The 71,400-nt window shown below is 48.9% G+C and overlaps 1 protein-coding gene across 2 annotated transcripts; it reads right to left on the reverse strand.

The window, feature by feature from the left end:
• Nucleotides 1-2,522: 2,522 nt before the first annotated feature.
• HRH2 (histamine receptor H2) lies at nt 2,523-55,851 on the reverse strand. 2 transcript variants are annotated; one of them, XR_015768256.1, is made up of 4 exons: nt 55,768-55,851; nt 32,400-33,973; nt 30,504-30,704; nt 3,532-3,611 (listed from the first exon to the last, which is right to left on the reverse strand). XR_015768256.1 is itself a non-coding variant. In XM_028102602.2 (3 exons), the coding sequence occupies exons 2-3, from the start codon at nt 33,473-33,475 to the stop codon at nt 3,419-3,421; spliced, it is 1,269 nt and encodes a 422-aa protein (XP_027958403.1). In that variant the 5' UTR covers nt 33,476-33,973; nt 55,768-55,851; the 3' UTR covers nt 2,523-3,418. The 2 variants fall into 2 exon arrangements, 1 of the variants encoding a protein (XP_027958403.1); XM_028102602.2 differs by lacking the exon at nt 30,504-30,704 and having other exon boundaries at nt 2,523-3,611.
• Nucleotides 55,852-71,400: the final 15,549 nt, after the last annotated feature.

Raw genomic sequence — 71,400 nt, forward strand, 5'->3', positions numbered from 1 at the left:
GAGCCTGCTTCTCTCTCTGCCTTTCACCCCGCTCATGCTCTCTCTCTCCCTCTCTGAAATAAATAAATAAAAAATTTAAAAAAAAATCCACTTTGAGCCAGTCCGTTCCCATAAGCTTTGACTGAGATGACTCATAATCTCTTCTCTGCCTCCTGTGGACATTCATCCAGGTGTGCCTTTTTGCATTCGCTGCAAGGCCCAAAGTTCAGGATTCCACAGCCTCCTCTGGCCTCCTCCCTTCCCTCCCAGGGGACACAGTCACTGCTGATCTCGACTCTGGTCAGCTCCCTCCATCTTCCAAACCCTTTCGTTGGTGCCTTTGGTATTCCTTCCTGGCCTCAAATCCATGAACCTCTTCTTGATCTGGTGGCCTCTTACTTGCTCCTCAACCACCTAGCCTACTGCAGACTTCCTCGACTGACAAGTTTTCCATTTTGAAGATGTCTTTTTCTCTTCCTTAATGCAGGCAATTCTGGGCACATGGCTTTCTGCAAACCCTTGCCAAGCACCCACCATGTACGTGGCTCACCGGGTAAGCAGGACAAAGGCCTGATCCTTCTGACCAGCCCGTCCTTCATCACCAGTGTGGTGTTTCTATAGTCCCCTGAGAACTCCTTGACTTTTTAAGGCAACTGCCAAGTTGGCCTTTACCCCAGTATTTTACCATAACTCCTTTTCTAAATCAAGACACACCGTATGATCAAGTTTGGGGAGTAGTCCTCACCAGGAAGTTAAAAAATAAAACCGCGAGGCAGCATCTGTTTCGATAGCTTTATTGGAACATGATGGTAACACAGAACATGGATTTGGGGGCCCACCGCAGATGCTTCCCTCATCTAGACAGCATGTGCCCCACTTCTGCAGCCAGCAGAGGCTCCAGGGAGACTCCAGAAGGGTGGGGGCAGCTCAGACACTGACCCAAAGGAGGCCCCTGCCATGGCGGGTGGTGTGTGGGCACGCTGGGTTGGAGCCCTGAACAGCTGAGACTGTGACGAGCCAGACTGGGGTCTTATGCCTCCAACTACTTGGCCATGATTTAGAGACCCACCTGCCTCAGACTCCCGGGAAAACCGCTTAGGAGGGGATTCTGGGGCTTCCAGAGGAATCCAGCCAAGACTGAGCACCTCTGAGGGTCATTGGGGGCAAACCATGCCTTCAGGTGTTTTGGCAGATAAACTGCTTAAAGCCCTTACTAGGTGCCAAACACCCTTCTAGGGACTAGACATACAAAGGTCAACAGAAATAGGCAGGGTCCATGACCTCCTGAGTAGGGCAGACAGACAAGGGTGAGGGAGCCACACGGATGACTGTAAATTACAAACATGCGGTGGGTTCTGAGGACAGTTGTGGTGTGTGTGTGTGGGAGGCCTGACCTAATGGGGTGGGTCAAGGAACACTTCCTCAAGAAGTGATATTTCAGCTGAGCTCTCATGGCCAGATGGTGGGAAGAGCATTCCACGCCATGGAAACAGCTTTTTGTGTGGCCCTGTGGCGGCTAGGAGCAGGAGGATAAACAAATAGAAAGGAGAGGCCAGGAGGGTTGGGGTGAAGAGACAGAGGGGGACGTGGCAGGAGGAGGCTGCAGGGCTCTGTCAGGCCTGAGCACGCAGGGCTGGGGGGCCAGGAGAAAGATGGTTGCCTGCGTGCGCCGTGTCACCACATCCGAGTTTCGCACAGCCAGCTGTGGCTGCTGGGTAGGGGGCGGGCTGGTCGGAGGCCAGAGGGGACCGTGGAGAGCTGTCAGGCAGCTGTCTCATTTGTCCTGACCAAAAGATGGCAGTTGGGCTGAGTGCGGGCAGAATCAAGCAGATGGTGGGTACCTGTGTAGCTGGGGCCTGGGACAACTGACCACGAGGAGCTAAGGCTGACCTGGGGGACCTGGCAGAGGAACAGGTGCAGGAAAATGGTCAGGAGTGTGGCTGCAGATGTGCTAAAAGTGAGGTGTCTTCGAAACCCCCAGGTAGAGGGGTCGGGTGGAAAACTCCCAAAGGAAGCCCGGGCTCCAGGCACAAACCTGGGAGTAATTCCCTCACAGATAAGTCTCCTGGTGACTTCGGTTACGAGGGTGCAGACAAGGCCACAGAGGCAGAGGAATCGCAGTGAGAAGAGAAGGCTCATGGGACAGGCACACCTGACAGCCGGGGAGAGGACAGTGAGCTACCAGAGGGCCGAGAAGGCCTGGGTGCGCACGGAGGGGGACGCCACCGGCGGCTCTTGGAACCAAGGGAGGAGCGGGCTCAGGGAGGGACCGGGGTTAGCAGGGAGAGTCCATGCACACCCTCTTTTCTCGGGGTGTCACCACCCCCACCTCCTTGGGTCTCTTCAACAACCTTGTAAATAGCAAAGGGGATCTTACCCCCTTGGATGGAGGAGTCAAGAGCTGCTCAGAGAGATCACTACTGATGCACCCAAGGTCACACATCCAGCAGAGGATGCTGTGGGGTCGACTCCCTCCCCCCCGGCCCCCGCCCCCCAGGGCCATCTCTCCCTGACTCTGGCACACCACCCGCCCCCCCCCCCGCCCCGCCATTGGCGCTGCTCCGCACCACTTCTTGTTCATGAAAAGCACCAGAGAGGGGCAGGACTGCAGCACGGAGGCACCCCTCAGGCTCCGGAGCGGAGCCCCGCTAAGAGAAGGGTAGGCTGAGTCAAGCAAACACCTTGATCTCTCTCCTGAGCAGCAGTGCAATGTCAAGTCAAGAATGTGGGCTTGAGGCCTGGCTCTTTGCCCATGCTCCTGTTCCTTCCTTCCCTCAACAACTATTTTTCGAGTGCCTCCTAGGAGCCAGGTACGCGTGCTAGCTGAGTGCCCTGGGGCGGGCCCCAGTCTTCTTGGAGCCTCAGTTTCTACCTCTGTGAAGCAGGTTGGTGATTCTTACCACATGTTATAAGGATTACGCGAGCTCATGCAGATGAAGTACCTGGCACACGGCAGGTGCTCAGGAAAGGCTAATTTCCTTCCTGTCTTTCCCTTCCCTTCCCTCGCCTTTCCTTCCCTTCATCCTACAGAACCTGTGAGAGAGTGAGAGGCTAACTCTATGGCAACACCCTCTGCTGTGCTCAGAGGGCCTGCACATTCCTGCGTGTACAAATCCACGCACGCACCTGTGCACACATCTGCCACGTCCAGCCATCTCTGCTCATGACTCAGGGCCAGCACCAACATGAGCTTTGAACCCATGGGATTCAGCGGACCCAGGCCCAGGAGAGTTCTGAACGTCTGCTAGGGATGCTGAGCACAGAACAGGCTGCTCCGCACTAGACCTGAGGACCCCAGCACCCCGCTGTGTGCTCCGGGAGTCCCTAGACTCAGGCTAGGGTGCATCTTCGGTGGCTCTGGGGGCTTCTGGGTCCTTAATGGCTCCAGGAGTCAAACCTTGGTGACCAGAAGCAGTATCTTCTGTGTCCCGGGCCGGGTCTAGACAGCCTCGGAGGGCAGAGTCCTCACTGCTTCCTGGGGTGGTGTCCTCAGTGGCTCCTCGGACAGTGGCTCGCCTGGTTGCTCCTCTGAGGGGCCTCTCATGTGTCTCTGGAGGAACCTAAGCCCCCACAGACTCTTGCAGCAGCTTAGAAGTTTGCTGGAGCACACAGTGCAGGAGAGCGCTGGCTTCCTGAGGAGACACAAGCACAGTCAGGGCTGAGGTGACCACAGAGCAAGGCCAGTGGGCCCGGGGCCCACCCTCCGGCCTTCGCTTCTCCTGTGCCGGCCTGGGGAAGGGGGGGGGGGTCAGGGCCCTTCCTCGGCCACCAGGGCGGCCCGCATGCAGCAGGGACTTCTTCCCTCAATCCACGGAGGGGAGCATTCGGGACACCTTTCAGATCTCACGCCTGCTTCCAACATGCCGTGCGCCCCTTAACTCCTCTGAACCCCAAGTGGAGGAAAAAACAGCCACCCTTCCAATTCTTGGAAGGATTAAGCATTGTAAAATAGGTACAGAAGTATCCCACACCTTGCCTGGCTCATAATAGGAGCCCAATTAATATTTGCTGCTTCTCGGTCTTAGTGAAAGGATTCCAGAACGTCGGCGGTACGCCTTGCATGGGTTGAAGGGAGGCTGGGAGAAGACACACAGATTTATTCATCCTTCCATTAAAATCAGTTGTGAGCGCGTCTGTCTCCATTAGAATGTGTGCTCCCCAAAGGCAAGGCGCTAGCCCCCGGCAATTATGGCTGGTATATAGTAGTTCCTCAGTTAACGTCTGTTGAGTCCATCTGATCAAAGAATAGATCACTGAAGACTGAGTTAGCCAAAAGCTTGGTAGGAAAGTTTTTAACAAAGTATTTGGCATACATTTTTAGCAAGAAGAGGATTTCCCTCCCTTCTGGGCATACAGAGTTCCTTTGCGCTGTTGCCTGCTAAGGTGCGGATGGCAGACCTGCTTTTCTCTTGAGCTACTTTCAGTAAGTGAGAACTCCTTTATCATTTTTTATTTCAAGTCAGAGGGAAAGGCTCAGGGGGGCGCTCCTGTGTTTTCAGCACGCACCACCTGCAGATCTCCCTTTAGAACAGAGAACAGGAAGCAGGCTCAGAGCTTTAATCAGGCAATTGGGTCTGGTCAAACTTTGATGACATTGTTTGGTGTCACTGTACCTCTGCTCATGGGTTCTGTTTTCCACCAGTGGTACTGTGTTTCCATTTATGGGGACAATATAAAGTTTCCTCGTGTATTTCAGTGAAAACAGCAAGTTGGTGTAGAGCTTTAAGTGCATATAATGCAGGTGGGAGAAGACTACAGGCTGGACTGGATGGGGAAGGCAATGTGCAAACGGCTGTGGTTTGGGGAGTGCCATTCCAAGTCCCCAACCCATCCCAGCTTCCCCTTAGCCCAAAACAGAAGAAGCTGAGTACTGCATGGTGTCCCTAGAGACTCTGTCTGGGGTCTCTGCAGACCCAGGGCAGGACAAAATCTGGCTTCAGCTATGTCTAAAGCCACAAACGCTACCTACTTTCTGGCTTCCCTACCTAGGCTGGAGTGGTAGCTTTCCTCGTCAGTTTCAAGCTGGGAGCTACCTGCTGCTTGCCCTGAGACCCCCTGCAGTTCCTTGGGATGTCCGGTGAAGATCACACCTGGCCTCAGCTCCCCCCATCATCTGTTAAGGTACTCTGGCTGCCAGAGGAATCAAACTCCCTGCTCCTCCTCCTTTCTACACACAGAGAGGTAAGAGCATGGAGCTTCCCTTTAGCATCTGTTAGATAGATGGGGGTTGTGGATTTGGACGCCTGACTTTGTAAGACACAGATGAGAGAAGCCCCCGACACCAAAGCTTCGCTCAGTGCATAGGTACACTCCAGCTTAGCCACTGCTGAAGGCTGTGAGTGGCCCAAGCTCTCCCTGGAGGTTTGGCCAGCCCTGCCCTCCCCAGAACACGTGCCCTCGCCTGGACCTCAAGGTTATACCCCTGGCACTTCAGAGGCCCCATTCTCCATGCTAGCAGTGTACATATTTGACCAGGCAGGCGGTATCTACCCTTGGGTTAACATTCCAGACACAGCTCTGGTCAAGCGACTTTCACTGACATCATCAAAGAAAAGCTGGCTTTGGCTAGGAAATAACCAGCTCCCTTGTAAAGAGCTTACAGGTGACTTAAAATAATATTATTATGGAAATATCACATGTTCCTTATAAAAAATTCAGGACATAGAGATTAACAAAACAAAGAAGATAAATATCTCAAATAACTCCTCTACTCAGACATATCTTTTTGTTACATATTGATTCCGTCATTAAGTATTTTTAAATGAAATCCATCATACATCCAAAGAGATTATATAAAAGTCAAATATGCATGGTTTAAAGACTACTAAGGAATACTAAAATAGATACCAACCACCTCTCAGGTTAAGGGACAGAATTTACCAGTACCTGACTTGTTTTAGCAAATACTTAGGTATCCTGAAACATCATATTGTGGTGTTCTGCCTGCAATTATTTATTTATTTATTTATTTATTTATTTATTTATTTATTTATTTATTTATCATTATTTTGGCAGAGGTGGGGGGCTGCAAATTACAGCTTTATTCTTTTTACAAAATAACAATTAATTCAGCAATATTGTCATTTTCCAAATGGGGGCTAAATCTGGATTGTCTGTCTGATACAAGGCTGTTCATGGATGACAATCATCTTGAAATGAACCTTGATGGATAAATGTGATTTCTCTGCCCCAAATGCCTTCCTTTGGCAACCATTCAATCCCCACAGCATCATCGGGCCCCATCCCCTAGAGGATGCTTTTGGATTCACCTCTCCATGTGGCAACAGTGACTGCTTGAGAGGTGAGTTCAGAACTCAACCCAGAAGAAAGAGTCCTTCCCATGACTACTGCATCTTTCTTATGAGGCAGAGAAGCTAGGAGCACAAAGGCAGTCGATGGCTATCCAACTGAATTACTATCACTTCCAACCAAGACTTTTGTCCAGGGGCACCTGGGTGGTTTAGTTGGTTAAGCATCCGACACTTGGTTTCTGCTCAGGTCATGATCTCAGGGTCAATGATTTAGGGTCTTGGGATTCTCTCTCTCATTCTCTCTCTGCCCCTCCCCCACTGCTCTCACTCTCTCTTCAAAAAGAAAAAAGAAGACTTTTGTCTAATACAACAACACAGAGTATTATTTGAGGTTGACTATTTCCAGTAATAATATAGTCAGCAAAACAACCTTCTACAACAGTTTATAACTGTAAACACAACCAACCTTCTGTACTTTATGATCATAACAACCCTCTACAACACTTTGCACCTATAAACAAAACAACTTTTATAATATTTAATAACTGCAAACACAAGTTTAACATGCCTGGAAGGACCTGCCACCTATTTGACATTTTGAGTGCATATAGAGGCTTGAAAAATACTAGCTTATTGGAGTGCCTGGGTGGCTCAGTCAGTTAAGTATCCGACTCTTGGTTTTGGCTCAGGTCATGATCTCAGGGTCCCAGGATCCAGCCCCAACCTGAGACAGGCTCCACACTCAGAGGGGAGTCTGCTTGAGGATTCTCTCTCCCTCTGCCCCTCTCCCCACTTGAGCATGCTCTCTCTGTCTCTCAAATAAATAAAAAATCTTAAAAAAGAGAAAAATATTGGCTTATTTATCAGTTAATACAGTTTCAGATACTAAAATTTTTTTTAAAGATTTTATTTATTTATTTAATTGACACACAGAGAGAGACAGTGAGAGAGGGAACACAAGCAGGAGGAGGGTCAGAGGGAGAAGCAGGCTTCCCGCCGAGCAAGGAGCCCGATGTGGGGCTCGATCCCAGGACCCTGAGATCATGACCTGAGCTGAAGGCAGTCGCTTAACCAACTGAGCCACCCAGGCGCCCCCAGACACTAAAATTTTGATTATTTAATGCAGTTAGTGTTTTTTGGCATACATAATCTCTCAGCATACATCTCAATCATTATCACTTAGGTAATAAGCATTAATTTATGTAATAACTATAATTTACTCTGCATTTAAAAAAAAACAGAAAAATCCAAAGAAGGATTAAAACTACAAATTGAAAGTATTTAAAATTTAGATTTTCCTTTTATATAAATAAAACCATGTTTTACGATTTTTTTCTGTAGCTACCTTTTGTTGTTGTTTTTTTAAAGATTTTATTTATTTGAGAGAGACAGAATGAGAGATAGAGAGCACGAGAGGGAAGAGGGTCAGAGGGAGAAGCAGACTCCCCGCTGAGCAGGGAGCCCAATGTGGGACTCGATCCCAGGACTCCAGGATCATGACCTGAGCCGAAGGCAGTCGCTTAACCAAATGAGCCACCCAGGCGCCCTGTTGTTGTTGAACACTATAGTTTTGAGATTAAACTTTGCTGATGCATGTACCTGTAGTTCATTTTCACTGCTATAAAGTATTCCATTATGTGAAAATACTCCGATTTATTTATCCATTCACCTGTTGATGGACATCTGAGTTGTTTTCCATTTTTTTAAATCATTTCCCTTCTCATACTTGCTTTTGAATTTACACAATAATGGCCTCATCAAATGAATAGGAGAGTTTCCCTTTTTTTCTCCCCTGATAGAGTTTGTGCAGAAATGGAATGATCCATTCTTAGAATATTTGGTAGAACTCCTTTGCAAAACCAAGTACTACTGGTATTTCATTCATTTAATTTATTTTTATTTTTTTAATTTTTTAAAAAAATATTTTATTTGTTTATTTGACAGAGAGAGAGACGGTGAGAGAGGGAACACAAGCAGGGGGAGTGGGAGAGGGAGAAGCAGGCTTCCTGCGGAGCAGGGAGCCCGATGTGGGGCTCGATCCCAGGACCCTGAGATCATGACCTGAGCCGAAGGCAGATGCTTAATGACTGAGCCACCCAGGCGCCCCTCATTTTATTTATTTTTAATGGTTACAGGACCATTCCAGTTTTCTATTTCATTGCAAGTCAGTTTTGACAAGTTCTGTTTCACTAGAGATTTTTCCCTTTATCTGAGTTTTCCCTTGTTTGGGGCATGGAATTGATTACAGCATTTTTATTACCTTTCCTATCTCTGTAACATCTAAAATAATATCCTCTCTAAACTCTTAATATTGTTTATGATGTTTGTGATTAATTTCTCTTTGTAGTTCTTTCAATTTTATTTCATATATTTTTAAAAGCTAGTTTATTGGGTATGTATGTATTTAGAATTATTATTGTTCCAGTAAATAAGATTCTTTTTAAAAATATGGTGACCATCTTTATCTTTAGTAAAATGTTTTGCTTAAGATTCACTTTGTCTGATTTAATGTAGCTACCCAAATTTCCTTTTGATAATATTTGTCTAGCATACTGTATTTTTGAAAGTATAACTTTCAACATTTTTATTTCCTTAAGTCTATTTCTTGTGAAAACATTTGTTTGGATTTTTAAAAAATCATATCTGACGACCTTTGTTTTTCTTACTTGGACAGTTTATTCCATTTACACATATTGTGATTACTGATATATTTTCACTAAGTTTTTCAATGTGGTTTTGTGTTTTATATTCACCCTACCTTTTCTAAGTTTTCCTATCTTTTCTTGTTTTGCTTTAGATTCCCTTTCCCCACCCCTCATTCTCTTTCCTTCTTACTTTGTGGAATTTCTAGCCTCTTATAAAATAATTTTAACATGCATATTTAATATAATAAAGTCTAGTGGCATGGAACCCTCCTCATTTACTTAGCTTGCCATCCATGCTAAATGCAAGTTGGGATGAGACACTAAGCTAAATTCGAATACTGTGTAGACTCTATTACATTACAGAGTCTAGAGATACCAGTAGGTTTAATATTCCTTGACCCCCTTCATAGCCCCATGGCCCATCCTGCTCTGAGCCCTAAATCTTGAAGCAGGGGATGTTAATGGGGTTCTCAAGAGCACATAATATGTGTCTGCCACACAGTAAGTGCTTATGGTAAACACCTGTCATTTTCACCTTCCCATCGTCTATTCCCCTTCTCTTGGTAATAGCACTTTGATTGTTTGGGAGCCAGCCCTCCTCACTCTTTGCCCATGTGAGCAAGGTGGGGTTGACCTCTTATTCTTTGCCCTGGCTCCTGGGGTGGGTATAGAGGTAAACACATGACCCACCCAACCAATGAAAGCCTGAAACTTTTTTGTTGGAACAGTAGGAAAGGGACACATCTTGCACTGGAGTTGCTAAGATGGGAAGATGTAGACTTGGAGCTGCTGGTGGCGCCACAGGGAGACTCTGAGAATGAAGTCAACACACTGTAAAACTGAGCTGAAAGCTGGAGAAAGACAAATTTCTGATGATATTTGCACATTTGGATCTAGCCAAGCTTGAGGCTACCCTTGTTTTCTTCTGTTTTATGAGTCAGTTCCCCACCTCCACCAATCCCAGCCCCTTTTAATTAATTAATTAACTAATTAATTAATTAATTTTTTGAGAGAGCAAGCTCGCTCGCATGTGCATGAGTGTGAACTGGGTCACCAAAACTAAGAGGGAGAATCTTAAGCAGGCTCCACGCCCAGTGCAGAGCCTGATGTGGGTTTCAATCTCAGGACCCTGAGATCATGATCTGAGCTGAAATCAAGAGTTGGACGCTTAGCCGACTGAGCCACCCAGGCGTCCCCCCTCACCCAACAGCCTCTTTTAACTGGGTTTCTGCTCTTGGCAGTCAACAGTACCCTGATTAATAATATTCCTAGAATCTGAATCCCATCTTTTCATGTTGAGAGTGTTAAAATCTAACCAGCCACTCACGGTCTGGGTCCAGTTTCGGTGCTACTGTCTCTATAGGAAGCCTTGCTCAGGCCCTCTCTGAACCTCCGTTTTCTCTTCTGAAATAAGTTTATAACAGCAACCTCACAGGACTGCTGTGAGGACTACAGGTAATGAATGTCAGAGCTCTTCATCATTACTGTCTATTGCATATAGTACCGACGACCACACAGAACCACCACATGTGCACAGCACCTGCTGTCATTTACATCTGTGCCTTTGCACATGTCCTGTTGTTGGAGTCTTTATGTTCTTCATTGCCGCTCAACTTCTACTTCTCTTTCAAGGTTCTGCTCAGGCATCACCTCCCATGGGAAGCTATCTCTGAGGCTTCCCAGGATTGCTGATCCCCTCCCAGCTCCTATAGCCCTTCCGCTGAAGCACTGACCTCCTTGGGTTAACTATGCATTTACTTGTCTATCTCCCAGACGAAAGGGACGCACTGGATCTTTCATCTTCAGCCCCACCATCCAAGTTTCTAGCAGGTGTTCAGTCAGTCAGGTGTGTGAAAATGAAAAGCCCAATCAATCTGAGTTTCAGGCGTGATTCTGCCATGTTCTGACTTCCCCAATTCACAGATCATCAGAAACAGAAGCCCTTCCCTGCCGCTCCGGCAACCCTTTTGCTGTGTTGGTGACTCATGCTGGCTTTATTTCTATCTCCATCTCCCTGCTGCAGGCCGGGAAGAACCTTGTGGACAGGAGCCCCAGGAGGGGCAGTGAGGGACGCTGACCATTTCAGCCAGCACCTCTGAGACTAGCCATGTGCTGGGGGGATGGAGAAAGCAGGAGATTTGGGACCAGGAGCCCTGAGTGTGGTTTGAGCCTTCCTCATTCCCCTGCTGTTGGATCTCAGACAACTCCATCTCTTTCTCAAGTCCCTTGCCTCATCTGTAAAACGGGGATGAGCCCAGTGAAAGGGGCTGGGAGAGGAAGCTTCCCCTCCTCCTCCCTTGTTTCTTGTAATGGGTGTGGTCACGGCTGCTTTGTTCCTCAGGGTCCCCAAGAAATGGAGGTTGAGGGACTCTATGTTGAGGGTCTAGGCTGATCTCTGAAGCCAGGTTCTTACTAGGCTGTGCCCAACTACACGGCATAACCGCCACCACCACGTGTCAGCTATGCCTACATCCTGGGAACTGGGTCACCAAAACTCCTTTATGGGGAAAAGGAAGTGGAGAAGAGAAAGCAGAAGAGGCTCTCTCGTACCCCGGGAGTCGGCCATAACCCACCAGGGCTCTTTCCCCTGCCTTAAGCTTTTGTCAAAGTCAGGGGTGACTGTCTTCTCCAGGCCAGGCCTAATTTCTGGTTGTTCTGAAATAAGCTATGAGGTGGACATTACAGGACACCAAGCTACCCAGAGGCCATTCAGAGCGTCATCTTCATATACCCTTGTTTCCTCCCACAAATTGATACCACCTGATATGCTGGAGTGACCAGACTTCAGGCCTCTGCTCATGAAAGAAATAATTTTTTCATGCCCTTTTCAGGATTTTCTGGAAGCAAACATAGAGGGTTTGCCTACACCAGCATCAGCTTTGAAGGGGTGGTGGCGAGGTCTTTTGTCCTTCAACAAGCATCACAGCAAACTGGGCAGAGGCTTCCGGCAGGAGTTTTGCACACACACTGCATTCATTTTCATGCCAGAGAAGGTGAAATTTATCCAAGAAGGGCACCCCAGAACTCCCTGGGACTTAGTTGAGATCTAGAGGTAATAGTCATAAACCATTGGCCTCTTTCAAATTTTCTCTCGTGACATAGGAACTAGATGGTGAGGATCTGCCTTGGGTTCATCAGAGGGATTTTGATTAGGGACCTCCCAGGAGACGCATCCCTGAATGCTGGAGGGTCACAGGCTGGTACCACACGGGAGCTCAGTGAGGGAATGGTTGGCTACCACTCTAGCAGTCAAGCGAGGGACCTGGCACAGAGCAGGGATCATGCATTGTACTGGTGAATGAGCAAATGATTGACAAGAACTAGCATTTACCGAGTGCTCACGTGCTAGGTCTTGAGTGGGCTGTTTGGCATCCTTTTTCTAGGTAACCCTCCCAGTGTTATTATAAGGCAAGCACGGGTGTCCCACTGCACAGACCAGGAAACTGAGGCTCTGGGTGATTAAGTGATGCCCCTAGGTCACTCATTAACAAAACTCAAATAGGAAACAATAGCTGTTGGCTCCCACATGGACGGTGGTGGGCACAGAACCATTTCTGGCCCCGGGGATCAGGGGAAGCCCTGCGGAGCAGGTGGCCTTTGAGTTGGGCCTGGGGTAAGAAGTGGAAACAGAACGGGGATATTGGCAGGGGGGATGTCTCTTTGGGCAGAGGGGGCAGCCTGAGCTGTGAGTTGTGCTCTGGAGCAGGGAGGTCTAGTTCATCCGGAGCAAAAGGGCCCTGAGGGTGTGGCGGGAGAGGAGACAGAGCGGGGTTCCATAGCCAGAATTTAAGGGGCTGGCTGGAGGAGTTTGCAAGTAACCTGGCAGGCCCTGGAGCAATGCTGGAGGCTACGGAGCCAAGGAGTGTCAGCAATCGGCCGAGGAAGAGTCTCGGCTTGTGGCCTGCACTGGCCCTTCTCCATGATCTTACACCTACGTGGGTCAGTGAGACTGGACCTGAGTGAGGGCCTGGCATAGGGTGGCTGGTGGGGAGGGAGTGTGACCCTTTGTCACAGGTGCTCCCACTGACAGGGACGGCTGAGGCTGCAGGGCATGGGTCTGGGCCTTTTTCACGGGTGTTCTCTTTAAGACTCTCAGTCTCCAGTCATGTTGAGCATTTCCGGGGTACTTGAACTGCCACGCGGGCACCACCCACATCTTGACGGATGAGGGAGTAGCTCTTCGTGGAATTAAGGGACCTGAACCAGGTCGCAGAGTTGGTGGGTAGAGGAATGGGGTTCTTGCCTTGTCACCTTGGTCCAAAGCCTGTGCTCTAAGCCCTGAGAGCAACCAAACAATAGCCACCATCCACGGAGCGCCTCCTGCGCTCTGGGTCTCAGCATTTTGTGAGTCTGAGCTCAGTTAATCCACATGCAAAACCCATGGGGTAAGTGCTATGATTCTCCCCATGTGATGGAGGAGAACACTGAGGCACAGAGAGGTGAGAAACCTGCCTCAGGTCACACAGCTGGTAAGGGGAGCTGGGTATGTTACAGCACACTGGGCTTGTTGCTTGAAGGAGTGAAGGCATGGGGAGCCCTACTTCCACTCAACCCCTCCCTTGCCTCCATGTCATCCATTTCCTGGGGCTGCACTAGGATTGCCAAATAAAAAAGTGATGATAGTGTTCACGTGTCTGGCACTCAATACTGAACTCTCATAGCACCTGTAGGACACATATGATAGAGTTGTTATCTTCTTAGCACTAACAGACGAAGTCTGGGCCCAGAGAACTTGAGTCACTTGCCCAGTGACTCACAGCAGGTAAGTGGTAGAGCCTTGAGACAGCCCCGTTTGGCCCAACTGCAAAGCTGGAGATGCCCTACCCACCCTGATCCCTTCCTATACACAAAACGGCCCTCGGGGAGGCCGGGCATCACCCATGCACTTTGGATCACACTTAGTTCGCCCAGGCTTGTGCTCCCCCTGCCCTGCTGCTCGAACCCTCCAGTAATCTCCCATGAGACTGGATGGCTTGCCCAATCCTCTCCTTAAAACTATAGAACGTTTGGTAAACCCGAAGAAAACCCCAAAACCCCTGCCCACGTACACCAGTGGGTGCTTATGGAAAAAGAACCACATGGCACCCGAGTCAATCCTCAAAGTCATTTCTGATCACTCATTCTATCCCATTCTGTGAGGAAGGCCAAGTGTCATGCCCATTTTACAGATGGGGAAACTGAGGCTCAGGCAGGCCTGCCATATGCCCAAGGTCAGCTGCTGTCAGGTGCTGCATCCTGGGCTCAGCTCCCTGTTACCGCCACGCTGGTTTCTCTGAACGGTTCAGGATGTGGATGTGTGACAGACTCTCCCTTCTCTGATGGCTCTTTCTCAGCCCTTTCAAAGACTCCCGACTCTTCCCTGTCCCCTCTGCCCATCCTACAGGGCTGGTGGCCCCTTCTCCTTGCATCTATGCCCTGCCCTAGCCAGCAGCGCCCCTTACAACCCTTCCAGGACGCTCCCCCCACTTGGCTTCGAGGAAGTGATAACTTCCGGTGTGGCTGGTGGCAGGGAAGCCCAGCAGCCTGTCTAGAAAACAACTAGGCAAAGGGTGACAAGATGCTTAAAATGTCCCTCCCCTTCTACCAGTAATTCTGTTCCCAGAAATTCAGTTTCTAGGGAAATAATCTGAAAGAAACAAAATGTTCTCTGCATGGAGATGTTCATCACAGGGATGCTTATAATAGCAAAAAAATCTGGAGACCAAGGGCAATAGGGAAACATTTCAGTCAATCATGAGGCTCCTCATGCACTTCCCCCCACCCCCACCCAGCAGACTGCCACTGCCATGGACCAGTGTTCACTGGGGAACCCCCATGCGCCAAGCACTCTTCTCAGACCTTTATATTTATTCTCTCCTTTAATCCTTACAACCTTTTGAAGTGGGTCCTGGCAATGCCCCCATTTTACAGACAAAGAAACTGAGTCATGGAGAGGTCAGGTAATGTGCCCAAGGTCAGTCTGACTCCACCAGGCTCAACCGCTCCCAGAGCAGTGGTGGTGACTAGTTACCATCACCAGGTAGTTGGTTGTTAAATGCAAGCCAATGTGCCAGGTGTGTGAGATGTCTCAGGTGGGGCAGGATGGGATACTATTTTGAGATGTCGAGGGCTTGCTGTGGCTTCTCACTCTTGCCTGTCCCCATTGTCATTGCTGCCCCCCACCATTCAGGCAGCAACTGCAGATGCGGGCAGGGATGATTTCTTAGACCCCAAACAGAAACAGTAGTGAGAGAGTCTGAGGGTATTTGGTGTTCAAGGGCCCATGTGACCAGTTCCCCCACCACCCAGAGAGGAGGAGGAACGACCTGGGGGCTGGGGCAGGAGGCCTAGAGCTAGGTGGTAGAGTGGGCCCCACCCGGTTACCCTCCTTTGGGGTCAGAACCCAGACTGGAGGTGAGGTGGGGGGTCACTGGAGGATGAGTGTGAGGGTCTGAAAGCACAGGGGCTTGTGCCCTATCCCTAGTGGAAGCCAGGACAAAGGAGGGGCCCCTGCAGACAAGGCAGAGAGGAGGCTTTAGCTTAACCCTGTACCCCAATTCTTCTGCTCCCACACGGGGTGCAGGAGGTCCCCCAAATCTCCTGGATCTACAGCGAGCTCCAGGATGTGGCCGGGCTTATCATGATGCCTGCCTGCTGGGGGAGTCCAAGAAGGCTGGGGGCCTGCAGCAGAGGTGAAAACCCCTGAGAGAATGTGGTCGGTCCTCAGCAGTGCCAGGGAGAGCCCAGGAGCAGGTCATTTGTGTCCCGGGGCCCAACCATGGCACAAACACCAGGGATGGAGAAACTGGCATGACAAGTCTATTGTGGTGTAGAGGATGCTGTGGGGGTCAGACAGCCTCTGGGAACTTAGCTTACCCTGGAGGGAAGGAGATGGGGGGTAGTGGAGAGAGTCTTGTATTGAGTTGGTTCAACTTCCAAAGTCACTGTGTTTCCAGCTGGAAGTGACCGAGCTCTCTGACCAGAGCTTCTCCACCATCCATGAAATGGTGGTCCACGGGCATCCTGAGCAGAATGAAACAAAGAATCTTACACCTGTGGGGGCTCAGGGCTGCGCCATAAGCTGCTGTCCCAGGCACATGCATGAATAGCCTTGCTCCTTTCTCCAGCCTAGGATGGAGGTACTGTAAGGACCAGCCCCACTCATCAGATGGGGACAGAGTTTTGGAGAGGGAAGGACTTACTCAAGATCAACCAGTCAGCAAAAATGGGGAGGTTGGCCTTCAGCGCTCTCTCAACAGACCATGGCACTAAACGGCATCTCATGGCCTATGAGCGCACCCCTCTCCCCACACTGTTCCTTTGTCCAGAATGGCCCTCTGCTCCTCAGCTTAGAAACTTCCTATTGTCCTTCAGGAGTCAGCTGAGACATCATTCCTTCCAGGAGGCTTTCTCTGCACTCCCAGCCCGGCCCCCACAGCAACGGGGTTTGGGCACTCATCACATGTGTCTGTACAGGGCCCTCCCTGCTCTTCTAGGGCCTCCATTAGTGTCCCCCTCCCTCCCACCCAACCCCCTGCAGGGGAGGGGGCCCTTGGTAAAGGATGAGTGAATCAATGACTCAGTAAGACTTAGCAGCCCCTAAAACAGGAGACATGTGGCCTGCTGAAGAACTCCAAGTTTGGAACCTCTTTTTTGCCATGATATTGAGGCCACATCTGCTCATGAAGAACATGAAGGGAGAACAGAGCCATGATTTCAGGGATTGCGTAAGATGGCAACGGGAATGAGGTATCTCCTCGACTTTCAATTTTAATGTTCCCCTTCCACAATTTATAAATACTGTGTTTCCAAAGTCAGTGTGGAAAGGGGAAGTTTCCTGAATCCTCTGGGCATTGGGACTGCCTTGCCGCCCACCCCGAATGCCAGTCCCTGGGTGACAATGGCACGTTGCTCAGTCCTGGAATGAGGAAGGGAAGAGTCTCATTCAAAGGCCTGTGCTGCCCAAGCCTGTGGCCCTCCCTGCACGCTGCAACCTTCTGCATGATTGGTATGGAGCAGCAGACCCACCAGTGTGCTGTTGAGCCACCCACCACTTATGCCAGTTGGGACAAACTCCCCCACCCCCAACCTTCCCATCTCTGGGCGGAGAGTAAGTGATCCACAAACCCCAGGAGAGCTTCAGGGGCTGTGGACACCCTGCAATGCACAGCGTATCTCAGGCGTACCCCATCCCTGTCTCCCGACACTGCCACAAACAGCCCCTATGGGTTTAACAAACACCCCGAAGCAGAGAGCCCTGTGACGCATTGCTGCTTGTCAGGAGCCATGGTAGCCTCCAGAAGTCTTAGCTCTCTTTGACAGATGAGGAAACTGGGACTTGGAGAGGGATGTAATCTTCTCTCTCTCTCTCTCTTTTTAAAGATTTTATTTATTTATTTGAGAAAGAATGAGAGAGAGAGAGAGAGAGAGCATGGGGGGGGAGGGTCAGAGGGAGAAGGAGCAGGGAGCCTGATGCGGGACTCCAGGACCATGACCTGAGCCAAAGGCAGTCGCTTAACCGACTGAGCCACCCAGGCGTCCCGGGATGTGATCTTCTCGTGACCACACAGTGGGTCGGCAGCAGGGGCGGTGAGGAATTCAGGCCCCTCATCTGCCAGGGCGGGGATCTCTTGGTAGTCCTGTGGTGCACCTGCTTTGCACCCCCATCTGCACTCACAGCTTGGGGCGTGACAAGGACACATTTTACTGAATTTGCCTCCACACTCAGAACGATTTATTAGTATGAAAAATATGTTCTTTGCCGCCCTTGCCAGAAGATTCTTGACACAAACACATTGGGGGTTTGGCATAAAATCTCTCCCTTGTTAAGCATTTATATATAATTTGGGTTGAAATTGTCCCTTGGGACTGATCCAAATCCCTCATTTTCAGAGGACAGATGTGAGACTCAGGGGTCAGGGCCTGACTTGAACAATTCAGAGGCACCTCTGCAACATGAGTTCACAAAGCCTGCCTTGAACTTCCCAGCTGCTTCTGTACAGAGGGGAGGAAGGAAGGAAGGAAAGAAGGAAGGAAGGAAGGAAGGAAAGGGAAGGGATGGGAGGATGGGGGAGAGGGAGGGAGAGAGGGAGAGAAAGAGGGAAAGACGAGAGAAAGAAAGAAAAAGAAAGAAAGAAAGAAAGAAAGAAGAAAGAAAGAAAGAAAGAAAGAAAGAAAGAAAGAAAGAAAGAAAGAAAGAAAGAAAAAGAAAGAAAGAAAGAAAGAAAGGAAGAAAGAAAGAAAGAAAGGAAGAATGGGAGAGAGAAAGACTACCACTTATTAAGCATCTACTCTGTGCTAGGTGTTTTGCATAAATTGATGCTTAGCCTTATTGCTATCCTCGCAGGGAGACATTTCTATCCTCATTTTGCAGATAAGCAAGCTGAGGCTCAGAGAGTACAAGCCACCTGCCCAAAGTCACAGAGCCAGCAAGGGCTGGGGCTGAAATTGACACCCATTTCTTTCCCCTACATCAAGGGCTGGCAAACTACAGCTTATAGACCAAACCTAGCCTACTACCTATTTCTGTTGAAATGGTGTGTGTGTGGGGGGGCAATAAATAGAAGAATAACATTTCAGGGTGCCTGGGTGGCTCGGTCGGTTGAGCGTCTGCCTTCAGCTCAGGTCATGATCCCAGGGTCCTGGGATCGAGTCCCACATGGTGTGGCGCCTGCTTCTCCCTATCCCTCTACTGTTTCCCCTGCTTGTGCTCTCTCGCTCTCTCTGTCAAATAAATAAATAAAATCTTAAAAAAAAAAAGAATAACATTTCATGAGTGATGAAAATGATACGGGATTCACATTTCAGTATCCATAATAAAGTTTTATTAGAACACAGCCACCCCCATTCATTTATGTACTGTCTATGATGCTTTCGCACTCTAAGGGCAGAGTTGAGGAGTTGCAAGAAAGAACATATGGGTTGCAAAGCCCAAACTATTTACTATCTGGCTCGTTGCAGATAAGATTGGCTGATTCCTGCCCGATGCCATGCAATTTCCCAGGGGCCTGGAAAGTCTGCAGGGCCTCCCTTTTCCCTGCACAAGGACATCAGGGCTGAAAGCCAGGCCTCCTTCTGCTTGCCAAGCCATGCGCCCTGGGGCTGGATTCCCTGGAGAAGGGCCCTTCTCTAATTTGTTCACCTGGAATGTTCACTCTTTTATGGGTACAAAGCTACTAGCAGTGGCCCCAAATGCACAGTTCCCCTTCCTTCCCATCACAGCCTCTGGGAAAGCAGCCCCAAAGTATGTCCCATCAGATCTGCAGCAGAAGGAGTGGATAGTGAAAGTGGAGAACAAGCAGGGGCAGGGGTCTGCGTGAAGCTGGGGTGGGGCGGGGAGGGATGGCCTGGGCAGAGCTGGGGCCTCTAGCTGGCCTCAAAAGGGACAATCACCAGGGAGTTTAACGAGGAGTTCTCTACCTTTCAAGGGACTCCCGGGAGGCCATTATTTATTCTCCGTGACTTTTAAGGCTGTAAAAGTCTTCCCACCTCCTCTGTCTCTGTTCTCCTTCCCCTGACTTCCCCTCTGGGGGTGGGAAAGAATCTCATTCTCCAAACTCTCAGAAGAGACAGAAGATGAAAAGGATTAACTCTTTGCTGTAGCCTGTCTGCTCTGCCTGGCAGCTGTGCACAAGTGTGAGTGAGCCCTGCAGGCCTGAGCACAGTGTCCTGGGCCTTCCCTGGGCCGGAGGCAGGGATGGGCACCTGGGGAGTCCATGACATAGTCTCATGCCTAGAGCTCCCCACCCAGGGCCTACAAATGGCCAAAAGCTTCCATAAAGCCCAAGCGCTTGGTAAAGGAGAAATCAGACCATGGATGAAGGAGAGGAGGAAGGAAGAAACAGAGGGAAGAAAAGAAAACACAAAATAGAATGGAAGAAAGAAAGGAAGAAAAAGCAGAAATAAAGAACCTGGACAACATTATGCTAAGTGAAAAAGCAGGGCATAAAAGACCATATATTATATGAAATGTCCAAAATAGGCAAATCTATAGGGATAAAAATAGATTAGTAGTTGCTTGGTGGAGGGCAGGCAGGAATCAGGGTTTGGGAGATGATCACAGAAGGTTACAGGGTTTCTTCTGGGGGGTGGTGAAAATGTTCTAAAATTGGTTGTGGTAATGGTGGCACAACTCTGTGACTATACTAAAAACCAGTGAATTGTACACTGAAATGGTTGAATTGCCTGGTATGTAAAGTATATCTCAATAAAACTGTTACATGGAAGGAAGAAAGATTGAAGGCGGTCCAAGATGGTGGCATAGGAAGACCCTGAAATCACCTCCTCCAATGGACATACCCAGTCTGTAACCCATAGTTACATATGGAACAATTCCTGCTGAAAAAGAATGGAAAAGTAGTGGAACATTTCCCTCCACAACAAGGGATAAAAGGGCCACATCAAAACATGTAGGAGAGGTGGAGATGCGATCTCACCAAAAACCTCAACCCTGGTGGGATAATTCACAATAAGGAGAGATCTTGTGGGTCTGGAATCTCTCTCTGAGGAGAGAGGGGTTTGTGCCCCACACTGGGCACCTCAACCCTTGGTACCCGCACTGAAGAGATGAGGCCCCAAAAACATCTGGCTTTGGAAACCAATGGGCCTTATGTCCAGGAAACCCGGGGCGGGCGGGGGGGTCTATGGAGATCTGAGCTATTCCTTCTGAGGAGCTCTTGCACAGACTTGCCCATCCTGGGACCAGCGGGAAGGAAGAAGTTTGAGAGATGACTGGATTATATGTGGAGGAGGTGCATTTACCAGAGGGGTAGAGGACAGTTGGGACTCTCTTTGGGGACAGAGGTGCTGGTGAGCAGCATTTTTGCACTCTCCCTTTACCTTGCTAGCACAGGTAGGTATGCACAGACACAGCTTTGCTAAAGCCTTGGGTGCGCCTGGCCCCCAGCACTCTCTCTGCCTCCCTAGAGCCATAGGCATGCCCTGGCCTCAACACTCTCCAACAGCCTTGCTGAAGCTGGTGGGTGAGGGCAGCCCACAGGGGACACCGTTGATCCCCTGGCCCTTGTGGCCTGAGGTGCTTGTGTTTATTGGCCCCCCTGGGGCCATAACAATTGGAGAGACAGTTCTGGGCAGGTTTCATACCCAGGGCACTGTTTCAACTCCAGTCTGCCTCTGAAAAAGACCTATCTCCTTGTCCTGGAGCTTCAATCTGAGGGACAGGCTTCAGGTTTGCCAGACATCTAGAGGCTATAGAGGCACTCTGCGGGAATGTAGGCAGGGAAATAGCATCTTTGAACCTCCCCTTGGCCTTCACACAGCTCACTGTTATCTCTTAGAAAAGAACTTATACATTTGCCTGAAGCCCCGATTTTTCCAAGAGTTGCCCACAGGACACCTCTAGATTTCCTGGTCTGGAGGCTGGCAAAGTTTACAATTGCAGTCCCATGGAACTATATATATTTGCATACTTAAAAAGCTGCTACCTGAGGATCTGGCTTCCAATCAGACTGAAAGTAGGTGCTGCCTGTGATTACTCCCTTTGGAACACTGGCAGGACTTGGCACACCCTCAACCACAGAGGTCTATCAAGAATAAATCAGGCTACTCAGAGAGTCACAAAGGTGTGAGGGACAACAAGAGCTAGGGCAAGGTTGAATGATAAGGTTCATCTCCTACACAAGGCCACTCTTTCAAGACTGGGAGAGGTAGTTGTTTTGACTAATACATAGAAACAAACACAGACAGGCAAGCAAAATGAGAAAACAGAGGAATATGTTACAAATAAAAGAACAAGACAGAATCTCAGAAAAAGATTTTAATGAAACAGAAATAGTAATCTACCTGTTAAAGATTTCAAGGTAATGGTCATGAAGATTCTCAATGAACTTAGGAGAAGGATGGATGGACACAGTGAGAACTTCAACAAAGAAACAGAAAATGTAAGAAAGTACCAAACAAGTCACAAAGCTGAAGAATACAATAATGGAACTGAAAAATACACTTGAGGGGCCAACAACAGACCAGATGAAGCAGGTGAATGGATCAGTGACCTGGAAGACAGGGCAGTGGAACTCACCAAGAGCAGCAAAAAGAAAAAAGAATTTTAAAAAGTGAAGATAGTTTAAGGGACTTATGGAAGAACATCAAGCAGAATAACATTTGCTTTATAGGGGTCCCAGAAGGAAAAGAAGGAAAGGGGCAGAAAACTTATTTGAAGAAATAATGGCTGAAAACATCTCTAACCTGGCGACAGAAACACTTAGTTCAGGAAGCCCAGGGAGTTTTGTTTTGTTTTGTTTTTAAGATTTTATTTATTTATTTGACAGACAGAGAGAGAGAGTACAAGCAGGGGGAGCAGCAGGCAGAGGGAGAGGGAAAAGCAGACTCCCTGCTGAGCAAGGAGCCTGATGTGGGACTGGATCCCAAGACCCCAAGATCATGACCTGAGCTGAAGACAGATGCTTAACCGACTGAGCCACCCAGGTGTCCCATGAGTCACCCAGCCGCCCCTGCCAAGAGAGTTCTAAATAAGATGAAACCAAAGAGAATAACACTAAGACACATTATAATTAAAATGTCAAAAATTAAACAGAGAATCTTAAAAGCAGTAAGAGAAAAAAACAACTTCTTGCATACAAGGGAACCCACATAAGACCATAAACTGTTTTTTCAGCAGAAACTTTGCAGGCTAGGAGAGAGTGGCATGATATATTCAAAGTGCTAAAAGGAAAAAAATCTTCTGACCAAGATTACTCTACTCGGCAAGGTTATCATTCGGAATTGAAGGAGAGATAAAGAGAGTTTTCCAGACAAGCAAAATCTAAAGGGATTCATCACCACTAAACTGACCTTACATGAAATGTTAAAGGGATTTCTTCAAGCTGAAAAGAAAAAGCACTAACTAATAATGAGAAAACATACAAGAGTAAAAATCTCACCAGTAAAGGTAATAGATTAACCACTTATAAAGCTAGTATAAAGGTTAAAAGATAAAAGCAGTCAAACTAACTGAAGCTATTAATAATTAGTTAAGGGATACCAAAATAAAAGAAAGTAAATATAACATGAAAATCATAAAACATGGGGGGAATATAGAGTTTTTAGAATGCATTCAAATTTAAGTTGTTATCAACTTAAATAAGACATATATATATATATATATACACACACACTGTTCTATGTGAACCTCATGGTAGCCACAAAGCAAAAACCTATAGTAGATACACAAAAAATAATGAGAAAGGAATCTAAACATAACCATAAAGAAAGGCATCAAACCACAAAGGAAGAGAACAAGAGGGGGAAAAAAAAACATAGAGGAACTATGTGCCAGAAAACATCTGACAAAATGGCAGTAAGTACATAACAATAATTAAGTGTAAAGGGACTAAATTTTCCAATCAAAAAACACAGAGCGGCTGAAAGGATAAAAATAAGACAACTATATATGCTGCTTACAAGAGACTCACTTCAGATATAAGTACACACACAGACTGAAAGTGAAGGAGTGAACAAAGATATTCCATGGGAATGGGAAGAAATCTGGTTTAACTATATCAGACAAAATAGACTTTATTTTATTTTATTTTATTTTTATCTTAGAGAGAGCATGCATGCCTGAGTTCGGTGGGTGGAGGGGCAAAGGGAGAGAGAGAAAATCTTAAGCAGGCCACACACTCAGCATGGAGCCTGATATGGGGCTTGATCTCAAGACCTTGAGATCATGACCCGAGCTGACATCGAGAGTTGGACGCTTAACCAATTGAGCCACCCAGGCACCCCAAAATAAAATAGACTTTAAAGCAAAGACTGTAATAAAAGACGAAGAAGAGTGTTACATCATGATAAAGGGGTCAAACCAACAAGATGATAACATTTATAAATATTTATGTGCCAACACAGGAGCACCTAAATATATAAAACAAATACAAACAGAACTACAGGGAGAAATTGACAGTAATACAATAATAGTAGGGGATGTTAATATCCCACTTTCATCAGGGGATAGATCATCCAGACAAAAAACCATTAAGGAAACACTGGCCTTAAATGACACATTAAACCAGATGGACTTAAATGATATATACGAAATATTCTGTCCTCAAACAGGAGAATATACGTGCTTTTCAAGTGCATATGGAATATTCTCCAGATTAGATTACATGTTAAGCCACAAAACAAGTCTCAATAAATTTAAGAAGATTGAAATCACTGTTAACAATAGAGAACAAACTGAAGGTTGGAGGGAAGGTGGGTGGGGGATGAGCTAAATGGGTGATGGGTATTAAGGAGGGTGCTTGTGGTGATGCGTGCTGGGTGTTGCATGTAAGTAACAAATCACTAAATTCTGCTCCTGAAACAAATATTGCACTAAATCTTAACTACTAGAATTTAAACAAAAATTTGAAGGAAAAAGAAAAAGATTGAAATCACATCAAGCATCTTTTCTGACTACAGTGGTATGAAACTAGAAATTAATTACAAAGAAGAAAACTGGAAAAATCACAAATATATGGAGATTAAACAACATGTTACTAAACAGCCAATGGGTCAATGAAGAGATCAAAGGGGAAATAAAAAAAAAATACCTTGAGACAAATGAAAATGGAAACACATAATCCAAAATCTGGGGGATGCAGCAAAAGCAGTTTTAAGGTGGAAATTCTTAGGGATACAGGCCTACCTCAAGAAACAAGAAAAATCCCAAATAAATAATCTAACCTTACACCTAAAGAAACCAGAAAAAGAAGAACAGATGAAGTCCAAAGTTAGTAGAAGGAAGGAAATAATAAAGATCAGAACAGAAATAAATGAGACTAAAAAAAATAGAAAAGATCGATGAAAATAAGAGTTGGTTCTTTGAAAAGATAAACAAAATGGACAAACCTTTAGCTAGACTAATCAAGAGAAAAAGGGAAAAGGCTCAAATAAGTGAAATCAAAAATGGAAGAAGAGAAGTTACAACTGATGGCCTAGAAATACAAAGGATTATAAGAGACTGCCAAGAAAAATTATATGCCAACAAATTGGACAAACTGGAAGAAATGGATAAATTCCTAGGAACATACAATCTTCCAAAACTGAACCATGAAGAAACAGAAAATCTGAATAGACTAATTACTTTACCAATTATTAAAGAGATTGAATCAGTAATCAAAAAACTACCCCCTGCCCCTCAAAAACTCCCAACAAACAAAAGTCCAAAGCCACACAGCTTCACTGGTGAATTCTACCAAGCATTCAAAGATTTAATACTTATTCTTCTCAAATGCTTCCAAAAAACTGAAGAGGTGGGAATACTTCCAAACCCATGTTAAGGCCAACATTACCCTGATCCAAAACCAGACCAGGACACTACACAAAAAAAGAAAATTACAGGCTAATATCCCTGATAAATGTAGATGCAAAAATTGTCAACAAAACATTAGCAAATCCAATTTAATAATATATTAAAAGGACCGTACACCATGATCAAGTGGGATTTATTCCAGGGAAGGAAGCATGGTTCAACATTGGCATATCAATCAATGATGACACACACACAAAAGTATAAAAGTCATATGATCATCTCAATAGATGCAGAAAAAGCATGTGACAAAATTCAGTATCCATTTATGATAAAAAAAACCTCTCAACAAAGTGGGTATACAAGGAACATACCTCAACATATTAAAGGCCATATATGACAAACCCATAGCTTACATCATACTCAACAGTGAAAAGCTGAAAGCTCTTCCTTTAAGGTCAGGAACAAGACTTGGATGCCCACTCTTGTCATTTTTATTCCACATTATATTGGAAGTCCTAGCCACAGTAGATAGGCAAGAAAAAGAATTAAAGGCATTCAAATTGGAAAGGAAGAGTAAAACTGTCACTTCTTACAGATGACATGATAATGATATACAGAAAACCCGAAAGATTCCACCAAAAAACTGATATAAATGAATTCAGTAAAGTCACAGGATATAAAACCAATATACAGAAATCTGTTGCATTTCTATACAGTAATAATGAAGTAGCAGAAAGAAAAATTAAGAAAGCAATCTATTTAGGGGCACCTGGGTGACTCAGTCAGTTAAGCGTCTGACTCTTGGTTTTAGCTCAGGTCATGATCTCATGGGTCATGCGATCAAGCCCCGAGTTGGGCTCCATGCTCAATGTGTGTCTACTTGGGATTCTTTGCCTCTCCCTCTGCCTCTCCCCCGACTTGCATGCGCGTGTGCATGCACGTGCTCTCTCTCTCAAATAAATAAATAAAATCTTTAAAAAAAAAGAAAAAAAACAATCTCTTTAACAATCGCATCAAAAAGAATAAAATACCTAGGAATAAATTTAAGCAAGATGGTGAAAGACCTGTACACTGAAAACTATAAAATACTAACAAAAGAAATTGAAGAAGATATGAATAAATGGAAAGATATTCCATGCTCATGGATTGGAAGAATTAATATTGTTAAAATGTCCATACTACCCAAAGCAAGGTACAGATTCAATGTAATCTGTATTAGAATTCCAATGGCTTTTTTCACAGAACTAGAACAAATAACCCTAAAATTTGTATGGAAGCACAAAAGACTCTCTAGCCAAAGCAATCTTGAGAAAGAAAAACAAGGTTGGAAGTATGACACTCCCTGGTTTCAAGCTATACTACTAAGCTATAGTAATCAAAACAGTATGGCATTGGCATAAAATTAGACACATAGATCAACGGATCCAGAATAGAGAGTCCAGAAATAACCAGCCCCTAAGCAGTGGTGGGGCAGGACTCATACTGGGGCTCCCTAGTTCCACCCCAGAAGCAGAACACCCCAACAGCCTTGTGGTGTGATGGCCAGGCACAGAGGGTAGAGGTGACAAAGTGGCCAGTGGGATTCCAGTGTGCCAGGGGGCGGGCTGGCCAGGGCCCTTCGTTGGGGGTGAGTTGCTCCAGGCACCTTTGCACAAAGCACCGTAAAGGCTGTCAAGAAATGTTGGAATCAGTGTGCCAAAAGGTTAGACTACTTTAGAACCCAGATGATACAGGGAAACAAATTTGGGCTCTTAGCTAGGCAAGCTATGGGAAACTTCCTGCCGGAGCAACACGCCTTCTTAGGAAGAGTGTGTGCATGGCTCATGGGGCTCTTTCACTCCTGTGGGTACTGCAGCTTCATCTGCTGAGGCTGGGCTTGGAGCAGCAGATGAAGTCAGCCCCGCACTCTCCTGAACCCCCAACCTCTGGCCAAACCATGACATGCTGTGGAGGCCTAATGGACAGCATCGGGTTGTCAGGAACTGTGAACTCCCCCCCTCCCCCCACTCAGAAGCTCACTTTCTGTGTCCTTGGCACAAGTGACCTCACTCTCTGGGCTGGTGTGTAACACAGCCAGGGGGAGGGGCCAGGTTACTGTTCGGGGCCTCTTCCCTCTCCAAGACTGATTCAGAGCGTGTGGTTGGGTTCTATTGTGAGGCCTGCCCTGACACCACTATTTGGAGGGAGGCCCATTGTGATGTCCAAATTAGAAAGGGGAACCAGGGATTTCTGAGCTCCCATTTGTTCCTGCAACTTCCCTCACTGAGTTTTGGTTTCCTGATCTCTGAAGTGGAGGCAGTATTATTTACCTCTTAGGGCTCTTGGGGAACTAAAACTAGATATTCACTCACGCATGCCACCATGCCCCTGACCCAGCCCCATCCAACAATATTACTGTGCCTATCCTAGTAGGGATACAGCAGTGAACAACACAGGCATGGGCCTGCCCTTGGGGAGCGTACCCTTGGGGGTGCAGACCTGAAACACAGAGAATGCCTCAAGAGGAATAAGACAGTTTGGGCTGAGGCCAGGGGGCGTGGAGGACAAGGTCTGGGAGGTCAGGATAAGAACTTGGGAGCATCAGGAGGGACGGCGCATAGTCCCACTTCCACGTGGAAACCTGCTCTCTGGCTGCAGAAGGAGAGCAGATAGGAGGGGTCGGGTGGACAGCTGCCACGGGACCTCTGAGGAGAAAGCTGGCTGGAGGGGTGGGGGCCCCTTGGCTCCCTTTGCACCTCTTCTCCCAGGGTCTTTCCTGATCTCTGGCTCCAGCCTCCAGGCGCTCTGCAGGAATGCGGAAATGCCATGCCCACGAGCGACTGCTGATACTCCAGGTGCTTATGAATATTATCTCCCCGCCCTGGGAGATTACCCAGAGCAAGCCAGTGTGTGGAAAAGGGACCCAAGAGCCCTGGGCAGGGGTCCAAAGTACTGGGTCTGTCACCAGCCCCTCCTGAGCTTGCGTTGCGCCTCAGATAAGTCACTTGCTTCCCAGTGATCTTAGTTCCCTCATCTGGTATCAATGGGACTAGCACTGAGTCTGGACTAAATTCAAGTCCAGACAGTGTTTTACTGTAGAAAGACCCCAAACTTTAGGGTCAGACAGGCTCAGACTGGAATCCTTACTTGGATTTGAGGCTATGTGGTCTGATGCTGACCACTTTGCTTCTGGAAGCCTGCAGCTGGCTGGGGGCCCACACTTTGAGAAGCACTGCCCTAGAATAACATCCCTCAGGGAGGACAGCCTCTGATCTGCTCACTTCTATGCCCCAAGCAGGGCTGGGCTTATAGCAAATCCTTGCTGGGGGCCTGGGGATCCTGGGCTCGGAGTGGTCTGTTTTGGCTGTGACTGAAGTGGGTGGAGGGCGGGTGTGGGTCAGGGGATGTTGGCAAGAAACAGATCAGAAGGAGGGTAGGGCTTCTAATGCCAGGCAAGGCGTTGGGACTTGGGGTCGCTGAACACAGTCCCCAGAGATGTCCACATTCTCACTGCTGGAATCTGAGCACGTTACCTTCTGTGGCAAAAAAAAGGACTTAATCATATCTATAATTAAGTTAAGGAATGTGGGATGGGGCGATGATCCTGGATTATCCTGGTGGTCCCTAAATATAGTCACAAGAGCCCTTCTAAGAGAGTGGCAGGAGATTTGGCTACAGATGGGGGAAGGAGTTGTGACAAAGGAAGCAAGAGGGGAAAGACGTGAGAAAGGGCTCATGAGCCAAGGGGAGCAGGTGGCCCCCGGAAAAGGCAAGGAGAAGGCACGGAAAGAGAGTCTCCTCTGAAACCTCCAGGAGCAACCAGCCCTGCCAGCACCTTGGTCTCAGACTCCCGACCTCCCAAACTGTAAGGGAATCCATCTGCCTTGTTTTTGGCCACCGAATATTACAGCAGCCCTAGGAAATGAATGCAGGCCGATATCCAGCAGGAGCGGTGGAGGTCACTGGGGAGGGCACATGGCCAGAGAGGTGACAAGGGCCACTCTCTCCAGGAGTCTCCCCTTGGCTGGCGCCACCATGCCCCTGACCCAGCTCCACCCTGCCCCAAGGGCAGGCCCAGTTAGGCCCTTCAGAATTCTCCACTCAGAGCGACACCTCCACGCCGCACCCCCCCCGCCCCCCCCCGCTCCTGCCCCAGCAGGGATAAGGGCCTTCGGTCAGGTCAAGGCTGATTTTTGTCCCCAGACGGAAAGCAGAAAGGACATGTTATCAGTCATCAGGGAAGCCGGGAGCCAACCTCATGGAGGGCCACATGAGGCCCTGATGCCCTGGCAGTCTCAGTGGGAAAATCAACCTCTGGCTGTTCGTGGCCTCCTTCACCCCCCACCCAGGCCCCCACCAGTCCAACTGGTTCACCATCCTCCTCTGCCCAACCCCTCTGCTCACTGTTTCTGGGTCTTGGAGGACAGAGCATGGCCACGGCCGCACAGGACATGTGCTCTGAAGGCCCTGGCTTCGTGGCTGCTGTGTGTGACCCAGGCAGGCCCAACCTCTCAGCTGGCCTCAGCCTCATAGCCGCCCTCCCGCCCCCCGCCACATGGTGGCCGTGAAGATCGGAAGAAAAGGTGGGCGTTCATGGTCCACAGTGTGCCCTGCACCCAGAGGACAGCCAATCAGGGGGGCTGCTATTTCTGTTGTTGCTTGGAACGTGGCTTTGGCTGACTCACTAGCTTATGTCCCTTGGGTAATTTATTTATCTTTTCTGAGCCTCAGTTTTCCCATCTGTGAAGTGGAGCTTAAACAAGCATAGGGTCGTGGGGAAAGTGAAATGAGGTCATAAGTCCAAAGGGTCCAGTACCACCCTGGATGAATAAGGTCTTTTCCTGTCTGCATTTAAGGCTCAGCTTGGAGGTCTGCTCCCTGGGATGGGCTCCCTGGGCCATGCACCACCTCCTCTGGGCGCCCAGCACACTGGGTTTCAGTCATTGGCATGTGCTGCACTGAGCTGCTGCCCATCTACTCTTCAACTAGACCATGAGTAATGACAGGTGGCGAGACCTGGGGTGGGGGGCTTGCTTTATCTCCCTTCGCACCCTTAGCACCCAGCCCAAGGGTGGGGATAGGATGCCCACAGAATGATTATACATGGAAACAATGGCCAACGTGTACAGCGGGCACCCAGTGGGTGCCCAAGGAGCGTCAGCTGTTGTTGCTAAGTGCTTATTGAATACACTTCTCTACGGATTAGGGGTGAAAGCAGCCTCTTCACCAGGGGGTCACACTGGTAAGAGCAGCGGAAAGTGGCATGCATGACTAGACTGAATGGTGTCAACAGCCTTCTACCGGGTCTGCTCTCTGTGCTTTGTTCTTTGTTTGCTTCGTGATCTAACTTAGCTTTGTGCTCGAGGCTGCTTCCTGAATGGGGGAGGGAATGGGGAAGGACATGGTCAGAGGGGGCCTTACCCATCAGGGCCGGATGTGGAAGGCTCCAGATCTCCATTTTGGAGAGACATTGCTCGGTGGTTTGGAGGATGGATTTGAGAGGGAGAGTCTCAAGGTTAGGAGCTGGAGGCAGGAGCAATGAGGCTTGTTCCAGAAGGCTGGCAGTGGAGGGGTGGAGGGCCCGGGACCCAAGTCTATGGCAGGACACTCCACACCTGGCTGCTGCAAGGACCAGAGGGGACATGAGGCCCAGGGGTCTGGCTGGGCAATTTTGCTCCCACAACGCTCCACAGGGACCAGAACCGAGAAGGTGTGGGGCTGCGGCATTTGCCCAAGCTTTTCTCGAGTCTGATGCTCAATTATTGAGAGGAGACAAGTGTCCCAGCCTGTTCACATCTCTTGACTCACATGGGCATCAGGCAACCCTGGGAGGTGAGCAGGGCAGGCTGCATGAGGACAGACCCCACCCGCTATGAGATGAGGAAACAGAAGCCCAAGAGGGGCAGGGACTTGCTCACACCAAGGAGGGAGGGAGAACAGAGCTGAGAGCGGGACTATGCAGTTGACTTTCCATGCCTGTGCATCAGAACAAATGCCCAAAATGTCATTTCTGCATCCTGGGGACTCAGCACAGTTCCCAGCATGTGGTGGGAAGTTGATAAAGGTTTGCAAATGAATGGACAGACGGACGGATGAACAGATGGATGGATGGGTGGGTGGGTAGGTGGGTGCGTCGGTCACACAGACCTGCACTCTGGGAGGCAAAGCCATGGTCTGTGGGAAGAGTAAGGAAAGCAACATTTGTTGAGCACTTTCACGTGCCAGGCGTTCTACCAGCGCCCTTTCACTCAGCCCTCTCCTCAGCTAGAGTGCCCGTAGACCGGTCAATGTATTCTCCATGCTGTGGGTGAGCTTCCTCAGCGCCACTCAGGTTTCTAGTGGGGTTTCCCTCAATACCCGGCATTGCCTTTGCCATCAGAGCATGTATCTACATCTCATTCCAATCCTGTTTATTTTTTCAGCCTGGATACCTCTTGGGGGTAGAATCCTGGGGCATCTTCTCTCTCGCATCTCCTGTACCCCAAACATCCAATGCTCTCCAAGCCTATCTTTTTTTTAATAGCCTCTTAGATTTTGCTCTATTCCTTTCTCCTCTCTCATGGGCCAGTGCACATGCCCCTTCACCAATGGTCCCATCTCATTCTGCTGGTCCACGTCTTTCCGGGAACCAAAGCTCTCTTTCCAAAGCACAGAGCTGCCTGGCTTCCCTCCATCCTTGCTTCTAATCCTTCCATCTTCCCCTGAGACCAATGGTACAAGGTCTAAGCCCCTAGCCTGACCTGCAAGGCTCTGCCTTCTTGATTTGGCCAGTCCTCTTTCTCCTCTGACCCGAGCACCCCTAGCATAAGAGCGGGTGCATCATAGGGGCTCAATGAACGTGGACCAAGCTGGGTTTGCGGTTACTCCCCGGGTGGCGGCATCAGTGCCTGGCCATTTGAGGGCTGTCCTGGAAAGCTTGGGTGAACACCTCACATGACTAACCAAATGGCAGAGTTGGGCCTTGAACTTGGGATTCCCGATTGTAAGGACAACGTAGCTAGAATAAAGGGCCCACAAGTTCTGGAGTCAGAGATCTCTGTCCAGGTCCCAGCTGTGTGGCCCTGGTCACGTGCTCTGAGATTTAATGTGGTCCTTTAAAAATGGAAGTCAAAGCGTCTACCTCGGGAAGCCGTTGGGAGGATGGAACAACATGAGGTTGCAAAGTGCTCATGAAGACTTCCCAGCACAGAATGTTCGACCAGCACCTGGGGAACGGCCGCTACCTTCACGGTCGCCATTACTGGGACCCCCTCCCCGGGGCGCTTGTCTCGCGCACACACACACACACACACACACACACACATTCAGGGCAGTTACCTGTCTGAGGCTCCCCTCGGGGCTGTGACCTCTGTCCCACTCCACACCTGCAGCTTCAGGGGCTTCTCTTCCTGCCGCATGGGTTCTCGGCTTTGGTTCCTGGCCAGCTGAGAGCTGCCAGCCCTCCGAGGAGTCTCCTGGGCACTGTGGCTGGCAGGCCCACAGCGGAAGAGCTGCTGGTATGCCGTGCGGAAGTCTCTGTTCAGCGTGGCGTACAGGATAGGGTTCAGGGCCGAGTTGGCATAGCCCAGCCACAGAACAACGGCTTCAATGGCCTCATTGATGTCATCATCCCCTACCAGCCCCCGGTAAACAAACACGGTAAAGTAGGGGAACCAGCAGATGATGAAGGCTCCCATCACGGCGGCCAGTGTCACTGTGGCTTTGTGCTCCCCAATGGTAGCCGCCTTCCAGGAGCCCATGTGATGGATCCTCTTGGCCTGATCCCGGGCAATCTTAAAGATGCGGTAGTAGGTGATGCACATGACCAGCAGCGGTAGGTAGAAGGTGACCAGCCCATCCACCAAGCCGTACACCAAGTTGACCTGCACTTTGCACTTCGGGATGGTGTGATTGAAACTGCTGTTCTTACTCCCACTGTTCCACCCCAGATGGATAGACAGGAAGGACAGGGTGATGGAGATGACCCAAATTAAGACAAGGGAGACAGCCACCCGGACTGGGGTGACCAGCACGGGGTAGCGCAGGGGGTCCGTGACAGCGCAGTACCGGTCGAGGCTGATCATGAAGAGGTTGAGGATGGAGGCCGTGCAGAGCATCACATCCAAGCTGGTATAGATGTTGCAGAAGACCTTGCCGAAGCTCCACTTGCAGGATAGCTGGTAGAAGGCCGAGAAGGGCAGCACCAGGAGGCCGAGGAGCAGATCGGTGATAGCCAAAGACACAATGAAGCAGTTGGTCAGACTGCGGAGCCGGCGGGTCAGGCCCACAGCCAGGCAGACCACCACGTTGCCAGCAATGGTGATGAGGATGAGGACGGTGAGGACCACGCTGACAGTGATCTTGCATGGGGGAGAGTCCAGACAAAAGGAAGAGGCTGTGCCGTTAGGTCCCATCCTGGGACCCTATAGCTCTGTCCTCTGCCGGCGGGCCCTGGCCACTTCTTGCCCAGCTTCCCAGTGTGTCAATTATGTCAACCACTGGGCTCTAGGCTCCCAATGGAGCCAAAAGAAAATGTCCAAACATGGGGAGGTGACAATGACTGCCCAGTACCGTTTTCCTAGAAATAAATAAAGCAGTCTTCTGGGAGATATCGGGCATGAGTATGAATGAAGAAGAGCAAAAGGAGAAAGCTCCTCGTTCAGATTCCAGTCCTCAAATCACCCCCTGCTGAGCCAGCTTCCTCCAGCGACTGGAGCAGGTCTCTACTCTCCAGGTTTTGCATAGAGACTGAGGCACTGGAGCATGTGTCTGGAGGTGGCTTTGGTTTTATTCGGGAGTGATCATGTGGAGTTGTGGCCACATCCTTCTCCATAGCTGGTGGAGGCTCCCACCCATGTGATGGGGGTCAGGGACTGCTGCATCTGCCTCTTAGGACCACTGGCGAACAGGAGCTGAAAATGCAAGCACCCAGTGTTGAACACTTTGAAATCAGACCAAGAGCATGACCGATGTGAGATGAATCCTTCTAGACCTTGAGCTTCCTGGGAGACACCAGGAGGCACAGGGTCAATCTGGATGCCTCTCTTTAGGAGGGACGGAGGCAACCAGCATGCACAGCGGGAGGAGGAATGGAGGCAGGATGCAAGGGGCTGGACCACTGTGCCATCCTGTGAGATACCGTTGGAGGGGTAGGACTATTTATACAGGAGAAAGAAAGGATTAGACACAGACTCTAAACACCACAAGAATAGGGGCTGTGTCTGCTTGTTCACTGCCGGTTCCTGGTGCCTGACCCCACAGGTAGGCATTAAGCATCTGATGGATAAGTGATCAAATGAGTGAATAAGTGAGCAAATGTAATGGCTTTGCTCTGATAAGGCACTGAGAACAGTGTCTGACACTGTTGGTTTCACAAAATGTCATTGTACCATAAAGCAGGAGCTGACCAACTTTCTCAGCAGAGAGCCAGGTAGTAAGTGCTTTCTGCTTTGCATCCCCCAAGGTCTCTGCTGGAATGACTCAACTCTGTCCCTGTAGCCCGAAAGCACCTACACGGACGACGTGCAAATGAATGAGTGTGTCTGGGCTCTCATGAGACTTTACTATGGGTACTGGAATTTGAATTTCACATAGCTTTCACGTGTCACAAAATAGGATTCTTTTTTGGTTTTTTCCAACTCTTTAAAACTATTTCCAAACGCTTTAAAAATGTAAAAGCTATTCTTAGCTCATGGGCTGCGCAAAACCAGGCAGAGGGCCAGATTGAGTCTGCTATCATAGTCTGCCAGTGGCTCGCCCTGCCCACACCTGCTCCAAACATCGCTCTCAATCTTTCTTTTCTTATTTGGCGGCACATGTGGTCGGTCAGCCGGCGCAGAACTGACTCAGTCTCTCCGATGGCTGCCTAGCAGCCCACGGGGTGGCTGGCCACGGTTGATCCTATTATGCCTTCATCACGAGTATTTTGGTGGTTTCCAGCTCCTTCCTCCCTCCCATCTTCCTACCTTCCTTCCACCTGTCCCAATGCAAACCTCACTTCAACAGAAAGGCTGCACACACAGTATGTCTTGGTTAAACCCCAGAGATCCCCTCCTACTGGTGATATTCTGTGATTCCAATCGATGAAAGACAAGCGAAGGCCCTGCCGATTCCCTTTCACGCCAGCCGATCCTGGTTTTCCAGAGAGCAGCTAGCAGGCAATCTACTGGGATCTGAGAGCCTGTAGAAATCAGGATGACTGTGGAATCCCTCTCAGAAGCAAGCTAATCGCCACGTGACATGAATTAAGCCTCTCCTAGGCTTTGGCCTGGAGCGGTTTTGCAACCTGAATATGAGAAGCATCATTTAATCGTAACCACTGTGTTGGTGCAGGGATCACGGCGCCTGGTCACCTTCTGCCGCTCCAGCTGGTTCAGCCGCTGGGCTTTGCGAGCCGGGCCTCTGGGTATTATTTTTAGAAGATCTTTTCATTACATAAATAACACAAGCAGCATGGTTCTCACTGGTACATTTAATTAACTGTGGAGGAGATAGCAGCAAGGCTATCTTTTTTGAGACTCCCTATTTCTGATAACAATTTTTTTTTTCCCTGAGTTTCTTAACAGCCCGGTGTAGGTATTTTGGCCCTGGACCAATGTTTTAGTTAATGTTTGGGGTTTTCAAATCTGAACGAGGCAGCCTCTCATATAATTTGAAATTCATCCTCCCCTCCCTTCTTCCTTCCTTCTCTTCCATCCCTCTGTTCTTTTCGGCCAGTATTTCTTTCAGACCTTACAATGTGGCCAACGCTGTTCTAGGTGCTGGGGGCACGATGATGAACAGAGCAGCGGTGGTCCCTTTTTTCATGGAGTTTCAAAGAAGAATCACTTCTGTCGTGTTTCTCTTTTACAGCCCAGGTCCCAGAGTTTCTGGTGACCTTCCGTGAAGGCGGGAGCTTTCGAATGGAGCTTCATCCACCCTGTAGCCTGTGGGTAGAGTGACTGCCCCAGAGGCCACAGCACCACAAGATCACTGTCACTGTTTTCATCATCCCAGACAACATAAAAACACTTTCTCGAACTTTCCTTTCAAATTTCCAAAGCAATGACAAGCTTATTACAGTAAACCCAGTATCCTGAGGGATACAGAAGAGGCTGACTGTGTGGTCACATGTCCAGGCCCTCCTGCCTGGAAGGTGACTGCTGCTGACAGTTTGGTGTGATGGGGGCTTTCCCTGCTTTCCCTGTGCTTCTCTGTGTACACACAGGCACACACGCTCTCCACATTACCAAGCAGCTCAGTTTCCCTAATTCCTTTATTGTATAAGGACACCCCTCTCAGTCACTTAGGCCTCACTCCCTCTTTTGAGAACCTACTCTGTGGCAATACGGCCTCTGTTGGGCTAAATGTATGAAGGACGTCTGTGACAGCAGGTTTGCAAGCAGCAAAAAGCAGGAACCCACCAGTGTCCAGCAGCAGGGGATGGCTTGAGAGATCATGGTGCATCCTTACTGTAGGATCGCCCTGGGCATGCTGAGATAGCATATTAAATGAAACATCATCTCATCCTCACAATAACCCACGAGTGAGGGAAATCACTGCTCTATCTAGTGGCTGGAAGAGTGAGGCTCAGAGAGGCCCAGTGATGTCACAGGCCGAATAAGTGGTCAGAGAGTCTGGATTCACACTCAGCTCACACTCCTTCAGCCATCCTTAATGCCTGTGCTCGGATCAGACTTCAACCCATCCTTCCAGCTGGGTCTCACCAAACACTTCTGTACTTGTCCTCTAACTTCACCATTCAGTTAACCCGGCTTTTCCCCCAGACGCATCACACCCTCTCACTCTTTGCCTTTGCTGTCTCCCTCAGCCTGCAGCCCTGCTCTTCCCTCTGTTCACTTCGACTACTCTCCTTTCAAGGCCCTGCTCAAACACCTCCATCTCCCTGGAGCCTTCCTGAATGCCTGGAGGCAGAAGCATTCTTCCCTGTACTTTGCACCGAGTTATACTTTGGCACCTGCTGCCTTGCAGTGTTAATATGGCTCCGTGTTTGCCCTCCCCACAGGGCCTGGATCTTGCCTACCTCTCTCCACCCCCATCCACCCATCCACCCATCCACCCACGCATCCATCCATCCATCCATCCAGCCAGCCAGCCAGCCATCCAGCCATCCAGCCACCCACCCATCCATCCATCCATCCATCCAGCCACCCACCCATCCAGCCATCCATCCATCCATCCATCCATCCATCCATCCATCATCCATCCACCCCCCCTCCCCCCCCCACCCATCCATCTAGCCAGCCATCCATCCATACAGCCAGCCAACATTTTCTGTTGTCTATATAACAGGAGAAGTACAGGGTACCTGGAGTGTGTGTGTGTGTGTGTGTGTGTGTGTGTGTGTGTGTGTGGTTTCCCCACCTTGGAAATATACGGGTACTCCCCTTGGGATCCAATGGGTCTGGTTAGTATCTGAATGGATATGTGAAAATGGGCCTATTTTCCCCAGCATTTTATGGTGAACGTTTTCACACACAAAAAGTTGAAAAACAACAAAATATACAATAGATCTTATCCAACTGTCCGTGAAGATTAGATAATTGACTGTTCACCTCTCATTCTGTGTGAAAATCACCTGAAATTCATTAAAAGCCTTCAGCTACTTCCTCCCCCCATCCCGTAGGCTAACCACCGATGTCACAGCTGCACATGTCCCGCTGTTTCCTCTTCTCATCTTTGTCTTAATAGCCTTTCAAAAGGCACCTTCTGGAGAATTGGCTCAGGGTTGCAGTACTCCCCGCTGCCCCCTGGGGAAGCTTCTGACCTTTACCTGCGTTATCACCTAGTAGATGCAGCCATAACAAAGAGCAGGGGCCAGCTCAGAGTCTGCTCATTGCGTGCCTCTGTGAGGCCATGCTGGCCAATTAGCTCTCAAGAGCAGCCCTGGCCCAGCGTGATAAGTGCACTCACTGCACTCTCTGATGGGTTTTAAACCTGCCGTGCTGGGCTCTGTGCGGGGGAGGTCTGATCCGTTTTCCATTGCTAGCTTTGGTTGGTCTCTAAGTTTAGATCCTTGACGTGGCACTCAAGGTTCTTTGTGACCCGGTTCTGTCTCCTCTCTTTCGTCTCAGCTCCTGCCTGCCATGTGCACTTTCGTGTCCTAGGACAGCACTTTGAGAAACACGGCACAGGTGACATTTCATTCCTCTGGTTTTCAAAGTGCCAGGCCCATTCTGACTCTGTGCCTTCACATATGCTGTTCCTCCTGCCTGGAATGCCCCTCCTCCTTTCTCTTGGCTGGCGAGCCATCATTCTTCTTGTAAGACCTGGCCTCCTCTGCTATCTCAGCCGGGAAGGCTTCCAGAGGTACTCGCTCCATCCCCTCACTTCTACTTCCCACTTGCACCCACCTTTGGCACAGGCTTGGGGTTTCTGGGGCGCGCTGGGTAGAATCCTGGGTTTTCGGTGCTCCAGGAAAACTCTCCTCCTTGAGGGGTCCTTGGTGATTCACCATCAGAATGTGTCTCCCCAGGAACGGAGTTGTGGTGGCTGGGATCCAGAATGTTATTTCCCTCCTCACTTCTCCCATGCAGCACAAAGAACACAGGGGCTTGGGGGGTCGAGGGTCGCCCCACCAGCACAGGCGCAGCCCAGAGGCAAACCCAGGTCTGCCTCGTGCCTCAACTTCCCTCTCACTAGTCTTCATAGACAAAATCCCAGAAGAAATGCTACTGGTGGTAGATGCTGTTCGCTAACCAGAAGGGTGAGGCCTTCTAGAAAAGCCACTAGTCTAGGGGCTCAGGCCTCCTCCCTTTCAAATTTTATCAAACTGAGTCGAGCACTTTCTTTTCCCTTTTCCCTGGGAAGTGAAATGAAGTTCCCCTTTCAAGGTTTAAGAAACTAAGCTCCAGCCACAGGGAGCTTAGGCTCAGCCAGTCTGTCGGAACTGAAATGACCTTGGTCTTCCCCCGGGTCCTTTCTTCCCACTTACAGATAGATGCCGGCCAAGGTGCAGCTCCACTTAGGAAAGGCTGACTGCCTGCAAGCAGCCCGCAGTTTGGGGGGATCAGTTAAGGCTTGTGTGATTGTGTTTCTCACTGGGCCCGACATATGAGTCTGGTTTTCCAAGCAATAATTTACACTAGGAAAAAAAACGGGATTCATCAGACAACGCCTGTGTGCCAGGTACCTCCTGGGTGATCCAGCAGGAAGTCCTGTGAAGGAGGTGATTTGATCCTTATTCTGCAAACCTCGGCATGCAGAGAAATGAAGGGGAGCCCCAGGGGCTGAAAGCAAGGACTCTGGACAGGTCTGGGCTCTAATTCCAGTGCTACCACTTAATAGCTTTGTGAGCCTGGGCACTTTACTGCCACCTCCCTGAGCCTTAGTTTCCTCATTTGTAAAATTTGTAAGATAAATACGCCCTCCCTCACTTGGTGGATGTGAAAATGCAGAGTAAGGGTCTGGCACATGGCAGGTTCTCCCCAAATGTTATCTGTATTATTGTCTAAAGCTGTCCAGCCAGGAAATAACATTCATGAGCACTCCATATATTTATTGAGTGCCTTTCAGGCGCAGACACTGCGCTGGGCTCTTGGAACACAACAGTGAGCATGACAGACACATCTAGAAGCTTCTGGTACAGTGGGGGAGACAAACATTAAGTAACTCACTGTAGAATTGCTCATTTAATTACAGTTGTATTAAGAGTTCTATATATAAATGGGAAGTATAGGGAGCCAAAGATTATATAATGGGGGGGGGGGCCTGACCTGGTCCAGGTGTTACTAAAGGCTTCTCAAGGAAGGGATATGTGAGTTGAGACATCGGTACAGATGGAAACTCAATGACAATGGGGGACAAACAGGTTCCAGGAAGAGGGAAGAGCTCACACAAAAGCTCCACCAGGAGGGAGATGGTGGATTTTAACCCTAGAGCCATGGGAAGCCTCAGGGGTAGAGGGGGAGTGTGAGCGAAGGGCAATGTGACTGGAGGGAGGAAGGAGCCCCCTGCCCTGCTGTCCACACCAGGTGGGCTGTGGCAGTGGGTGTAGGCCTGAGCTGGGCCCTGCTGACCACCTCCTGTAATCACCGTAAGTTATGAGACAGAAGTCACTGGGTCCTGGAAAGGCAGTTCCTTGTCTTTATGAGCCATAATTTCTTCGAACCTACCCCTTATAATTGGCCATTGCAAACGTCCTGGGTACCTGGTGAGGAGGGCATTAGAAAGTAGCCCCAGCAACAGACCCTCAGGAACTCTGTCCCTGTCAGGAGTCCCAAAGGGGCCCGAGAAGCAGGAGTTCTGTCAGCAGGGCAACTTTCATTCCTTAAGGAGGGAAGACAAGTCTTTGCAAGCTCCAGAGTGGCCGTACCCCCATGGGGTGCTGAGCAAACGTAACCGAGGCTCAGCCAGTCTGTCGGAACTGAAACGACCTTGGTCTTCCCCGGGGTCCTTTCTTCCCACTTACAGATAGATGCCGGCCAAGGTGCAGCTCCACTTAGGAAAGGCTGACTGCCTGTTATGCGCTAGGAGCTCTGAGGCTCCTAGTTACCATCAGCCAGGAGCCCGGTGCAAGCTGTGAGGCCGGGGATATAAACCAAGTGGACAGGGCGGTTCAGACACAGCCAAGGGATGGCTAACAGCGGCTGCAGTGGGGACAACGAAGGGCTGTGGGAACTTGGAGGAATGAGGTAGGACTCTGCGGCTGGTGGCAGGTGCGTGCACACACGCTTTACTGAGCCTGAAAAACCCCGTGGATGTTGCGAACACTCAGACTCCTGACCCAGCAGTTGAGTTTCTAGGAATTTGTCCTGTGACTCCCCACAGCACTGACTGTGTTAGCGAAAGCTAGAAATGGTGTAAAAGTGCAGAGCAATGAAAAAATGAAAGCAAAGCAATGAAGCCATCAAAAAGACTGAGTAGGTTGTCTGGGCCCATGTGGGTTGGTCTCCAAACATGTGCTGAGTAGGATAGGAAAAGGGGAAATGCGTGTGTGTACCCACGCATCCACGCGTGACTGCTCAGGAAGGGTACTGGGACTTGCCAAAAGGGGGCTGTTTCCTCTGGGGACCTGGGGGTTGAGCCATGGGTGGGAGAAATACTTTTTTGTTTAAGATTCATTTATTTTAGAGAGAAGGAGTGAGAGAGCGAGCATGAGCAGGAGGGGGAAAGAGAGAGAGAGGGACAGAGAATCTCATGCAGACTCCCCGCTGAGCACAGAGCTCGATGTGGGGCTTGATCTCAGGACCCCGAGATCATGACCTGAGCTGAAACTAAGAGTCGGATGCTCAACTGACTGAGCCACCCAAGCGCCCCATGAGAATTCTTTTACTATATGCCTTTTGAATCTTTTTACCTTGGGTATGTATCACCGATTCAAAGCCTAACAGCCACACAGTTTGACAGGTGGACAAGGGAAGGGCAGAGATTTCCTGGCAGAGGGATGGAAGCTGGGTGATCAGATCACACCTAGGAGCAGGACCAGCCATGTGGTTGGTCAGGGCTCCAGGCCAGGGCTGGCACTTGGTCTGCTCAGCCCAGGAGCCCCTTATCAGAAATCCTCCACTCCAAGTTCATTGCCCTCAGGCACCATCCTCTCCCCACAATCACTGCCCAGGTTTGGGGGTCAGACTGGTCATGCCATGCCCCTCCAACGCTTTCCTGCTGTTCGCATAAAGATGACCATGCCTGCCATACCCTGCAGGATCTGGCCTCCACCAACCTCTCTGGCTGATTCTCCAGGGGAAGTTGGAGCTGGGGATGGAGTGCTAAAGAGTTTGGACTTAGCAGTCAGAGAAAGACAAATACCATATGATTTCATTCATGTGTGGAATTTAAGAAACAAAACAGCGGAACATAGGGAAAGATAAAATAAGACGAAAACAGGGAGGGAGGCAAACCATAGGAGACTCTTAACTCTAGGGAGCAAAGCGAGGGTTGCTGGAGGGGAGGGGGGTGGGGGGTCAGGGTCACTGGGTGATGGGCATTAAGGAGGGCACATGATGTAAAGAGCACTGGGTGTTGCATGCAACTGATGAATCACCGAATTCTACCTCTGAAACCAATAATGCAGTATATGTTAATTGAATTGAATTTACATAAAAAATTTTTTTAAAAAAGAGTTTGGACTTAGTTCTGAAGGCAATAGAATGCCACTGAAGCTTCAATCACCAGGCCCAAGATTACCCAGGAAACTGGTCGCAGATCTGGGAACACGCTCTCCGGATCCCAGTCAGCCAACCACCAGTGAGGACACTCTTATTACTGGTTAGTATGTATACAACTCTTACTTCACAACGGGCCTGGGGCTTTCTCTCTAAACATCATCTCCTTTACACTTTACCACAACATGCTGAGGCAAGAAATCTCTTCTGCATTTTACAAATGCAGGAACCAAGTCTCAGACAGGTTCAGGAACTTGCCCAAAGTCTCAACACCGTTAAGTGGAAAAGTCAGGATTTGAATCCAGGTCTGTCAGACTCCGGAGTCTGTACTGGGCCACTGCCTATTTATCTTTTCCTGTGGAGAAAGAAATGACTGTTTGGGCTTTTCAAAGAGACGGTGTGATTGGGCATCTGCAACACGAAACACTTCCTTCTTCGCAATAGCATTAATGCTAGTCTTTTATCCTTGTGGTTGTAGACTTCTAACCCCTTCCTGGCAGTGGGCTGGACTTTTGGTCAAAGAAGCCCTGTTGCCAGGAAAAGGCTTTTGGTCGAGGCTGTTCTTTAGAGAGAAAGGTCCCAGATCCCAGTCATCTGAGCTTTGGTCCCACCTTTCATTTCCTCCTGGGGCCCAAAGCCAGGGATTGTGTTTGCTTCTGTCCTCAAGTGTGTCTTGTTCCAAGCGTTGCAGCCCCCTTGGTGGGGCCCCTCTGCACAGGCTGAGAAGTGAACAGATCTGAAGGTTGTCTGGGACTTGGGGCCGCTTGGCCCAGGTTGGGGAGAGCCCCACCGACTCCTTAGCCCAGAGTGGGGAGGTGGGATCAAAGTGGACATTCTATTACGATGAATGCTATCACCTTGGCATCGCACTGAGGGGGACATGAGGTCCACACACGGGACCACAAGCCCGGACACTGATCACTTCTATTTGCTGAGCACCTACAGATAGTTTACCATCTCTGTGAGGCCAAGATTATTATTATTGGTGTTCGACGGATGGTGAAACTCAGGTTCAGAGAGGTTAAGGTCACTTTGCAAGTGCGCACAGCTAGTAAAGAGGCCGGCAGGGCTTGGAACCAGGCCTGGCTCCATAGTCTCTGAGTGTCCAAGACATGCATCTGGTCTAGCTCATTCCCTGACTGTTTGTGTGACCAGTTCTCATTGAGGTGTCTTCTTATCAGTGAGAGACCCCACGCTGTTTGCCTGGCCTCTGCTAATGGTTGATGTGGGAACCTGAAGCCACATCTGGTGACAACAAATTCCCTTAGTTATTGTTTGTCTGAGAAAGTTTTTATTTCTCCTTCATTTTTCGTTTCAATTAAGGTGAAGATCACATAACAGAGAGTTAACTATTTCAAAGTGTATAATTCAGTAGCAATGCAGTACATTCATGATGTTGTCGTTCCAAAACACGTTCATCACCCCACAGAGAAACTCCACACTCATTAAGCAGTCAGTCCCCATCCCCTCTTGTCCTGGTCCCTTCCAACTACCAACCTGCTATCTGGCTCTTTGGATTTGCCTATTCTAGGTATTGTGGGCACAAAGGGCGTGTAAAATTGGGACGTGTGGGGCTGGGGGAGACCTCTGATTCTCTTTTCCACCCCCTGGCTCCCTTTCATCCACCTAGATGCTCAGCTAAATACTTAGGCATCACCCTTGACCCCCAACCTACCAGCAAGCCCGGGGACTCTGAAATGTGTGTCTCTAGGATGTGGCTACTTTCCTTGGCCTCTGCCACCATCCTGGGGTTAGTCTAAGACAGCGTCATCTCCTGCCTGGACTTTTGTGACCGCTCTCCACTGGCCTCCCTTCTCTCTTGCCAGTGCTGTTCCATGACGCCTCCCCTTGGCCCACAAGACCCCATGGGCTCTGTGCCCTACCTCGCTGGTCCCCTACATTATGCCCGAGGCCTCAGTGGGCACCCGGCTATCCTGACCTCGCTCCAGTGCCGTGGGCATGCCCCTCGCTCCTACTTGGGGCTCTGCTTGTGGTGCGCTGCTGATGCTGCTGACCTGCACATTCCAATCTTGGCACAAACGTCCATGTCACAGAGGGGCCCCCCCTTGACCCCCCGAAGCAGCTTTCTTCACCACTATCATATCCCTCCATTCCAATTCCCACAGATTTTTTTTTTCCTCCTGGAATTTTTCTTGCTTTCCCTACTTGTTCCCTATTTCTCTCTCCCCACTGGAATGTGGGTGCCATGAGGGCCAGGATCCACTCTGTCCTGTTCCCTGACAGGCACTTAGTGAGGGCTCAATTAATACTGACTAGGTAGACTAAATGCATGTTGAAAACAACCATCATAACAATATAATATCCCATTTACTGGGTACTTTGAAGGTGCCAAGCGATGTTCTAAGCACCTCATATACTTTATCCCATTTTATCTCTGCAACAACCCTATTTTGTGGATTCCATTATTCATTTCCATCTTCTAGATAAGGAAATTGAGGTTTATGGTATTTGATGACTTGGCCAAAGTCCACGGCCAGCAGTGGCTTGGCAAGTGTGGGAAAGGCCTGGAGAAGAGCGAGTTGGACTGGGCCAAATGAAAATTCTGTCTTGGTTCTTCCGAGGGAGGTGAGACCCGGATTGCCAATGTTTGCAGGGGGGCCCAAATCTCTGCCGTCCAGGGGGCAGGGGTGGGGTGGAGAGGGCACGGGGTTGGCAATTTGGACCCTGAGTTTGAGTTCCTGGTATGACCCTGACTGGCTGTGTTACCTCCATCAAGTTCCACACCCTCAGTTTCCTCAGCAGACAAGTGAGGAGATGGACTTAGAATATCTCAAAGGTTTCTTCCAACAACTTTATGTATGCATGTATGTGTAGAGGGGGTGGGCAGGATAGAATCATAACCTCCCAAAATAACAACATAGGCATGTTCTGGGTGGAAACTACATTCAGTGGTCACCCCGTGGCCAAGAAGCCCTTCTACGGCATCCCTGAAAGGTCGTCGGCCCCAATCACCTTGCGTACCTCCAACGATGGGGGACTTACTCTCTCAGAAATGATTTGCCAGCCAGTCACTGCCATTTAAAGACATTATAGAGCCCTACACACTCTTTGTTTTGGAGGCATACCCCACTGCATAATAAATGCGTTGTAATAAATGCATATTCCAAAGAAAAGAGAATGTGTACTTAGCTATTTAGTATAATGAGCTGTCACTGACCAGCTGTCATAGTGACACAATTGTAGAAGGCCAATTAAACATTTATTACTTGCAATTTTGTGGTTTTCTTTTTGTATTTTAGATCTGGTGTGTGTGTGTGTGTGTGTGTGTGCCTGTAGGAGTTTGCAGACATCTTTTGTAGGTTCCTTAAAGCTCTGAAGACCCATAGAACAAAGTCCCCTTTTCCAGGCAGCTTGACAGAGCTCCTTGTTCTCCTGAGTTTTTGCTTCTTTCTGAGCAAGCAGCCCTTGGGCCCTCCAACTGGACTCCTCGCCACCATCACTGCCACCACCACCCTGCCCATCCCTGCTGCCATCGGCGGCCTGGCCGCCCTCATCTCCATCCCTGCATCACCTCCCCCTACCTCCAGCCACCACCCCGGGAGCCAGGCACAGGAGCTGCCCCCGCCAACTTGGGATCTCCCTCCGTCTCTGTTCTTCTTTCCCCCAGCCTCACTCCAGGTTTTGCCCTTCCGACAAGGTATACTTGCTCCTCCAGGCGACAGTCCTGCCCCCGGCCGGGTCACCTTAACGACGGCGGCAGTGAACAGCTAGCATTTGCCGGGAACATTCACACACACTGGCTATCTTACATAATCCTCTCTGTCCTCTCCCACTTTCCATGGCCCCTCCACGTGCCCATGCCCTCATTTCGGGTCCTGCAGGAGAACGCTGTGGAGCAGTCGGGGAGGTCACTCTGACCCCATTTTGCAAATGCAGCACAGAGAGGCCAACTGCCTAGGCGAAGTCACACAGTTGGTCAGAGGCAAGCAGAGCCGTCTCTGTCTCTCATTCCCCACAGCTTACCCTGTCCCCCACCTCCTGTGTTTCCTTTTTTTTTTTAAGATTTTATTTATTTGAGAGAGACAGAGATAGTGAGAGAGAGCACAAGCGGGGAGCAGAGGGAGAAGCAGGCTTCCCGCTGAGCAGAGAGCCCCATGCAGGGCTCGATCCCAGGACCCCGGGACCATGACCTGAGCCGAAGGCAGACGCTTAACCGACTGAGCCACCCAGGCGCCCCACCTCCTGTATTTCTTAAACCTCATTCACTCACGCACCACCTCCAGGGTTCTTGCCAAACCCACAAAATACCAGTCCTGTTTTTTTTACTTACTATTTTTCTTTAAAGTGATTGAATTTATTGCAAATGGAATTGTTTTATCATTGCAATAACCAGTAGGATCACTTTCCTTCAAATAGGTCACCCTGAAAAATAATGTGGCGATTAACCAATGTTACATTCCATGTGGCTACTACCGCACAAAGAGCCAGCCTTGTCCTTCCCAGAAAGGCAGACCGGCCTGCGCGGGGAGGTGTTTAAGACGGACTGGCACCAAGCTGATACTTCCCCTTGGACACAGAGAGGAAGGTCTGAAGAACTGAAGAGAATCCTCTCTCTGTAGGATTGGCTGCGTGCCGACATCTGTGCCGCTGACCACCCAAGTCCACCTCGGGACCGCAGGGTGGGCTGCCTGCCCCACCCTTGAGGAAACATCTGGCTCACGCAGGAAGCCACCACTGGGCAGCGGAAAGGAGCCAGGAACCTCTCCGAGGCTCGGTTTTCCCATCTGTACATGGGCATGATACCGCAGCGTGCAGTGCTGGGAAGGTGAGGTGTGATACAAAGGGATGGCTAGAAGCGAGGTGGCACCCTAGCAGGTGTCACTCCCTTCCTTCCCCACGGCCATTCCCTGCTCTTCTCCCAGAGACACTGCACTTGGAGTCCTGCCTTTTCTGGGAGAGAAGGCACCCCAGCTGGCCAGATGGGGAGAAGAAATGAGCCATTGCAAGTACACGCGGGTCTCCACGGGGACAGTGTGGGTGCAGGGGCAGCTCCTGGGGAGCCCAGGGCAGCCTGCCAGGCCAGAGGGGACAGTGTTTCAGTTAGCAGGCTTCTCCCGGACTGCCCCTCAGCCCACGGTCATCTCAGCCTCCAGACCCCAGTGAAACAGAGTCCCCCCCAGCAGCTGCAGTGCCTTCTAATTCCAGCTCCGCTACTTACCCTGAGGCGATTCTGGCCAGGAGACTCGGCTGGGAGCCCCGACTTCCCTTCCTGTGAAATGGGGATAATAACCCCAACCACACAAGGGTTGCCGAGAGGCTTGCGAGCTTAAGAGCGAGGCATTTCTAGAACTAGCTCCCCCACTGCTTCTCTCCGCAGCCGCTGCAAGCAATGGTGTGGTGTCTCTGCCTCAGATGCCTCAACAGGCAGAATGGAAATGATGAGCTGTTGCCAGGAAGAAACGGGCGAAGGTGTGCAAAGCCCCAGTAGTCGGTGTTCAGTGGGTGTGAGCCCTCTACGTGATGCACAAGCACGCAGCACAATGGTTGACCCAGAGCCCGTCTTCCTCCTGCTCCCCACTGGGCTCTGTCCTGCCCTGTCCCTTCTCCTTCCGTGACCTCAGCGTGTCCCCTTTCTTAGCTACATCCCCCGGCAGCACCCTCAGCTCCGAGCCCCTGCCCTGGGGAGCCAACCCATCTGCAGTGTCTGACCTAGATGCCAGGCTTCCCGGAGATGTCCACTCAGCCCAATCCAGATACAGAACAAACTGCAGGTTTCACTGTGTTATTTACGGCAGGTGAACACTAGAAATGACTTTTAGGTGTTTCAAACTAGAAGACTGGTGGAGAAATTATGTCATAATGGAATCCTGATAGCTATTACTATCATGCTCTGGAAACTATGAAATAATAAGGGAAAATGTTTATCTCTAAGTAATAAAATAGCAAGATTGAAATTGTATCTAGGAGATGATTATAATTAAGAACTCCTACCTTGTTAACCTACAGGAGAGAAAAACAACTAACATTTATGTCTAGAAGGGCAGACTGGATGGGAAAAGTGGTTTTCTTTGGATGGTGGTATGATGACTTATTACTGTCTTCTTCCAAATTTCCTTCCAACTTTTCTACATTGAGGATTAATTCTATAGTGACTAAAAAGAACACAAAGATGCAGAATTGTGTATACTATACTCTTCTTATGTCAAAAACATGCATATATATGTGTGTGTATATATTTATATAGTGCATATGTTTTTGCATAAAGAAAATTTGGAAGGATACATCACAACAAACAGAAGTGACCCCCTCTTTTGGGCAGGGGACTGGGCAGATGGGGGCCAGGGTGGAGTGAATGTGCACCTTTGTATGCTGTACTTCTGACCACATGAATATTTTCTCTAATCGGAAAGTGAAAAGAAAAAGAAAAAGAAAACATAACTATCAAATAAACCTTTAGCAAAGGCAGTATTTTCCCAAATGGGCTGTGTGGACATTTGTTAAAGTTGTTACTTAAAAAAAAAACGAATTTGTGCTGGAAGTACAGGGTCTTAATGGTGCACTTGACAGAGCCCATCAGTATGTGCTGGGACTGAGAGAGGCTGGGGACTGCAGGGCTCCTAACAAGCCAAATAAGGTCCCAGAGCCCACCCCCACCCTGCCTTATTTTTCCATGGAGCCTACCTGAAGAATGATGCTCCCAGGACCAGTTTAGGGAGCACAGGGTAAGGGAAAGCTAGGAGGCTGGTCGTGCCTCCCTGAGCCAGGTGGGCTGTGTGTGAACTGTCTATACTCGCTATGAGACTGCAGGGGTGTGGGCATGGTGACCCAGAAAGAGGATGCATGCCCTGGCCAGAGGGGTGGTCACTGTGGTCACTATGGGCCTAATGCCGCCAGACTGCCGCATTCTCCAAGAGAAGTTGGAAATCCGGATTTTAAATGAAATCTTCTGGCTATAAAATAAAATATCCAAGCTTTTCAGTGCAATCTCTCTCTCTCTCTCTCTCTCTCTCTCTCTCTCTTTCTAATATCTTATGGTTCCCTGCAAAAGTCCTCCACCAGCTGTGGGCTAGGAGCTCGGTGCGTTGCTGGTGTTCTCAGAAAGCCAGGTCAGCCCCGAAGATTTTTTCCCTTTTCTAGCTACCCACCCTCTTTCATGATTGCTTTGAGAATTTTGCCCCAGATCAGCATCAAACTCATTGGCCAATTGCCCAGGGGAGCTTACCTTCCTTCTGGTTGAAAATTGCGCTGACATCCATCTATCTCTGCCCCGGGAGTGTGGGAAGGAGTCCGGGAGAGGCTGACTAACCCTAGCAACCAGCACTCTCGTGGGGAGTGAACGCTCTGCGTCAGGCAGTGACAGTCAGTGGTGCTGCTCTGGGCTCTAACAGCCCTCTGATGCCAGTATCTCTGCCCCTCCTGCCCTCTTCAGCCTCAGTTTCCTTTCTTCTCCTGCCATCACACCCTCTGTGCACCGGCCTGCCAGAAAGTCTCCTCCTTCCTTTAACTCTCCATATTCTCACACCTCAGTGCCTTTGCACATCCTGATCCCTGGGTAGGGATCACCCTCTCCTGCTGCCTCTACCATCCACCCCTCAGGCAGCTGGACAGTGCCACACTCAAATGGCAGCTCCTTGTGCCTTCTCTGTTGTAGCCAGCACCCCAAGAGGCTGGCATCCACTGTTCCTGGGCTGTTCATTATTTAGATTCCCCTTTCTCCTTCAACCCACACCCCTCTCACGAGCTTTCAACTCCCAAACAGCTTTTAAATTGGTCCCCTTCTCTCCCGCTGCAGTGTTCCAACCTTTATCCCAGCTCACCTGGATGAGGGCAGGGCTGTCTGGACTATTCCAGGTCTCGGCTCTATCGTCAGCCCCACCTGTCTCCACTTTATCTGGGGGAAAGGACATTTTAGAAAACACAATCTGGTCACCTCTATCCCCTGCCTGAAATCCTTGTGTCGCTCCCCAGCCTCCAGGACAAAGGCCAGAGTCCGCAGTTTGGCATTGTGGGATCCATTGCGGGATCCAGCTCTGTCGACTCCTCTGTTACCTCCTTCCGCTGCCCCTCACGCTTCCCGCAAAACCTAGCTGTCCTGTGTGCCCTGAGCACGCCAGAGGTTCTGTGGCTCTGCGTCTTTGTACACCTCTTTCTCCATGTGGAATACTCTTTGTCTACCTGCTGCCCTCCCCATTCACCTCTACCCCCAGCTCTGTGAATCCCGTCCCGATTCCCCCAGGGCAGCCGGTCTGGAGGTTAGAAGGTTACTCTCGCAGCAAAGGTGGGCGATTCCCGGGCTGAAAGTGGCTGAGGCGTCCAGTCCTGGCTGGAGCTGTTGACGATTCTTCCTGCCATTCCTGGAAGTTGGGCAGGGGTCAAGGCCGCCACATGTTCCTGGAGACCGTCCCCACGGGGCTGGTGATAATCAGCCATGCTGCCTGCTCCAATCTGTGACCAACTTGGCTCCGGCCACCTTTCCCTCACTGCCATGGTGCCAGGCAGCGCTGTCACACGGAAGCTGGCATCAAAGGACAGAGTCAGAAAGGCTCTATGAGATCAGCCAGTGTGCCCCTGCCTGGTTTGCAGATGGAGCAGCTGGGGTCCAGAGAGGGACAGTGGCTTGCCTAGGGTCACACAGTGATGAAAGGTGTAGTCATGCCTGGAGCCCAGCTCTTCCAGATCTTATCAGATAGTAAAAGAAAAAAAAAAAGATCGAAGGAAACCTTGAGATGTGCTAGCAAGGGCCTGGGGAGGAGGGCCTTGAAATTTTCGGGACAGGACAGGCCTCCCTGAGGCTGACCCCAGAGCTGCGATGCACATGACGGTCAGGCAGAGGAAAACAGCCCGTGCAGAGGACTTTAGTGGGGGACCAGCTTGCCGTTTTGGTCAGAGCAGGGTGAGTGAGCAGAGATGCAGTCGAAGGCAGGGCCCAATCATGATCAGGTAGGGCCTTGTAGACCTCGGTAGGGTTTGCATTTTAAAGTACATAAGGGAACAAAGCAACGGAGTTTTGACTTTGAGCAGACAGTTCTGCAAACAAGATATACAAATGGCCAACAAGCACCTGAAAAGATGTTCAAATTCATCAGCCATTAGAGGAATGCAAATCAAAATGAGAGTAATACCACGTCATACCCACAGAATCCAAGTTGGGTAATTACGGTTGGTGAGGATGAGAAGAAACTGGAATCCTCATACACCGCTGGTGGTGATGGAAAAGGTTCAGCTGCTGGGGCGCCTGGGTGGCGCAGTCGGTTAAGCATCCCACTCTTGATTGACTCAGGTTGTGATCTCAGGGTCATGAGATTGAAGCCCCCATCAGGCTCCAAGCTCAGCGCAGAGTCTGCTTAAGACTCTCTCCCTCTCCCTCTGTCCCTCCACCCACTCATGCACGTGCTCTTTCTCTCTCTCAAATAAATAAATAAATAAATCTTCAAAAAAAAGTTTCAGCTGCTTTGGAAAACACTCTGGTAGTTCCTCGAAAGGTTAAACATTGTATTATTATATGGTTTAATAATTCTATTCCTAGGTTTATTCCCAGAAGAAATGAAAATATATGTCCTCAAAATCGGTACGTAAATGTTCATAGCAGTATTATTTATAATAGCCAAAAAAATGGAAACAACCCAAACGCCCATGAACCCATGAATGGGTAAACAAAATGTGGTGTGTCCATGAATGGAATATTATTTTGTTTTTGTTTTTTTTTAAAGATTTTATTTATTTATTTGACAGAGAGAGACACAGCGAGAGAGGGAACACAAACAAGGGGGGGGTGGGAGAGGGAGAAGCAGATTTCCCGCGGAGTGGAGAGCCCGACGCAGGACTCGATCCCAGGACCCTGGGATCATGACCTGAGCCGAAGGCAGTTGCTTAACGACTGAGCCACCCAGGCGCCCTGGAATATTATTTTGGCCATATAAAGGAATGAAGTATTGATACATGTTACATACAACATGGATAAACTTTGAAAACATGCTAAGTGAAATAAGCCAGACAAAAGAGGCCATCTATTATTCCATATACTCATATATTATATGATTCATAGATATGAAATGTCCAGAATAGATACACCTATACATCCCAACCTTGTGTAGGAGTGGGGATGGATTGGGGAATGACAGTTAATGGGTACAAAGTTTCTTTTGGGGGTGATGAAAATTAGATCTGGATTTAGATCGTGGCAATGGTTGTACAACGTACTGAAAACCACCAACTTGTAGACTTTACATGGGCTAGTTTTATGGCATGTGCATTACATCTCTATAAAGCTTCAATTTTGTTTTGAAAGACCACTCTGGTTGCTGGTGGGGGCAGAGTGGCAGCAAGGAGGCCAGGCAGCCAAGAGCACAACCACAGGCTCAGAGTGCCCAGCGCACGGGAGGCACATAGTGACTATGTGTGGATGCCTCGCACAGGCTGATCCCTGTTCAGGAATGTCCCCCTCTTCTTATCCAGGCCTTCTTAACTCTGCACCGTTAAATTTTGCACAAGATCATTCTCTGTTGTGGAGGCACCATGGGCTGTGCACCATGGGACGTTCAGCAGCACCCCACTAGCAGTCAGCACATCCCCCCACCCCAGCTGCGACAATCTCCTAGGGGACTAAACCGACCCCAAGGGAGAACCACTGCTCTAACCTCTTTTGCTCAGCTGGTGAATTCTTGCTTATCCTTCCAGAATCATTTCCCATAGCATCTCTTCTAGGGAGTCTTCATCCTTCATTCTCTAAAGTTTCCCAGTTTTTGAACAAACCCCCATCATAGCCCTGAGCACGCTGTGTACACACCACTCTCCCCCACAGCTGTGTAGAGACGGCACCTTACGTGCCTTTGGGTCCCCAGCATCGAGTACAAAACCTGGCCCTTTGGAGGTCACTACCGAGCCATTGCCTCATCTGCCAAGTGCAGAGATGCATTGCCTCCCCCAGGGTTTCTGTGATCAGGACTCAAATGTGAGTTAACTGATCTGTCCACCCCTCCTGAGTAGGGGTGTAAGTTCCAGATCCAGGCGGCCTGGGTTTGACTGCTGTGGGATGCTGGGCAAGTGCCTGAGTTATCTGACTCTTGGTTTCTTCTCTGTAAAATGGGTTATCTTTGTACCTACACCGTAGGGTTAGCGAGAACACAGCAAATGTCAGATACTGCTGGCAATAACAATTTACTATTTTTCTTTTTTCTGAGGGGCCTTCCAGGATTCAACATAGAGGTGGCCTTGTCACTGGTAAGTATCCCTGTGTGGGCCCTGTCCTGGGTGTTGGCCAAGAGGAGCTGGGGATGGTGGGTTATATTGTCACTAGAAGCCAGACAGTTCTATGTCCACTAATGAGAATATTACATAAAATATGGAAGTTCAGAAATTATAAAGAGTCAGGGAACAAATCTCCCATATTCCTGCCACCCACGGGCAAATATTGTTAACAGTCTTTGGTCTATTTAACTTCTAGTTTTTTTTTCTAAGTGCTTGCCATGAATTTGTGACCATACCCTATATATGCATATGCATAAACATGTTCTCATTCATTAAAAACTTTCCATTCTTAGTAGCCACATGGCTGTCCCATAATTTACTTAATTGATCCCCTACTGGACATTTAGGCACTCTCTGATTGTTGATGAATATCTTTGCATTTGAAAGAGACTTCCTGCATAGTCCCATCATTTCACTTAGATGTCCTCCCTTCTTTTAAAACATTTTTGGCAAAGGAACCTCTCTAGCCTGCCGGGACACCCATTTTCCCATAGCTAGGCATCCATTTTCCCATCATCAGGGATTTCCTCCCCAAGGTTGAGCCAAATACTTGGGATTGTGACTTAATCCTGTTTCCCCTTCTGTGGACATTGCTGGAGATGGACCACAGCTGGCCTTTTCTTCCTGTTGGACGCATCAGCTGGGAGAGTCAGTTTAGTTAGTCAACAGCAGATGGAGAACGAAAAGGAGAAGGAGCCTAGGCCAATGTTAATGGACACGAGATTAACTGGAACAAGGTGGTAGAGGAAGAGAAGTTGGCTGGCTGGGGTGAGCCAGCCTGATATCTGCTTCCTATGTGATGTTGACTAGTGACCTTCCTTCCTTCCAGATCCCTAGAAAAATCACTAGGCAGAGGTAACCCAACCCCATTGCCAGGCTCAGACTCACTTTCTCCAGTCTTTATATAGCAGCTCTTCCTATTACACGTAGAACAAGAAACCAGTGCTGACTGGGCTCCAGCCAGGTGCCAGGTCCCATGCTAGACACTTTCCACAGTCATATTGTGGAGCCGGTGTGATACCATCAGAAGTGCTTGGAATCAGGCAGATCTGAGACCCACCCCAGCATAGGCACGTCCTACCAGTGTGACCATGTGGAAATCATTTACCCCTGTGAGACTTGGTTGCCTTGTCTGTAATTTGGGGGTTTAATGGTACTAGCTTCCCAGGATCCTTGTGGAGACTATAGCCCACACCATATACACAATGCACCAAGTACCAGGCCTGCACAAAGCAAGTGCAGGAGAAATGTTATTTTCTTGTTCCATTCGATTCTCATCATACCTCACAGTCAAAGATGTCAATAAATGTAATCTATCTCACTGCCTTTTATAACCTCCAGCGACGGGGCACTCATTAGTATGAATTTATAACTTCCCATTACAAATAAGATACTGAGGCTCAGAGAGACTCCGCCAGGAGTTTTTTAGGGCAGAATCGGTCATCTCACAGATTCTACGTCTCAGAGAACCATCAGGATGCATGTCTGGAGTGGAAGGGGCGCCTGCTCCCCACCCCAATTCCCCAGGGCCTGCTTCATGCCCAGCAGGGCCACTGGCCACTTCTGGCAAAGGAGACCAAGAGAGGACCTGCCATGTACCAATGAGTTCCCAGGAGGCAACGAGAACCAGGACTCTGGCCGTTGAAGTTAGGGTATGACAGCTGCCATTGGGAGACACCACAACCTGTACTTTCCTGACCCACCTTCCTATCCTCAGAGCCTTCTCAGAGAGCCATCAGCATCCCCGCTCCTCTTCACGGGGTTGGAAACTGAGGTTCACATGGTCAAGGTCAACTGCAATTACTTAAGTCCGCGAACGGGATTCCCGGCCGAGGCCACTTTGCCCAGCTCATCCCAGAAGCAAATCGGTCCAGGCAAGCCCTGCCCGTCCTTGCTACTGATCATAGGGCAGCAACCCAGGAGGATGAAGGCCAGATGCCTGGGCTCCCTGAGGAACTGCGAGCCCCCTTCCCGCCCACCCCCAGCCCTCTACTGGCTTTCCTTAGTAGAACGTCGCTCCAGGCTCCCGCGGACACAACGGCCCTAGAAAACCGCCACCGCTCAGAGCCGGGGTCAGAACAGGGCTGTTTCGGTGCAGGTGGACTTTCCAAATCCACCCCCACGCGGCAGGGAGGACAATGCCCCGGACCCCGCGCCCAGAGCACCGCTTCGAACCAGGGCTGCATCCCGTCCTTGCAACGCCCCCTTGGCGCGCGCACGACCCCCGCGGGTCACAGAGAAGGAAACTGAGGCTCGCAGGCGGAGAGAGTCGTCCAAGGTCAGGCACAGTCAGCGAGCCCCGGGGCTGGAGCTCGCACTCGGGGTCGGGGTCACGACGGCGGCGGGGACCCCACCCGAGCCGAGGCCCCGCGGGGAGGCGGCGGCCGCGTTACCTTGAGCTGCTGCGCGGTGTGGCTCCGGCTTGGGCTCCGGGCTCGCTCGCGTCCTGCGCCCGCGCCGGCTCCGCTCCGGACAGGGATGGAGCGGGCGCCCCGCCCGCGCCCCGCGCCCACTTCCTCGTCTCCGCCCCCAACTCGCTCCTCCTCGCTCTCAGCCGCTCCCGCCCTCCCTCCCTTCCCTCTCCCGGGCTCTCCTGCTCCCCTTTCTTTCTCTCCCTCTCTCCTCCCGCCTCCGTGCACAGCACACTCTCTCTTCCTTCGCTCGGCTCCCTCCCCGCAGTCCCTCTCCCCCACGCTCCCCCACTTTCTCCTAGACCTTCTTTCCTTCTCTCTCTGGCTCTGACGCTACCCCTTCCTCTTTCTTTCCGTCACACTACCCCTCTTCCTCTCATTTCCCCCCTCATTTCCACCACCCACTCCCCCCCATCCCCAGGCCTGCCTGGGTGGGACCCAGCGTCCAGTTGGGAGGTGATAGGAGTGGAAGGGGACTCCCGGCTGTGGCCCAGGGATCCGGTGGCACCCCTCAGCATGGGTGCCCAGCACCCTGCTACCTGGAATCAGGATATAGGAGAGACAGGACTTGTTTCCGGGGAAAAGCCTGGATAATTCTGGGATCAGGGGGACTTCAGAAGACCCCCAGAGAGGGTTTGTTCTAGCTGGAGGAAGGGATGGAGAAAGAGCAGAGGTAGAGAGGAGGGTCTTGGGAAAGGGGCTTTTGGGTATGGAAAATGGAGGCTCAGATGGGAAAACCTAGCTCTTAAATATCAAGATGTCAAGGCTGCAGACGTGGGTGGAGGGAGCCTGGGCAGACAGGATGGCCAAGGGCGTCGTGCCAGGCCTGGGGTAGTCAGGCCGGGGTAGGAGAGGCAGGTGGTCGGATGGGCTGCCCGTAGTTGCTTGGGGAGCCTGATGCGAGGAAAGGAGTTTGCGCAGAAGCTTGGCAAAGGAGAGCAGAAGGATGCTGGCTCAGGGAAGCAGACATTTCAGAGGCGTGCTAAAGATGATTGACACACCACCCTAAGCCGATTCTGACACTATGGGCCTGGCCCTGTGCCTACGCGCTGAGATGTGGACCAAGGCCACAGTCCTCAGGAGCTCCGAGGTCACAGTTTCCGGGGGAGGATGTGGTAGGCCACACATCCAAGAACGACAGCAAGAGCTTCCAAGCGGGTCTGGGGGACTCCATGCTTGCTCACCTACAATTTACAAAGCCGCATAGGTCATCTCTAAGAAAGTGTAAATCAAACATGCCTCTCTGTACTCCCTGCTTAAAACCCTCCCATGACTTCCTGTTGTAGTTAGGATAAAATCCAAGCCCCCTATCACTGCCAACGTGATCTGATCTTATGTCTCACCACATTCTGCTTCACTCCATGTGCCTCAGCCACAGCCGCTTCCTACTTGTGCCCTGAACGGGCCACCCTGGGCCATACCACAGACCATTTGCATTGGCGGTTCCTTCTGCTGAAATTGCTCTTCCCCCGTATCTTCCTGGCTGCGCAAACGTCAGAGAGGCCGCATGGCCTGATCATCTTATGTAAAGCAGTCACCTTCTCGCCACAGTGCCTTTCACATCATCCCTTTTTATTATCATGAAAACACTTACCGGTATCTAGAATTTTTTGTTTTAAAGCTAATTGTCTGCTTTACCTCACCAGAATGTAACCAGTGAAGGAGCAGGAACCTTGTTTGTATTGTTCCCTGTGTCTCCCAGAGCCTGTAACAGTAGCTGGTACATACTAATAAATGCCCAACAAATGTTGGTTGAGTAAGTGAATGAATAAATACTATAATGAAAATGTTTAGAAAAAAGGTGATTGACCCTGTCAGGGGGAAAAAAGATTGTCTTGAGATAGGAGTGGAGAAGAGGGGAGGGCCGCAGGGCTGGAGGAAACAGCAAAAGACCAGTGCAGAGCATCAGCTAGCCTGGGGCATCCAGGGAGTGCTGCCTGGTGGGCCAGCAAGCAGGAATCATCTTGGGGTGCGGTGGGGTGGACTTTAAGGACACCTCAGGGATGCGAGTTTGGACTTGATCTTGTGAGCAATGGAAGCTGCGGCAGGTTTGGGGGCTGGGTGGCTGGAAAGGCTGGGGTGTGTATCCTGGAGAAGAGAAGGCTTCAGCAACCTCTGTCTCTAGGAAGGGCTCTCTGAGGGAGATGAGACTCCAACTCTTGGACCAATGGTAGAAATAGAATGAGACAGATTTGGACTCCGTAAAGAAATTTTTTAAGGATCTGAAAAGGGAAATTGGCTCTCTGTGGGTGAGATTATGGTACACTCATATTTGGTACCCCTCCCAGAGAAAGGATGCTATGTCTGTGACCTGTTTAGCCACTGACGTGTTGGTGAAGGTGATTTGTGTCACTTCTGTGCAGGAGGGTCTGGGAGAGCAAGTGTCTGCCGTTTCACTTTCTTCTGTCATGAGACTGGTTCTATTCAGGCGACGTTTCAGGGAGAGGCTGCTTCATCATATTGGGCCCCAGAACCCCCACCCAGCTCCGCGTGGGCACATAATGTGACCGAGAGATCAATTTGTTGTAGGCCATTTGGATTTCTAAGTCATCTGATGTTGCAGGGTACTCGTAGCCCTCGGTGTTCCTCACTGAGTTAGAGGTACAGTCAAGCTGGTGTCGGCACTTCTTAGCTATGGTAGATTTTCAAAGATGGCCACAATTGGGCCCAAGGTCCTCTGCAATATGGCAGCACCCCCAGCAAGAGGGGTCCCTTCCCCTAGACTGGGCCTGCCTCGTGACTGGCTTTTTTTTTTTAAGATTTTATTTATTTATTTGACAGAGAGAGCACAAGCGGGGGCGGGGGGGGGGGCAGGAGCAGAGTGAGAGGGAGAAGCAGGCTTCCCACCGAGCAGGGAGCCTGGTGTGGGGCTCGATCCCAGGACCCTGGGATCATGACCTGAGCTGAAGGCAGACACTTAACCTTAACTGACTGAGCCACCCAGGCCGCCCCATGACTGGCTCTAACTGACAGAACCCAGCGGAAGTGGTATTATGTGGCTCCTGAGGCTGGGCTCTATGAAGCCTTGGTGCTGCAGCTCTCAATGTCTTGGAATAATGCTCTGAGACCACCAGGCTGGGAAGACATCTGGGATGAAGGGCCACACGCAGAAAGACAGCCAGCTGTCCCAGGTCTCATGGCCACATGGGTGAGCCCAGGCAAGACCAGCAGAAGAACCACTCAGCTCACCTACAGAACTGAGAGAAATGATGCATCTTTGTTGTTTTAAGTCAGTAAATTTTGGGATGGTTTCTAACAAAGCAATGAATTAGGAAAGGGGCTTTGGGGGAGAATCAGTTCCTATCTCTGAGCCCATTCCCTTGACCATTAAATAAAAGTAACAGCAATGTCTGCCTCAAAGAGTTTAGATGAGGCTCAGACGAAAAAAGAAATGGATATTAAATTCATTCGTTCATTCAACACATGTCAACTGGATCTACCAAGTTTCAGGCCCCAGGTTAACTCTGGGATACGGCAATGAACCAGATAGGCAAGGATTGGGAATGTGAGGAGGAAAAAGACAATGAACAAGGCAGATAATTTCAGCTAAAGATAATAGGTACAAGGAAAGCAAAGCAGGATAATGTGATTGAGAGTGACTGGGGGCAGCGCTTTGTTCATGATGGTTGGAGAAGGATTTTCTTAGCTCATGACTTTTGAGCCCAGGCATACGTGATGATAATGGGGAGCAGCGTTCCACATAGGAGAAGCAGTAAGTAAGTGTAAATGCCTCAAGGTAGGGAGAAGTGCATCATGGCTGAGTGCATGAAGGAAAGGGAAGATGTTTGGGGATGGTGTTGCTGCAAGGCCATGGTAAGGCGAGTGGATTTCATCCTAAATGAAATAGAGCTGAGGAAGGATTTTAACAGGGAAGCGATACCCTTATACTCTATAAAGCGAGTTAGTACTGGAGTTATTGCTGGAGTCAATTCATGGTTGGTACCCCCACAGACTGGGATAACATTTGCAACCCTTTCCAGCTCTAAAAGTTTCTAGCTCTGTATTAGATCTGAAAAGCCTTTGGAAACTACTAAACACGATCATGTAGGAAGTCATCATTTGCAAGAGGGCTTTGGGATCTGATAGCCCAAATTTTCTTCTTGCTCTGAATACTTAATAAAAACCACCTTTCAAAGGAAACAGAAGAAGCTTCTTCTTCTAAGAAAATCCAAACCACTATTTGACCAAAATAGAAAAACAAAAAAACAAAACAAAAAAAACCCCCCAAAACGTGCTTCTTTGGATGAGTAATCTCTGCCGAGTCTGACAGCTTAAAATTGAAAAAAAAAAAAAATGCAACAATTAAGATAACGAATGACATGGCATAGCGATAACATTTACTGAAGTGGTCTGCAGAAAATTCCAGCGAAACCCACTGGGTTTTGTCATCAGCTATTTCTCATCTCTGTCCTGGGCTCTGGGGTGGCTCTGGTTTTGCAGTAGGGCACCTGAGACTGTGATTAGGATGTGTGGGGTGTAGAAATTCTTGGTCGTCCTGTGCTCTGAGTCTTGAGAGAGGCTTTGGAAAGGTCACAGGGCTGGGAGTCCCCCAGTGGATGCAGATGGTTCCTGCCCCACAACGGCTACTCCAAAGAACCCAGACTTGGCTATTTCCCCAGTGTCTCCAACATTATATATGCCCCAGTTCTGGCTTACAAGCTAGGAAGGAACACAATTTGTTGAATATCCACCATCTTCTGTGCTGGATTTTTTGCATTCATCATCTCAAATAATTCTTGCCATAGCTCTGTGAGGTAGATATTATTATTACCTGCCAACATCACTCTTTCATAGATGAGGAAGCTGAATCTCAGAAAGTTAGAGTTTTCTCCAAGGTCGCACAGCTAGCTGGGGAATTCACTTGACGGGTTCCAAAGCCCCATCTTTGAGCCAGTCTGCTCTCCTGGTGCACTCCACTAGCAAAAAGGAGAATGTTCTGTGGGAACCCAGAGCTGGAAATGATGCATTTAGCCTGGGTCTCCAGCCAGCCAGCCCACCCTATGGATTTTGGACTTACCAGCCTCCATAATGGCATGAGCCAATTCCTTAAAATATATCTGTCTATATCCACATGCTCTTGCTTCTGTTTCTCTGGAGAACCTTGACTAGTGCATAGAATAAGAGCTATTCGCCATTTCCTAAAGGAAGGATTTCCTAAGAGCAGCTAGCTGGAGGATGTGTTGGCTGATACAGGCAGCCCAGAACTGGGGCTCAAGTAAGAGCGCAAAGGGCCCAGAATGAAGGAAAAGCCAGATTTTGGAATCATGCTTAGCTGAACCCCTGGGAGCCTGGCTGGGTCAATCAGAGTCCCAGGCGGCAAGGACTTTGGATGTGAAGGTCAGAAGGTGAGCCTGAGACCCAGCCAAGGACGACTTGGGAAACCCGTTTCTGATTGGGGGGGTGAGGAGGTGGCGGGTGGAGGTGGCAGGCAGCGGGCACTGCTGTTGTCTACAACAGTGATTTCCACCGGGCTGTCCCAGCCTCCATTCTAGATGGAGATTGATATGTGACCTGGTTCAGCCAATGAGAAGAAGGGGAAATTTTGCCTGGGGGGGGGGGCGGATGGTGAAAATTTCCCCTCCTATAACAGGAGAGACAGACACACCTTCCCCTGCTTGTTCGGTTACTTCCTTCTTTTGATCCTGAAGCAGAGGCAGCCATGTTGTGACCATGAGGGAAAAACTATGAGTACTGCAAAGAAATGGACTCAAAACCTAATATTACAGGGCTTCTGGGCCAACTTTTTCACTTGTAAGAGAATAAGCCCCCTCCGCCTTAAGTCAGGGTTTCTATGATTCACAGCTGAACACACTCTGATTCGAGGAGGAAGTACACGAACATGCAATAGTATGACCTCATCCCTAATTTGTTGCCCTTTGAGAGTACAGTGATGCAATTTTCCTCTGCTGGGACGTTTTTCCTCTCTATTCTCCACCTGCTCTGGTGTTGCGCTTAGGTCTCACTTTCTATGCAAGTTCAACCTTAAGTTCCCAGGCTGGGTCCCACGCCCCTCTTCAGGGCCTTCTTAGCCTGGTGCACCTTCACAAGATGGTGAACGCCTCACCAAATGGGTGCTTGGTGGGGGGTGGGGGCAGGAAGAATGGGGGAGGGGAGGGAGCCAGCGATCCCTGTCTCTCTCAGCAGGCTTCCACGCTGGTCTCATTCGCCCCAGTCTACCACACGGCCACCCCCAGCTACAAGTGACCATGTGGCCCTTCTAGTTTCCCTCGTGGGAGGCAGGCAAGGAGAAGAACGCCAGGAATGCAAGTGCTGGCTTGGCCATGAAGCAGCATCTGCCACAAACGATAAGATATTTTATTAAGTTTTTGATGTTTGAACCATATATTATTTGTCTTTTTTTTCTAAACGGAAATATTTTTATCATTTTTTTACCCATTCTAAAAGTAACAAAGTTTGTAGTAAAATTTCAAACCATATGGGTTAAGTGAGTTTCCTGAAATCTTATTCCTCCAGCAATAAGCCTATGAATAATTTGGTCTATAGCTCATTCCAGACTTTTATCTATGCATAAAAATATTTTTTATGCATTTATTTGCACAAAAAAATGGAAGAGGGTGGTTTTTTCGATAAGAACACCAAGCAGCTTCAGAAAGAGATCCCCACCTTGCCCTATGAAAAGTGACACCCTCCATCCCCAGTGTCTGGTCACTTCGTTCACTGCTCATTCCCTGGGGACCCAAGAAGGGATGCTGCTTCTCTCTCGGCCCGTCTGCTCCAATTTCTTCTCCTTCTTTCCTGATCAGCTCCTCCACTTAGGGAAGAAAGCTCCCTCACAGCTTTCTTCTAGTTTCCAAAAGAAAGCCTATCTAGGACGAGAGTATGAATTAATGGGACTGTGGAGGAAGTCACATTCCTACTGCCCTCTCCACCCCGATCCCTTCTCTCGGAGTATTGGCAAGGAACTGTATGATGTCTGTCTTTCTGGTTTTCTTGCTCTGTGGAGGATGATGACAATAGAAGCTACTGGTTACTGAGCACTTAGTATGTTCCTAACATGGTCCTACCATAAGACAGATTTTCATCCTCATTAAAACAACCATCTGAAGCTGATAATGGTTATTTCTCACTTTAGAAATGAGGAAATTGAGGTTAAGTAATTTGCTCAAGGCCATATGGCTAATAATGTCAGAGCCAGGATTCAAACCCAGGCAGTTTGTATCTGACACACACGGACACACAGCACTATAAACATAAATTTAAAAATAGAGTTCTTTATAAAATAAAAACCCAGTAATTTTCTGCATCTTTTTCTGTATATAAAGATTTACCTGACTCTTCTAAATTCTTAAATGATACTCCATTATGTGCACGAACTATACTTTTTTTTTAGCCCATCTCCTATTGATGGACATTTAGTTGTTCCCAATTTGTCACTTTGCCGCCTTCCTCATGAGAATGTCTGACTTGAGGCTTCAGCTCTGTGGCAGTGACTCTGGCCTTGCCCTAAGGTGACCATTCAGCTCCACTTTCTCCCACCTGATCGCCAGCTCTGTAACTGATCTCTTCATTCAGATCTTCGAGGGGATCTGACGGGTCTCAGGCCAGCAAATGAGCACACAGGACTCGGGAGCCCAGAGGGAAGGCAGGTCCTTCTGAGGGGCCAGTGTGTGGGGCCAGCAACCTGCCCAGCACCCTTTCTTTCTTTTTCCCATGTAGCTTGTTCATGACCTTTGCCTGTTTTTCTATGAGAGTGGTTTTCCTTCCTTATGGGCTTATAAGAGTTCCTTGTATATCAAGCTTTGTCTGTGCTGTGAATATACTTTCTCACTTTGTTCTTTGTGTCCATGTCTTGTGCCATAAGGAAGTTTTAAATTGTGATGTGGTTAGATCCATCGATCTTTTCTTGTATCTTTATTGGCCTTCATGTCCTGCTAAGAAAGGCTTTTCTCAACTCAACATTGTAAACCCTTCGCTCCCTTTATTGTCTCTATTATTTTTATGGTTTTTGTCTCACATTTAAATATCTGATCCAGGGATGCCTGGGCCGCTCAGTTGGTAAAGCGCCTGCCTTTGGCTCCGGTCATGATCCCAGGGTCCTGGGATGGAGCCCCGCATCAGGCTCCTTGTTCAGCGGGGAGCCTGCTTCTCCCTCTGCCTCTGCCCCTTACCCTACTTGCATGCTCTCGCGCTCTCTCTCTGACAAATAAATCCTTTTAAAAAATAAAAGTAAATAAATATCTGATCCATTTCCCTTTATTTTGTCTATTGCTTTTATGGGTTTGCCTTACATTTAAATACCTAATCCATTCAAATTTGTTTTTAAAATCAAGTTAATAATCTCTCAAATAATTGTCTCAGTACAATTGGTTGACTAAGCCACCTTTTCCCTACTGATCTGCGATGTCTTGATGTCCTATCCTATCACATGTTTTAGTGCTTATGAGCAGGGACTTGGATTCAGGGCTCTGCTCCAGCATTCATTGGCTTGTGACCTTCTACAGGTCACATATCTCTGGGCTATGTTTCTTTATGTGTAAAGTAGGGATCATCAAGGTTCCTGATTCACAGGATGACTAGGGGATGCAATCCTGCAGCACATGCAAAGCATTCAGTAAATATCCTTATGATTATTATTTCCTAAGCTCCCCTACCTTCACGAGCTTGTGCTTGGGCCCTCACTGCTTCCCTCTGTCTGCTACATGGTCCTAGTTCTATGGTATATATAATGTCCATTAGACTGTAAACTTCTTGAGGACAGGGATGATGTCTTTATCTTCAGCACCTGGTATATAACAGGTGCTCAATAAATATCCACAAAAAAGAATGGATGAGTGTGTGAGTTCCTCTCCTTATTCCATCTTTTGAGCATTTTTTTTTGGCTACTCGTGAGCATTTGTTCTTGCAAATTAATTTTAATTAATTTGCCAAGATCTTCTCCCAGGCACTAATGGGATTTTTACTGGCTTTACAACAAATTAATGGGTCAACGTGAGGAGCATCAACCTTACAACCCCAGAAATGTGATCTGCAGTCCCTTCACCCAACCTCCTGCTTTGTTGGGCCAAGCAAAGCCGCATCATGTCCTTGCTATAGGCCTTGCCTGTTTGCCCGAAGTTTATTCCTGGGTATTTTGCTTTTACCCTTGCTCTTTGGAACGGTATCTTTCTCTGTTAGAGTGACTGAGCCCTTAGAATCTTGAGTTGGACTTCCTCTTGCTGGCTTCTGTGGTTCAGAGCACTGCCTTTGGAATCTAGCAGATATAGGGGTTAAACCACTTAGTAAGTGTGGGGCCTTGACAAATCATCCAGCCACCATGAATCTCAGTTTCCTGGTCTTTGACAGGGAAGTAGTGTCTGCTCCATGGGTGTACTGTAAAAATTAAGTAAGATATTGTAGGTTAAGCTTTGAGGGTGTTGCCTGGTACTACTGCAAATATGATCTAAATGTCTGTTATGATTACTTAGGAATATTACTGACATAAATATTTTATTATAACTTTAAGCAATGTCCTACCATGCTGGGTGTTTTATTATTGCTATATACAAAAAAATATTTCTAACTCCCTCCCCCCACCTCATCTCTTTGGCAGATGAGGGAACTTTCTGTTCACTAAGTACATGTGTTCAGTACTCAACCTAATGACTTCTCAGATGTTTCAAGGTGATGTTGATGTTGGCTGTGGAGATGCTGGAGGAGAATGAAATTGCCCTAAGACCCCACAGAGACTGGAGATGGGAGACAGGAAATCTTGGGTGGGATGGGGGAAAGATTCTGAGGGGAGAGGGAGAGAAGAGATGAGAAGGAGCATGATATATACCAGGTGATGGGGAAGGAGGGTAGAGCCAATGTGTCAAATGTCATGGGGATTTGGGAGGGAAATCACACCCCTTCCTAACTCCTCCACCCCTACACACTCTCATGGCTACCAACCACGTGTTTTTTTCCAACGCCACCAAGCTGGGTGTCCTCAGTTCAACTCAATTCTGACTATCTTCTAAAGACAGCACCAGATCCCACAAGTTAAGGGCTCAGTCCCACAAGGCTGCCCCCGCCCACTTCAGATGCCAGTCACGAGACCAGATTGCCACCCGTGCTTCTGGACTGACTGGCTATAGACTAGAGGTTCCTACCACCCCCTCCTTGGGTTTGTTAATTTGCCAGAGCTCACCGAATTCAGAGAAATATTTTACTTACTAGATTACCATTTCTTATCAAAGGATGCAACTCAGGAACAGCCAGATGGAAGAGATGCGTAAGGCGAGGTATGTGGGAAGGTCTCCGAGCTTCCATGCCTTCTCCAAGTGCGCCTCTCACCCCGAGTGTCTGCGTGTTCACCAACCCTGTCCTTTTGGATTCTTACAGAGGCTTCGTTACATAAGCGTGATTGAATCGATCATTGGTCGTTGGGGATTGATTTCACCTCCAGCCTCCCTCCTCTCCCCGTAAGTGGGGGGGAGGGGGTGGGACCAAAAATTCCAACCGTCCAATTACATGGACGCAGACCTAACGCCACTCTCCCTTTCCCTCCTGGCAGGGCTGAACTCAATGAGAAGCCGGAGGCAAGGGAGCTCTTTGATATAGTAGATCTTTTGGGGGTGAAGAGAGGGCTTGGAGGGAGGGAGAGGGGTTATCTGCCACAGCAGGGGAGCCACAGTCAGTCCGCCAGAGGGTAAGGGCAGGGCATCATTTGTATTAACTTATCTGATCCCTGCCATAACCCTCTGAAGTAGATACTTCCTTTCTCCTTAGTGAACCGGAGGCCTAAAGAAAATAACAGACTTCCAAATGTATTCCAGCTGCTTCTCTGAATAAATTCCTACTAAATTTTCTCAAAACCTGAACCTGGTGCCCAGATTTCTCAAAATCTTTTTTGTCCCCGCCATTCTGGCTGATGTCTTGCCAGGTAAAGCATGAGCTCGCCTATCTTACCTACTCCAGACCAGCTCCAAAGAAGAGGGTCTTTCCTTCCGATCCCCAGCAGAATTCTCCAGTATAAAGGAATACCTCTCCCCAGAGGGCCTGTAGATTCAATTGGATTCCTCAGAAAGACTAGATGGAAGACGTCCTATTTTAAATATTTACTATATACCCAACACTGAGGTAAGTACATATACCTATATAGTAAGTTCATTTCACTCTCAGAGTTACATAGGTAATCATCCCTGATTTACAGGTGAGGAAATTGGGGCTTGGAAGGAGAAGGTCCTGGCTTAGAGTTACATACAAGACAACCATATACAGCTGCTCAAGCTGTGCACTGCACAACTCCAGGCAGTGACATGCATAAACTATGTGAACTGGCTGGTAAGAGCCAGTGCCAAGATTTGAACTTGATATTTCTGGCTACACAGTGCATGTTCTCAGTCACTATGCTATGTGCCTTTTTAGAAAAGAAGAGCTGTAGGACCTCAGAGACCACGTTGCCCAGAGGTTGCAAACCTAGGAGCCAAGAGTCGTGTCTAGCCTGTTTTATTTGTCTAGTACATTGAAGTCGATGTTTACACATTAGAAGATTTCACCTAAAAATCCAGACTTTTGTCTTCTCCTAAAACATCAGACACTGGGCTAATTCTCACAAGGCAGCACTGGACCAGAACTGAAGAGTGTCTCTCTTGACAGGGTGTGAGTTCTCTACTTCACCGCAGTCCCCATACTTCCTGTGGTCTTAGACACTTGTCCACTGCACATATGTACATCACCTGCTGGGCCCCGCAGTCACTGGGCTAAGGAACTTTTGCTACAAATGTCCAGTATACATACAGGAGCCTTCTAGGTGCTCACCAAACAAAACATGCCTCCCTGCTCTGGCTCATGTGGCTTCTTCCCCAAGGATGCCCTTTCCCTTTCTCCAGGGAGAAACTCCTACTTATTCCTTGAGCTTTGGCTTGATGAGCCTCTGATTGCCCCTCAAGTATTACAGTGAGCTATTTACTTGTCCCCTTCCCGGGTGATGAGCTTCCTGAGGCCCAGGAAGGTGTCTTTGATCTCTGCATTCCCGGTGCCCAGCATGATGTCTGGCCCAGAGTCAACAGGACACTAATCCATGCTTATTCCTTATTCAGTCTGCCTCCGCTTTCCCCTCTTCTTAAAGGCAAAAAACTGAGGATCAGAAAGGACATGTGACTTGTCCCAGAGCACACAACACAGACCATTTGTAGAGTAGAAAGAGTCCTTGTTGGTCATGTATTTCCACCCCCTTGTTTTCAAGCCCCCCTCCCGCCCTTCTTCTCTCCTTGCTCACAGCCTCTTTTCCACATTCAAATTCTGGCTCGAGTCTTGCCCACAATAGAAGCATGAGCCCCCATGTCTGATTCTACCCCATCCCAGCTCCAGAGAATGGGGTCTTCTCTTCCAAACTCAGCAGAAAGGACACGTCCTCCCAGAAGGTCCTCAGATGCAACTCCATGTGGGGGATGGCACCTGCTAAGCTGCTGGTGACATTCTTCTTGAGTTCTATTTCCTAGCAAAGTCCAAGAGTGTCTCTGGATTACTGGAATGTCTAATGCCATAGCTGGATTAGGCAAGAACGGAAGGTGGGGAGCTCTGACATTTCTCAGTTCCCTTCTATCCCTGAGCTCAAATAGGAACTCAATCTATTTTAGAGTTCTTGATGGTAGTGTGGAGGAAAAGCTCAGTCTCAGGGCTGGGGGGGTCACCCCCTGGACCAGTCTCATGGCTGTCCTTATTAGTCTATCACTTCTTCTGGTCCCAGGACCTCAAGCACAGCTGGGTGCCCTCAAGTGAAAGCTATTCATAGATCCCGAGAGGTCCCGGCTCTCAGGCAGCCAGCTAAGGCCTGCAGTGTCCATTCCCCTCTTGCAGGGGTGCAACTTCCTTCCAGAGTCAGCATCATTGATTTTCCAGTGATCAGGAAGTGCTCCAAAGTATAACTTGCACTGTTCTTGTTCATTTTCCTTTGGTGATCAATAACAGCCTTCTGGTCACCTTCTGATTCTGTTCGCCGTTCATTGAGCTCTTACCAGAACAATACAAATAAACACAACAAAGTGAATTAGTTACAGAGTGGGATGAGATACTACAATAAAGGAATATATGATGTTTCATATTGGAAAAAAAGGAAGTAACAGATTTTACCTTCGAAACCATTCACTATCCTGCATCCATTACAGGGGGTGTTGGTACCTCTAGTGACTGGGATGGAAAGGTGCTCAAGATAAGCTGTTGTCAAAGGCCACCCACCAAAGACCACCCGGAGCACATCTGTAGCCAAAAGGTATCTTTATTTGGTTTGCTGCAGCAAGGGGAAATGCACCCCAGGGGAGCCGCAAGGGTAGGGCTGGGTTCGGAGATCTTCTTGGAGACTTTGGGTTTCAGTGGCATTAAGGAAGTACATTCTGGTTTGGATGGTGGCAGGGGCAATTCGGTCTCTGGTTATCTTAATGCTTTTTATTTTGGAGGCAGTGCAAAACTGTCAGTCATTACATTAGTCAAAGGAGGGGGTATTTAGTAAATTTTGTGGCCTCTGAATGGCTTTGTCTTTGTCTTATTCGAAACACAGATGCAGCATGGCCCAGTCCGAGCCCCACACCACTGAGGCTCCGTTTGTATTCTGTGAGCATTGAGCATCATTTATGTTCAGATGGGAACATCACGGTCTGGCAGGCAGCAGAGCAAATTTTTATTTCTCATCGATAATAGAAAAAAAAAAAACTGGTTTCAAAGGTTAGGAAAGGGGGTGCGCCTGGGTGGCGCTGTTGGTTAAGCATCCGACTCCTGGTTTCGGCTCAGGTCTTGATCTCAGGGTTGTGAGATTGAGCCCCACGTGGAGCCCCGTGTTGGGCTTGGTACTCAGCACGGAGTCTGCTTGGGAATCTCTCCCTCTCCCTCTGCCCCTCCCTCCACTTTACCTAAAATAAATAAATCAATCTTTAAAAAAAAAAAGGTTAGGAAAGTACACGCAGACACATAACGTATAAGTATGATGTGTTTGTATGAAAAAATTAAATAAATGATTTATTAATAGTGTTTTGTTTTGCTTTGTTTTGTAGTTTGGTTTTGTCCTTTGTGGTATCTGGAAATTTCACATAAAAATAAGAATTTATGGCTTTTACTGATAAATAATGGGAAAATTTGGCAACATTGGGCTTGAACACTTTTCTAAAGTGAACTATGTCAGGGTACTCTGGAAAAAAAAGTGTTGAAACTCCCAACCCCTTGCTCTGATACTTCAAATTGAGAAATCACAGTGGGATGGGGCACCTGGCTGGCTCAGTGGGTAGAGCATAGGGCTCTTGATCTCGGAGTTGTAAGTTCAAGCCCCATGTTGGGTGTAGAGATACCTTAAAAAAAAAAAAAAAAGGAAGAAATCTCAGTGGGAGACCCCTGACCTGGATCTGCTAGTAACACCCAAAGAAGAATTAATTCATCAGTAGAGGAAAGGAAATCTGTGTTTATGGGAAGAGCTGAGCTCATGTGGCTGAAAGCTGCTCCAGATCCAGCCATTCCGGCTTGGGCTAGTGCTTCAGAAGGAAGAGTTGACCATATAGTATGTGCCCCAAGAGAGCTGAAATTTGGTGCCATGCATGGGGCACCACTGTGGCATCAACTGGGAGGGTCAGACCAGCCGGGGTGAGTTGCTACAGTAGATAGGTGTTCACAGGACTGTGCAAGACAGCTATTCAACAGGGACACCTGGTGAAGTAACAGAAGCAGCAGACTGGTGGATGATTAATACCCTTCTCTCTCCCTGTGGTGTTTAGAAGAAGGACTCCTGTCCCATCTCATAACACTTGACCTCTTCCTCTAGCCACACTGGTCTTGCTGTTTCATGAACGTGCTAAACTCATTTCCCACCTCAGGGCCTTTGCACTTGCTGCCTTCTTGGCCTGAAATATTCTTCCCTGAGCTCTTCATATGGCTGGATGTTCTCATCATTTAGCCCCTCCCTGACCACTCTATCTAAATGAGCTGCCCCTCTCCCTTCCTATCACTCTCTCTCATTACCCTGCTTTCTTTTCTTCACAGTGTACACTACCTTCTGACATGTTCCTATTTACTTATTTTTTTGCGCATTGGCATAACACAGCTACAGACCCTCCATTTATTGCTTTTCCCTTTTCACTGGAATCCAAGGGCCATGTTTGTCTGGCTTGTTCATCGCCAAACTGCCAGTGTGTAGAATAGTGCCTGGAACATAGTAGGAACTCTGTAACTACCTGTTGAAAAAAGGTGATTGCTTTAATCCTTTCACTGAAGGCCAGCTCACAGATTGACCTGGGGTGGGAGGGTCGGTAGCTGTGTTAGGCCAGTGGAGCCCTGCTCTTGTAGTTAACTCTGTCTCTGCCGTTTTTCATCTGAATGTTTCGAGCCTTGGTTTTCTCTTCTTTAAAAGATGTGTAATGAGTTAGCCATACAGGATATTGACCCACTCTTAGGGGGAGGGTAAGCATGTGTTTATGAAATCTGGAGGTGGTGGGGTACATAAGTTAGTAGCTTCAAGAAACAGACAGACAGAAAGCTAAAAAAGGTACATTTTTTTCTAAACCTCCATAAGCACAGAACCAAGAGGCATCTTTGTCCTGGCCCCGCTTTCCTGGAAGCCTGAGGCGGGCGTGGTGCCAGTGGACACCTTGGGGAACGGTGGGAGGACCCAGCATTAATGGTGCTGTGAGCAAAACTGGGGAAGGAACCAGT

Source organism: Eumetopias jubatus, unplaced genomic scaffold (genome assembly GCF_037043125.1).
Source record: "Eumetopias jubatus isolate StellerSeaLion01/CBP00866 unplaced genomic scaffold, mEumJub1_p1.0 scaffold_5, whole genome shotgun sequence".
NCBI lineage: Eukaryota > Metazoa > Chordata > Mammalia > Carnivora > Otariidae > Eumetopias > Eumetopias jubatus.

What these genes read in the sequence shown, in the direction of transcription:
- HRH2 (XM_028102602.2), bottom strand. Translation starts at nt 33,475, where the DNA reads ATGGGACCTAACGGCACAGCCTCTTCCTTTTGTCTGGACTCTCCCCCA. An exon ending in CCGAGGGGAGCCTCAGACAG is followed by an intron (nt 3,612 to 32,399) that starts GTAACTGCCCTG and finishes GTGTCTCCTCAG; the next exon opens with GAAGCCAGCGCTCTCCTGCA.